The following is a 71327-nucleotide window of genomic DNA, read 5'->3' as shown; positions in this document are numbered from 1 at the left end:
CTGTGGCAGCACAAGGACAAGTCATTTCCCAGTAAAGGCATGCCTTAAGCCAGTTTTGACAGCATTTACAGATAGACATCCTGTAATCTACCTGCCCTCTACCCAGGATAAAATGTCCAGTCTGTTAGGGGTCCTATGACATGCATTAGACTATATAGAGCTATTTATTAAATCAAATTAAAACTTATTCAGCACACTGTACAATTTATTCCAGGTACTTCTTTTCACAAGCAGAGGGAAAAAAGTGAACAAAATGAAACTAGAAGGTTATTTCGTACAAGCTCTACAATATTAGTAAATCCAAATAATTATATAGTCACTAGCACATAATCGTTAATTTGCTTACTAAGAGCCCGGTTTATACTCCCTTACTGACAGCGTGAATCATTGCAGTCATGAGAACCCATGCCTTTTAAGTTTCTTAGGGCCTTCCACTAAAACTCATGAAGAAAATAGTACACTGTGTTCAGACAACCTTCCTGCATTTCTCCTGCACACTCTCCTCTCCCCACCCCCACCATGGTAGGCAGTGAATGGGGAATGTTGAAGGCAAAAGAGGAAGAAGATTACCTAAGTATATGCTTAGAAGAGATGGCTGAGATGCCATCTCTCTATAAAGAAATGATCCATGGATTGCTAGAAGGTACAGCAGACTATCTCCATGGCACTCCTCCCCTCCATACTAGGCTTAACATTTGTTCCTCTCATAGCACACTCCAGACCGTGTAACTCTGTGGAGCTGCTCTGCTGGAGCTTTGTACAAATACCCCGTGAAATGCAGTTTCTCACTGCAGAAGGGGGCCCATGAGGAAAATGCTAGTCAGCATCAAATTCTTTCCACAGCCTATGGACATTTATTAATCCAGCCCTTTTCCTCCCTAGTCTGGGGCCTCAGATTTCCCTAAGCTCTGTTTGGACCCCACAGGCAGCAAGAAATGGCGTTTCTGAAGAGGTTTGAATATGAAGTCTGGGGAACATGCTAGCATACAGGTTTCCTGCTTCACAGATCTCACTGAACTACATGACTTTATAGCATTGTCTAAAGACATTGAAAAATAAATTTTAAGCTTAAGTTCATATGAATTTTCTGGCACCACTTGCAGTTACTTAAATATTGATTTTTTTGATCCCATTAAATGGGTATGAAAGGCCTGGCTTCAAAGCAGTAACACCATGAACTACATGCCCAGCTTCAGTAGATTCTAATTCATAATTGCAGCCTATGCTTTACCCAGTTTCAAAGTAGTTACCAAGTCAGAAAACAGTCATTACGTTACATTCAGTAAAAAGAGCACATCCCAAATGAGGTGTCTTTAAAGAAAAGAAACAGGACAACTTGCACTGACAACATTTATCCTTTGTACTATGCAAAGCTCTCCTGATTCATCACCTATTCATCTGCTGCAGCCACATCACTGGCCAACATCTGTTTGCATCTTAAATCATAGCCTTACTGTGAACTCTCTCCAGTTATGTTTCCCTGGTAAAGTACAAGTCCCTTTCCAACAGGGTCTACTGGAAGTAGTTCTAGGAACTATTGAAGGATTATGGTATAAAAAAAATCCACAATTATTTTTTGTTTTAATTGCTATTTCACTAATTATAGTATTCCTTTTAATTTGTTACATTTGATTGTTCTGTTGGTTTAGGCACTTCAGCTGAGAAAGGCCCCAGAGCAGTACTTTGGTTTAATGCAGAGAAACTGTTTCTGGTATTACTCCGTTCTGGAAGGAAACGGCTTGATTTCAGGACACTGGCCATATTCATACCCTGGTTTTTTGATCCCTGGCTTTTCTCCCCCATATACCTAGGCCTGACTGAGGCATCATGCAGAAGTCTTGTAAACAAACACATCAGTCATCAAGAGCATGTCAATCACTTGGTGTGGCAAAGGTAGAAAATTGTGAGTAAAAAGCTTTTTATGCTAATAGGGAAAACAAACTAGATGGCTAGTTACTGGAAAATATGGACCAAGGGATCGAAAAGATGCAGTGAGCAACAGTATCTTCTAAGCTTCGTAGGCTTGTAGAATTTCAGCACCATTCAGAATTTTAGCCTTTAAGCAGTAATTTTGGCACGTGCACACAAGGTTTCTTGACAGCTCACACCCTTTAAAAAAAAAACATATCTACCTAGTAACGTGCAGAGATATCCCCAAGAGCAATAGGGAACACATCCTCCTGAACCGGAGTACTTGATATTTGCAACCCATATGGGGTTCCTGAGGATACAGTCCGGACACTTGTATCCCAGAGGCATATTTTGACACAAGAGTTTTTCTAAGGAAACCTCTACCACATATTTGCACCCTTCTCTCTTTAACCCATTCCAAGAGAAAGAACTGCCTCCTTTTGCTTGGTATACTCCTTATTTCAGTAAGGAGTGTTGTCTTGGTGCTCTTCTTACTTACCAAGACACACAACAGAAGCAATCCCCACACTTCCTCCAAATGCAACAAGCAAGACCATGTGTGCTTATTTCTGCAGACCCACCCAAGCAGGGCAAAAACTCTCTTCTTGAAGGATGGTTAGCACAGTTTCATGTTGGACAGGAGGTTTTACTTGTGCTCCAGGTAACATTTCCCTATCAAAAAAAGCCAGGAAGCTTGCAACATTGGAGGCCTGCAACAAAAGGACATCTATTGTTGAACTCTGGTTATGTTATACACAGTACAATTAAGCCAATGAATGTTTTACAGGTGTGATGTTGGTATTCTGTAAGGGATATTTCTCCATTAGAAAATCCTGATACTTAAAATGGATTCAGAGGGACTAATAAATTGGTCCAGTAGGTGTTAATCAATAATATACATGAATAACCAATGAAAAAACTGTCACTGGTATGCCAAAGGGGAAATCATCCAAGAATGAAATCGCTGCAATAATACAAGTGCATTGTATCCTTCAACAAATACATGTAAAGCATGCTGGATAGAGACCAATTCCCAGTACAAAACCATGTGCTCTTTTAGATGCCTCAAAATACATGATTTTATAAGGGATTCTTAAAGGGATAGATTTTTTTCCCTAATTGTAAACACTGGCAAGTTGAATTCAAAGATGCACATATGCTGTGCTTGTGAATTGGACATTTTGTTTAAGTTTTGCAGGATTTTTTTTTTCCTTTTTAATTATTCCTGCAGACAGCTTTTTGCCAGAGCTCTGAACCCCAGAAGAAAATCCCTGGAGATTTACATGAAAAAAGCTTGCATTCCCTCTTATTTACCTATTGAACACATGCATAGTGGCAGATTGTCAGGATGGGCAAAGCCTATCCTGTTTTAACATCCAAAGCATCTGCCCAAGATCCTCAGATAGTCTGCATGCATTTAGAAAGCTCTGACTTCAGTCAGGTTAGTAACGTTCATTTTAGCTCTCTGCAGTTTACGGTGCTGCCCACAGCTTCTACAAGAGTTGAGCTTGCCGATTTTTGAAACTCAGAATTCTCGCTCAGGTATAAACTACTGGCCTCCCATTTGTTTGGCTGTCTACTTTAGGACTTCCAGTAAAACCCCACAGAACATTTGGCAGAAATACTTATTACCTTTGAACTTAAACCAGGCCCCAGATCTACATATTAAATGCTTGAAGCTATTGGAATTACTTGCTTTGATAAGAGGGAAGTTGGACTATGTCCCTCATTTTCTAAGGAGAAAATGAACTAATACCTTATAGGATTATTTTTATTCTTTTCATTAATTATTTTCCATCCCCACATCATCAAAAACCATTGGCTCATTTCGCCAACCACATCTCCATATTCTCCCATCCAACAGTGCTGAAGGAGTGGCTGCTACGAAGCTGGCACAGGAACTTTTGACTCAAGATTAGCAATACTGGTGCTGAATATTTAGATTATCAATAAAAGACAGGTGAAAAATCCTGAAGATGCCCAGAAAATAAAGAAAAGATAAAATTACATCTTGCGGTCCACATCCCTTGTAAGACTTCAAAGTTTTATCTTCAATGAATTCTCAACGGCTACTTTTTGCCAACACTTGAACAATAAAATCTACATTCAGTAAACCTGATATTTTAAAGCTTCAAATAAGTAGTGTTATAGCCAGTTGTGAAAAACTGCACTTCTCTCAAGAAGCACCAAGAGGCAGCTTGTCAGAAAGGGGACTGCTGCTTGTCTACAAAGCAGTAGACAGGCAGCCTCATCTCTAAAGCTGTTAACCTGGTGGTGATAGACAAATATCTTTCAGAGAAGTGCAGTAGTTTTACAGGTTCTGATACACAATGTTAACCTCAGCACTATGAAACCATATCACTGTTCAAGTTGGTGAAAGTTCAGATCTCAGATGATGTTTCCAGAGAAGTTTTGCCTGTACTGTTGTTCATTCAGCAACTGGTATTATATCTCTGTACTGAAATATATATCTGTACTAGTACTTAGTTGCTTCTCTGCCTTATACTAGCATTTCTTTTTAAAGCTTGTATTCCTTTGGATCAAATAGGTGTGATAGACTACCTATAATCAGGAAGCAAAGGAAAGAAAAATACAGTAGAAAGCAACCAGTATAGTATGTGCCAGAACTAGGTATACAAGGTAGTTGATGTAAATTCTCCCCACCTTATCCTATTTTATGCTGTTGCCACTCATCCCCACCACATCAAATTATATGACAAGATCTGTGCTGTAGAGAGCTTGGCCCTAAGTCTATTTTTATTGTGCTTCCTCACAGGAGAAAGTTTATAGCAATAGAAGCTTTCGGTTGTGTTGACTTTGCTCTTCTTCATCCCTGGGCTGGTCCCAGCCACAATAGTTGACACCTAATTTCATATGGACTCAGACTGCTGTTCTGGCAGCCAGGAGTTCCTAATGTGTTGAAATGTTGCAGCCGACTCACTTTTGCTCAGGAAAGGGTGCTTACACTGAACAGAAAAGCAGAAGCCTTTTCAGGCAGTAGGAGTGCCATTCCAGTGACCTTCTGTCAATAGAGGAGTCTTCCAGGCATGGGTTAAGCCAACATTATAGCTACACGCTAACAGGTAGTTAAGCTGGTGACCTGTCTGCCCATCTTTTCTGCAGTCTTGCAAAAGACTTCATCTAGGAAAAAAATAAACAGGAGGCCTTTGACAGGCAACACAAACAGAGTATGTTTTGTCAGTAACACCATGTAAATCTAGCAACAGATACGATATGTTGACACAGACATAATAATGTGCAGCAGGAGCACAAGTGCGCCTAGCCCTCCCACAGGTATCCAGCAAGCTTTTCCTACTCAGATCTGCCATGACTGGACACATATGGCAGGTGCAGGAGGTTTTAAGATTGCTCCTGCATCCCTGCTGCTGCACAGAGATTTGCTGGCTCTATTTCAGGCATTTACCGGATCCTGCAAACCCTTCTAGGATCAGAATTGACAACTGCTAGATTGCACACAAGAAGATTCTCATTAGAGTTGATGCTAACAGAACTATTGAAACTCAATGTTTTTAAAATCCTATTCTTTCCCATCTCTGGATTTCGCAATAAAATTTAAGGCACATGTTTGCAAACATTAGTAGTTATGTCTTCAAAACAAAACATACAATAGCAATAACCATGCACTCACAGGACACTTGAAATGGTGGATAAAATTCTACAAGCCAATAAGAGGCATTCAAATATTATGCAGCTGAAAAGGTGTTATATTTAATATTACCCTCCAATGCAACTCAGGTTGTTGTGTTTGGTGTTTTCTGTTAGCACTCTACAGAGAACTGCCCCAGTCCCATCAAAGGTGATTGTTATAGTTCCCAAATCAGCAGGTATTTTAATTAAAATTCTGACCCTTGACAAACTATGTGATAGCAAATGAAAGCCTCAGTGCATTAAATAAAAAAAGTAGTAATAATAAAAAAAAAAAAGAGCTAGAATATCTTAGAATCATAGAACGGTTTGGGGTTGAAGGGACCTTAAAGATTATCTAGTTCCAATTCTCCTGTAACAGGCAAGGACATCTTCCTCGAGAACAGGTTGCTCAAAGCCTCATCCAGCCTGGCCTTGAACACTTTCAGGGATGGAGCACCCACAGCTTCTTTGGACAACATGTTCTAGTGCCTCACCACCCTCACAGATTAGATATTAGGAAGCAATTCTTTACTAAACATACCCTTTTCCAGTTCAAAGCCATTCCTCCTTGTCCTGTTGCTACATGTCCTTGTAAAAAGTCCCTCTTCAGATTTCTTGTAGGTCCCCTTTAGGTACTGGATGGCCGCTATAAGGTCTACCCAGAGACTTCTCCAAGCCCAGCTCTCCATCTATGTTCATAAGACAGGTACCCCAGCCCTCTCATCATCTTCATGGCCCTCCTATGGATTCATTCCAACAGGTTGAAGTCCTTATGCTGGCCCCTCTCATCTGTATGTTTCCACCAAATACCTATCAATCAGCTACTAAACTGGCAAGTATTATTCATATATGCATCCTATCTTTCGTGGAGCTTTGTTAATTCTTAATTAAATTCCTCTACATTCAATAAATTTAAAATATAATCTCAACATATTCTTAAACTAGGATGCAGAATAAATATATTGATTATTTTCTTCAGGTGTTAGATTCAGATTTTAGTTCATGTTAACACTGGAGGTACAAAGGCACATTTGAGTTGGACTAACATTCTTAGCTACTCAACCATCATTATAAAACAAAACCCACTAGTAGCTTTTTTTAACATCAGTTAGACAAATGTTCCCTGCAAAATTCTTGTTCCTAGCAAGAAAAGCATGTATAGCCTGACTTCAACTCATTTTTTGCAAATCTTTCACTAATCCCTCTTCAATTTAAACTATTTTGCTCAAACACATACAGTATCTTGAGAAATCTGCAGTAGTAAATTTGATTAGTGTCAATTCTGGCATTCCTCAAAACCCCAAGAACTTCAGAGACTTGTGCCTATTCGGAAATGTTTTCAGCTGTTGATAGAAAATGCATCATAACACTATGGTTTGCAGAATGATTTCCTGCACTTATTTAGACATGCTTAAATCAAGAAGAAATCATCAGTTTATATCATTCAGGAAATTAATGAATTCACAGTGAGAATAAAGCAGTCTCCCAAGTACCTCCAGGACAGCTGGTCTCTAGTATCCCTGTTACTCATTATTTGAGTCTACAGTAGGTAAATAACAGCCCATGAACTGAAACATATGCACAATTCAGCCCAGATATTTTTCTTCCTTTTTTTTTAATCCCCTTATAAATTATTCACATTCAGGGTTTTAAGGAAAGCAAATTAGACATACCTCCACTATTCAAGATGTGCCCCATGCTTCCTACACTTGAATCTGTATGCCTCTCCAAATAGATATTTGGCTGAAGCGACCATCCACACATACATTCTCCAAAAGGCACTCACGTATCTAACTGCAAACTTGATCTCGTTTCTGTCACCTTTACAAGTCTTTGCCATCATTTTTATTGGACACTTATTTGGGTTTAAACTTCACCTCATCTGCAGTTTTCCCCAAATAACTCCACCCTCAAGAAAATAAAAGCATGGGAAAGTAGGTGTGAAAATTTACCAGCCAAATGGTCCAAGTATCTGCATCTGAAGCCTATTAAACTGGTAGAGTCATCATGGGTAAGGAACTCCAAGCATTTGAACACCTAGCTCTGCCATAGAAACTTCCAGGACAGCCTTGAGCAAAAGGGGCTGTCATCCCCATTATCTGTAAAAATGCAATAATAAAGCTGCTTCTGCCTCCCAGCCTACAAGAAACTTGGCAGGTCATTTAGGATCTGCCTACACATGGCAACACAACACCATGCTCAATGGACATTTGAGCCAGTTTACAGAAAGCAGCAAAGCTACACACACAGCATGATGCTGGTGTTCCCAGCAGCACAGCACTACCTCAGCACAGTGCTGGATCCACACTGATTTGGTGCAATGCCTTGTTGACATAAAGGAGCTGCTCCCAGACTCCACTCAGCTGGCTCTTGCTCTACTAGATGATGCTGCTTGACACAGAGCAGGTATACACTGAAACTGCACCCATTCAAACACATAGCCGTGGTGAGACGAAAAGCTGGTCATGAATGACAAAAGACACCCACTCTTGTCTCAAGTTAACCTAGAAGTATGCTGCCATGTAAGAACATGAGAAGGTGACTCATGTTATTAGTTTACACCAGGTTCTTCTAGCAGCCTAGAAGTATGCTGCCATGTAAGAACATGAGAAGGTGACCTACGTTATTAGTTTAAACCAATAGCTTTGCCAGGGAAACTTTAACAACACCTTCAGAAGGATCAAGATCTTACCTGAAATCAAAAATGGGATTCTTGTGAGCAGGATGACAGCATGGAGATCTCAGTGATGTTTGACGAAAAGGGGTAGAGGAAGGGGAGGACTTGAAGTGGACAACATTGTCTCCCCTGGCCCAAGAAAATTATTTTACAGCAAGATTGCCATGATTTAATGGAGACTGGGGCAATTTACCTATTTACAAGAACTGAGCAGAAGCAAATTTCTAAAACACACATGTAAAAAAATAAAGTATGCAACATCTAGGCTTTAACCACAATAAGCTCTACAAGACCTCTAAGACTTTTATTGATAAAAAGGAGGGAAAGAAACTAGTGAGGGAGTTAGATGCCGTTTGGTTTATACTTTGTATAAAGTAGTAGTTACACAACTCAAGTCACCAGATATCCTCCCTTAACTTCTCATACACTTACCTCCCAAAGACAGGTAGATAACTCCTTCAGCCTCTGCTTATTGTTTTACTGGTAAAAGTGGCAATATAAGCAACTTCCTTACAGTTGCTCCCTAATTTGGGAAGTGATTAATCACCAACAAGAAGGATGGCAATGCCCATCTCTTCAGTGGATTATGTTATCACTACAACTGTGTACTGAACTGTGGTTCAGCTCACACTTCACTTAAGTATTCAACTAATGAGGGCTTTCCCTTGGATAATCCTTGCTGTAGCAGCAGCCTTTCCAGATCACAGGAAATCTCTGCAATGTTTAACTCTGCAGTAAAGTCTTAACAATGAATTCTTAATTTGGGGGGGGTTGGGTTTTTTTTGAACCACCTATATCATCCCAACTATTAGCAGTTACTTCCATAGCAGTAACTATGAAAGTGGAGATAAGGTGAAATATGGACATGCATCAAAACCCTTGCAGGATCATTCCATGTTACCTCTTCCCCTGCCAAGAAACCCATCCATGTTTAACTAAAATCTGCACAGAAAAGGTGCATGAAATAGCACTTGTTAATTGAACTGTAGTAAAAGCATCTGAAAATGAATTCTAAACATCCCAACACAGCCAGCAGCACTAGGCCTCCACTATAACAATCTTTGTCATACTCCTTGAGGATGCCATCCAATGAGATGATAATCAACCACATTATTGAACTCATGTGCAGAAGCCTGTGGCAGATTACATGTTATCCGTTCTTCATCATTTACAGCAAGCAAAGGAGAGCATTTAGAGATCTTTTCCTGCAAAAGACTGTCCCCATTACTGAGGGATCAGACTATCACTCAGGAATAGCAAGTCTGGCACTGCCAGAAGTTAAACTTGGGGAAAAATTTTTGTTTGGTTGTTTTTTTGGTTTTTATCACTCTACATGAGAGCTTTGGTCACTGAAAACATCTAAGCAACATAAAACTGACCCCCAGAAGCCAGCATGATATTCTGACAGTGATGCATTGCTTTTCCTTATGTCAAGGGAGCACACATCTCAACAGCTGGCTGATGCAGGAATTGGACACACATCCTTTCACTGGAATACAACCTCCTTACGGGCCTTGCCTTCATTCCAACTTGTCAGGAGAATTTCTTCCACTGCACCCAAACATATTGCAAGCATTTGTCCTGTTTGGTGAAAGGACAACTTTTCATTTTTTTCCTCCCAGTGTGCAAGATGCAGCCCCAAGGAAATCCTCCTCACACATGAAGCATTCATAAATAAAACTGTGCTTTAAGGCAATTGATTAAATAATAAGCAAAATAAGCTATGGGACACCCTTAACGTAAGTGGTTTTTAAAAAGCCAATCTAACCGTACGGGACATTTTCCAAATCAAATATGTAGAATCAAGATTCCACATAGAATTTTCTTGTATAAATTTAGTTTGAGATGGTTAAAAATACATAGTTTGTGACAGCTCTATTATGAGAGGGGAAAAAAAAAAGCCCACTTTGTAAAAGTGTGGTTGAATACAGAATCATAAAATGATTAGGGTTAGAAAGAACTTTAAGATCATCTAGTTCCAAGCCCCCTGCCATGGACAGGGATGCCTCACACTAGACCATGCCACCCAAGGCTCTGTCCAATACTGGAATGTAAATATCCAAGCTCCTTATCGTATGAAGTCTTAATGTTGAACTATATTTTATACACACCTAAAGTATTTTCTAGAAAATAGGGGACAAATCCCAGCGTAATCTTTAGATAAAGTTATTTCAAACGCCAAATGCCTGTAAAGTTATAGCTGTGCCAGGACCTAAACCTGAGGCTCTTTCAACATTTCCATTATAAAATCATTTCAGGGGCTTATAACTCAACCATAAAAATTTAACTCAGGATGAACTCTGCTGTGAGAATGCTCAGCCTGGAATACCTACAAGCTGTGCCCACAGACATGGGAGAGTACATTATCTGGGCATAGAGTGCAGGGTTTCTCTAAAAGATGTTATTTGCTTTTCCAAATTTCTATTTGTACCAATCACACAGATGGGATCAGTTTCAAGAGAACAGTAAGCAAAGTGCATTTCTAGCTGCCTGCCTTGTAAATCCGCACTGGGCAACTGAAAAACGAAAGACCTTGCTTTGTAAAGTGATAATCATTCAAAAACTTAAGCAGTATATTAGCACAATTAGAAGAATAAAAATAAAAATTGGCACTTTCACATAAAGTCTGTCCTCAAAAGATATTTTCCTGATCTACAATATTAAGGTTAAAATAAGAAACACTTATATACTGTACTAAATTCCCAAAATTACTATTTTTTAAGCCTGATACAGAAAATAACAATAAGTCAGGCCAACCTGATGTGGCCTTCCTTCTGGTCTTGGGCAAAGGAATAAAGATAATTGTGAAGCCAGACCTGATCCTAAAAACTCTCTTCAACAACATGAGACTCTGGCAAGAGCAAAGGAACAGGCTGGCTGGTTATTTTAGCCAAGTGCACATGTGCTACTGCCTGCAGCTCACAGCTGCTGAATTAGGCAGTGGGAGCAAGCAGACACACAGGCAGGCATCTTTAAGCAGAAAAGGATACAAGCAGTAACGTTTGGATTCGTATTTCAAATGCACCAACGTCCAGTGGCACTTCAATCCAGTGTTACAGCAGCAGGCACAGCTCTGCTTTCACTGTGCTCAGCCACAAATTAAAACAAACAGAGGAAGCATTTGCCCGCTCCACAGTATGGCACACTAGGAGACTATCAACTAGATTAGGATTAGGGCTGCTGCTGGCTCTGAAAATCTAGGGGGAAAAAAAGGCAGCTGTGGTTGAGGAGGGTGTGGGTCCCTGAAGCCTGCCATCCTCAAACCTGATGTCTACTTGTTATGCTTTAAACTGAGGGACCAGCTACATTCCAGAGATTAGCCCTATGGCATTGTAAAGAGACAGCTAATCCTTTCCCCTCTCTTCAGAGTTTACAATTTACCTGGAGAGACAAAATGCGCACAAGCACAACAAAAAATAAAAATCCACAAAGAAAAGAAATAGCAGGGATAACAATTACAAATACCCACGTGTAATCTGGCTGTAGGAACAACTCAAGTAACAACCAAATCACATTAAAACCAGCAAGACACCAGGAGGAGAAGAGCTCAACTATTCAGCGCTGTTCATCTTGTGCCAGTTTCAAGTGCCCTTTACAAACACCCATCTTTCCTTTCCCAGCAACAGCCCATTTCTATTATGTTTGTGGGCTCTGCTAAAGAGAAGAGCAGGGGTCTGCCAACAAGATTCCTGATCATTGCTATGTGCCAAACACAAATCAAGAGCCAAATTATATTTTTCCATTGTTTCTGAGGCTGTGCTCTTATCAGCAACAGGCATGCCCAGCCAATGCGCACATATTTCAATCCTCCCTTCACCAACAATCAGGTATGACACGATTCTTCCTCCCTTCCATCTCTGCTGGGATGTACGTGGAACATTACCAGGCAGCTCCTCTCCTGTCCTTTTATTTGTAGCTGGCAAAAGTATTTTAATAAAATGTACAGACTCTTTACTATTCACATTTGGCACTTAGATCTCTACCTTGCTGAGCTACGTATCAACAGCTAGGCACCTAGCTACCCACCAAGGAACTCCTAAACTTTTCCCAAAATTGGAGTAGTCACAGGAAATAAAAAAAAAACCCACCTATTTTAAATGGCAATTCTAAATTTTGACATCTGGGACAAGATGCAAATCCAAATCAAAACAGCTGCTGAACATTATAAAGTCAAGCCAGAAGAAAACCCATACCCAGGTTTGGAGGTTTATTATTATTTTTACTAATATAATCAAAATATTTTATTACTAAAATCAAAATGCCTCTTCTGCACTTCATAACAAATTAAAAGCTAGTGGGCAGTCAAGATTCTATTCATTTCAGTAGATAGCTTCTAAGTTCTGCTTTCCCTTTTCCTCTCCCAGGTCTCTTTCATCATCACACTATTTCAGTGTATTAGTCAACATAAATAATGCCACAGGGCCTATGTCTCCCGTAGTTTATCACATATTTCACTAATGAGAAAACTGAGACAAGTTGACATATATTTTACTAACAACTAATTTAAGATACCGTCTCTTATTTGATATGCTTAAATTCATATTTTGAATGAAAAAGCCAACATCACTGCTGTAAAAGTGTATTGTAACAGACCCTGTGTGCCTAGAGGATCTGTTATAATTGTGTATTGTATATGGTCAAGAATGAAGGAACTCCTGCATTCCTGAAAGCTTGTCTATTTTATACACTACCACCCCCCCCCCAGCTCAGCTGCCTGACTGACAGGAAAAGCATGTTTCCTTGGGAGAGACAACATACCACCACTGTATCTTGAAAGCAACAGCGGGTTTGCATCCATATGTTAACTGAAACTAATGATGAAAAGATTACATGAGTGTCTCCTAGGCTAATAAAAAAAGGTCACATTTATAATATAGAAAGCATGAGTAGAGATACCCCAGTAACACACAGAGACCCCAGCGGAGATGCAGGTTCTAGCATACTAGGCGATGATAGCAAGAGCCACATTCTCATCAGTGCCATCTATAAAGGTACATCATTAGACAACCTATAAAACAATATAACAAGTTTCCATATAACAAGTTTTACAGAGAGCGACAACTATTTCTCATATTTACATAGAGGAAATACAGTTTGCCTACTAAAATCTTCTTGATAACGTACTCTGAAAACGTACATTATTTCCTAGCTTTATCTTCTGTGCCCATATATTGGTGCAGTTAGGCACAGCAAACTGAGGTGTGGGATCCTAAGGACGAACTCCTCCCTCCCACCCACCCCTTGTTTGGAGTACAGACCCCTCTGGGACTCCACGCACATTCCACACAAGCAGCAGTAAAAAGTGCTTAACGGTAGCCTGCTGTGAGGGTTAGAGAGAAAAATGTTCACCCTAATGTTTGAGCACCACAGAACTGTGCTTTAAAACACTATTTTGAAAGAAGTGGGGACAAGGGACTCCAGAAGCAGAAGATGAGGGGGGGAAATTGCTTTTCAGTTAGGTAAATTTTTCCCCTGCACCAACCATGACAAGTCCTACTGTCACACACACAAAACAAGAGCTTACAGTTAAAAGGCTTCTTGAATTGGACCTGCCAACTTCTGACCAGAGGGTCAAGAACAAAAGCAAACATTAGCAATTAACTCTATGGTACAATCATCTGGAGAGCCAACTGTTTTTATACAGCTTTCCCCACGTGACTACTACAGGAGTCTCACCCACAGAACAAGGGTTCGTGTCCTGGATGTACTGCTGTACTAAACTTTGGCTAGGGGAAAGATATAATCAAGTTTTGCTAGCAGCTAGCTCCTTGCTTCTTATTTCTCTTCAGCAGCTGGGATTTTGTTTGGGTTTTCTTAATGTGCAAAGCTCGCACTTGAATGGAAAAAAATGCCTTTCCGTTGGCCTCTAAATTTCTTTACATTCTCTACATCTTCGCTATTAATTGACCTCATCTAATCAATACTCAATTTACAAATGTATTATCATTTTTTTTAAGTCAAACACAGATACCACACTTCCCAGGCTCTGCACAGTAGCAGCTGAATGGACCACAGGAGCATACTGACACTGTGGAGTCTTAAATTCTGTATATTTTCAGTGATACAGGAAGATACATGATACATGATACATGTGATACAGTGATACATGACAAGCCATGCTCAAAGGCCACAGAACCTGACCATGGATGTATCCTTTGCATGACCAAATACAGCTGTATTTATAAAAGTAGCATCCTGAAAATAAGAGTGAGATCAAAGAGAACATGAAGGAAAAACAAAGAGTAAAGAATTAGTAAGACACAAAGGAAAGAGCATGGAGTCCTACGGGAATAAACACCAGAAATCTGGTGCCCCTGGACTTTGCAGCGCAATCGTTGCATCACATTGAAGACCAAATTTGAACACACACCAAGGTCAGCCTATGAAAGGCCTGCTAAAGACAGACTCTGCTGGGGGTAGCAGGGTGACCAGGTATTCAGGGTTCACCCCACTTTGAGCAGCAAAATAACTGTTGCTGCTCTGAAACTGTGCATTATTAAAACAATAAAAATACATTCTTCTGCAGTACAGGGCTATGAACCACTTGTCTTCAAGTGTCAAATTAAGGAAGTCTGGAAGGAAAACTAGCCTTAAAAAAAAATCAACATGGACAAAGATACTTCAGGACAGAGTATGTGCAATGGCCTCATTGACTGAGCAGGACCTCAAGATGTTCTGTGACATGAAGCACAGAAGTACAAGTCTCAATTACCTGATGCATTCAATTCCATGTTTTACAAACTACAAAGCAGAGAGCATACGGTCTTTATTGTAAATACGCATTCTTCCAGTATTTTTTCTACTTGAGATGCTTGCTAAATTCTCAATTGATTCCACCATAGGTTTGGGTGAGTTTTCTCTGGGCTTTTTTGGTCAAAGGATGACAGTCAATTTTCTGGTTAAAACTGCTCTATCTAAAGCATTCAGAACACTAACAAGTCTTTTGCTTTTGACTGTACACACACACACAATGTGAATATATGTATGTGTATACACATTTCTACATATCTTTATTCTGAACCTGCTACCTGATAAAAATACTGCACTTGGAAGCAAGTATTTACATCAATATTTTAAATACTCTGATTTCTTTTAAGGTATCTACTTGCGCTCAAAAGAAATCTTACGGGTTTAAGCACAACTCTTTGCTGATCATAACCATCAGCAAAATTTGCTTATTCCTGGAAGCCTTCATCTTTATCCAAAAGCAAGTTTTGTAGAAGATATTTTTAATATAGTCAGTAGAGTATACATTCCCCTAACATGTTAAAGTTATACAGCTGCATAGAAAACCCCTCAAAAAGAAAACCATTTAGAAGTGAATGCACAGATAGTAAGAGGTTAAACTGCACCATTTGGTCAATTTCTATTTTACCTTGCAGTCAATTCTGACTATGAAAATAAATCAAAATTCAAAATCAAAAACACTTTTCAAGTAAAGCCACAGTAATTTTATTTTTTTAATATTCTCAGTATTCTCAACTGCAAAGTCTCTTCTGGCCAAAAGACAAACCAGAAAAGTAAATTATAAATATGCCTGTAAGGGTACCAGATTAAAGGAACTGCACTCTCTTTTGGCATGAATCACCCAGAGTAGCATGCATCCTCATTTTACGTTTGGCCTGAGTGCCTCCACTAGCCTACATTGCAAGCTTTTTTCTCATTCAGTGATCTTAACACATTTTAAGCAGATGTATGATCAAATGTATTACATGCCAATCTGTTTATCATTAAAATGAAAAATCAATATGTCCAACTCAAGCGTAAACAGGAGCTGAATGTTCAAGCTGTCATTGAAGATGACATATAATTATAGAATATGATTTGTACTTGGCAAATCATTATTTCCTGAAAAGGGCAACAGACAGTAGCAAGAACCTTTTCACAGCCAGTTAGTATAGTGCCACTTATAGCCAGGGAATTAGTTTTATGAATGCAGAATGATACCTATGTAGCCAAAAGGAGCAATAAGCAAACAATCACTGTTAAATTTGATCGTTATGTATGTCTAGCTGATGAGAGAACACGAAGCTTTATGTTGCTGGGCCGAGTCCAGATTTTTATTGGAAACAGGAGTATTGAACAGAGGAACTTCAAAAAAATACTACGAGGTTTCTGTTCTGGACCATTAATTTTTCAGTCAAATCAAACTATCATTTAATTGAATCCTGATGCTAGAACTTGGATTCTACATGAAAAACTTGAAACTAAAGCATATAGAATAATTTGTTATGTTCAGCTATTCAGCTCAATATGTCTAAGAAAAAAATAAAATAAGGAAGACAAACTCAAAATAAAGTTAGTCTACTCTCTGTGATGACACAGAACTAACAACAAAAGGAAACAAACCTTTGTCCTGGCCAAGAAACTAAGCATCCACTAGAAAGAAATCATAATTTAAAAATGCACTTGTAAAACGACAGACAGTACTCACTCAGCGAGAATGTGTCTGTATTACCTGAAAAAAAAAAAAAAAAAAAGAAGGCTTTTCAAAGGCAACTAGCAATTTTAGGCATTCTCTTTGAGCCAGTACAAAAAAGTTTGTCTTTCAGGAGGAGCAAAAAGCAATATCCAAAGAAAAGCTACTTCTACAACTGTGTCGAATCAAATACTTAAACACTATGGGAATGGAGCAAGGAGCCATTTCACTGCCATATTCTTAATTTGATACCTAAAAGAATTTTGCTTCCGGAAAGAAAACAGTCTTTCCAGTTTTGAATCACAACTTACAGAAGCCTCCAAACATGGCATTTTGGGGGCTTCAGTTAAGATTTTGCTCCTCTTTGCATCTCATCATTCTTATTCTCCCCCACTGCTAAGTCACTAGTTAGCACCATCTGCATAAGGAAAGAGGAAAGCCCTTCCGTGTCATTCAACTAACCAGCTGTGAACTTTTTCAGACAGACAAGAACATGCTGAAAGTATATGGCAGCCTTCAGTTAGGGAGGTGAAAGTATCCCGACTCTGATGAACACTTGACAGCTTCTATTCTCACGTGAACCAAAGCATCTTAATCTTTCAGTCTTAAAATAGCCTTGGTACACCAGAAACTATCCAAGATTTCAGACAGCTATGGAGAAGCCAGTATGCTGCTGGGTCACAAATATAAACAGAAACGGGAAAATCCTCATTGAATCTTCCCAATATCAGTTATATAGACTAGGACAAAAGGTAACTGGGTGCAGAAAGGGGGGTGGGGTGGTGAGAGGGAGGGGTGTGTAGAAAAACACGAGTCTATATTTTAATTAGTCTTGCATTTTGCCTCCAAATCAACTGCATTCTTCTCCAGTTAGAAAGTTCACAGCTGCAGTCTATAAAAAAATAAATTGGTATTTCTATTTTGCAGATACACTTTCACATGTAAAGTTCAGCTAGGTTGACAAAGTAAAAGTATCATAATCATCTGATTAAGAAGAGTAAATTTTACAGTTGTGCCACTCCACAGCACCTTTATTCCATTGACACCAATGAGAGCACTAAGCACTTAGTGCATTTACAGATTGTATCAGCAAGATCACTGCCAGAAGCTAAGCACTAATTTTGACACATCTAAATGTATTCTTATTATTACATTTCCCTCCTTCCCCTCAGGTCAGACTGTTTACAGAACTAAAAGATATGTTTTAATATCTGCATTACAGGTACGTTTAGCAAACCCCCATCAGAGATGCAGCAGCCTCCAGATACCCAATTGGTATTATAAGCTACTCACAAAACAAAACAAGTAATTCATTTTCAAACAGCATGTGTTGAATTAGCCCAGTTTCTTTAATTCAGCAACAGCACACAGACATACATTAGTCTCAAAAAAAAAAAAAAACAGAACACCACATTTGTAAAATGCTTGGAACTGAAGTTATTTGATAATATGCCTACAATGTAACAGCTCAGTGGTTTAGAACTCCAAGCTTTGCTGAAGATCACTTAAATGCTAGCCTGCTAATATAAGATTAAAATTCTCTAACACACTAGAAGTCACATTGCCTTTGCCCAAAACCACCACCTCCTATGTCCTGCTAAAACTAGGACTACCTAACCTCTAAGAAGAGGCCAGTGAAGTTTTACATATTTAAGATAGGGGTACTATAAGAAAGATTAAAGCAAATTATTTTTTAAATTACTTGGTTTAAGAATAGAGCACAATTCTCTTGTGTACTCGTTTATGTATATTCAAAGTATTAACACTATCAAGTCAGAAATTTAGCAATCTGGATGCACTCCTTACATTATCAGAGACCTTAATAATAAAACCAGGAGTGGGGGCACAACCTAGCTTGCCTTCCCCTCTTGCACAAAAATAAAGGAAACAGGGACAACAAAGGACTGCTCTCCCACAAAGCAGAAACATAAATTCCCTAAAGAACCAAGGTACCACCTTCCTCAAAAAACTTTATGCCCCCTAGAGAGTAATGAAATGATAGCACAAAACAGGAAACTCAGCATCTCAGATATACACAGAAATTGCCAAATCTAGGACCAAGGGAGCTCATGAGACTGTGGAAAAGCAGAAGTTTCATGCGCAGAAGTAATACTGTTAGCCAAGAACAGTCCACAGATGTTTGCCTACCACATCACCCATAGGTAAAACCCTCTTGACCATAGGGTAGGGCAGCCCAGTCCACTCTTCAAGCGCATGGGTTCTTCCTAACATCCATTTTGTCACATTAGCCAAGTCAGAAGACACAGTATCTCAACAACAGATAATCTGGTCTCATCTAGCTTGTACAAGACAACTGCTAGAAGACATGAACTAACTTGACCACCCACACAATAAAACCACCCAAGAGCCAGAGAAATAGGCTAAGACATAAATTCTAAGGTATCCACAGCATATCTTCTTGAACTCGGTTACTTAGCTTTAAAGCTCTTTTCTAGATATAAACTTACAGACTAATTCTGATTCATTATGAAAGATTATTAAGAAGTGTGAGAAACTAAACATTACCTCAGTGGAAAAGAAAAAAATTCCAGCAAACATCAAATTCATCAAAAGAGCAGGAATATCAGAATTTTATGGTAAACATACATACACACACCCATATGTGTGCACACTCGTGCCACCCTCAGAGGTAAGAAAGGGAAAAAACTGAAACAAAATAAACTATTAGAAATAAAAAACCTCTTCCTTTACCATAGATTTTTAGAATGAAACAAAGCCTGCCTAAACCTTCAGCTTCCTAAGATGAACAGACCCTCAACCCCAACAAAAATAGTCCTTTCAGAGCTGGTATTTAAAGTGCCAACACCTGACTGCAGTTAACAGGTGTTAGGAGTTATGGAAATAGTGCTGTTGATTACTACTGGATGTGTTTTCCTCTTGTACTCACAGTTCCCTCATGCTGCTTGTCATAAGACTAGTATTTTTGGTTGCCTATAAGAATGCTAATTTTTAACTGTGCAGGCAGCACTTTTTGGTGTTGAAGAAGTGTTCTGAGTAAAAAAAGTCACCGTTTGATAATCAGTGATTTATCAGAAGAGAAAGGCAAAATAGTTTTTCTATCTTAAAAAATTATGTGTTTAAAGAAAAACAAAACAAAAAAAAACTCTAAGGTTGAGAAGTTTCAGAATACCTGCGATCTTTCACTAATACCCAGCATTTGGGGGAAGATGAGGCTCTGCACCAGGATGAGTTTTCTGTATCTCCAGGAAAAATGCATAAGGCTAAATTCTAATCCTCACATAAACTGCGTGTAAGCATCCCCAGAATGGAAACCTGGAGTAAATATGCAAGACCAAAAATCTGTGCAAGACCTTGAGAAACAAGTCAGTCTTCTGGGAGGGTGCTGGGATAGGAAGATTATAATGAACTCTGTAGTTCATCCTTCCAAGTCAAGCACAAAAAAACCTTAAGGAATGCCTAAATGACCTAATGATGCCTTCCTTTTGTATTATCGTATCATCTGCAAATACAGGATTACTTACTGTTTGTACCATAGCTCAGCAGGCGTGACAAACAGCCCAAAAGTGGAACTTGTTGTGTTTCATTGTGCTTCAATAGATTAGGGAAACCCACAGACAGGTTTTCTAAAGAAACAGCCTGTCATTTGATACAGACTGAGCAGCCACAGCCTCTGCTGTACATGAGTCAATGTTGCCTGGCCTTTACAGGTACCAGACAGGGACAGAGTTTGACAGGCAGTGATGCTACCGCCCATCCCACCCCTTTCTGTACCCACTGCTGCTATTTCAGTCAGACCAGGCACTACAGAGCTCCCTACCTGCTTGTTCCCAGGAAAACTTCTGCCATAGCAGCAGCTGTGGCTCCTGCTTTAGTATCTGGAAACCTTTTTCTCTCACCCCCTGTCTGTGAAGTGTCAAGAAGGAGCCCAGCTGTTCAGCATTTCATTGCTGATTTCTTTGGGAAGGCCTGGAGAAGCCACAAGTGGGCTGCCTTTCTTTTCTGTGGGAGAAGAGGAGCTCTTTTAACCGAAATAAAAAAAAAAAAAAGAAGAAAGAAAAGCAGCTTGAGATATTTTCTTGCTCACTTGCCCTGTGTGAACTGAAGAATCTCAAAATCTTCACGCTCACCGTATTTTGAGTCTCTTCTGTCTCCCAGGTCTCAGAGCAGCAGAGGGAGTGTCTCTGCCTATTGCTTATTGCAGGGCTACACATGAGGCAAAGCCCATATTTCAGGCTCCTCATCTCTTTGCAGAGACAGTGCAATCTGCTGCTGAGCACACTCAGAGGAGATCTTATCATGCCTTTTAAAAAGAGTTTTCTCCCAAAACAAGCAAAGTGGGAGTGGCCAATGTCATCTATATTCATGCCATGTTTTATAGCTCAAACATCAGATCACTCTTGCTGTAACCCAGTTTGTAAAGTGTGTTTGGAAGGAATGAAAACAAAGCAAAAAAGTTGGGTTTTTTTTCCACTGCTTGCAGATCAAAAGACTTACATGCTGTACTTTCACCACAAAGCAAATGTTTGTGCTATGTAAACTCCCAACAATTGAGATTATAATGAAAGCACTAACAGCCATTTCTGTTGACCTACAGCTCACTTATAATCACAGGTATGTTCAGTAGCTTTTAAAATCTGAGAAGGCAGAAATAACTTCCTGGCTGTTCTTATTACTCAGTGTTGTCTGAGCCTCCCTGCTTATATTTGGGCTTTCATTTCATGGCAAGGTGGTTACCACAAAGTGTTCATGGCCCCTTGTGTTCCCCATGCTCTGAAGCAAAAAGGAAAATAAAGACAAATGGGCTGTGTGAAAATGTTTGGACTCAGAAATGAGGAGGGAAAGCAATAATCAAAATCAGCTATAGCTGCTCAGTAGCAGGCAGAGACAATCTGCTGCAGAAGTGTCTCTTTCTGTCTCCAGCAACCTTTTTCTGCCAAAATTAAAAGGTCTCATTTCCCCCCTCCTCCCCCTCAAAGGGTACATGGGGAATATATTAGTTTAAATAGTGTGATGCTGAACAGAGGAAGGCAGCATGCCTCTTATCCTCAGAAAAAGTGGCATCAGTCAACCTTGCTCAGGATGGAAAAAGCCTTCAAAGTAACACCAGAAGACAGCAAACAGAAAAAGTGTGATATGCTGGTGTGGAAAGAGTTTGGTTGTGAGACTGATGCTTGTAGTCACTGTGAGTGACTTCATAAACACATATTCCGTGATAGTCCACAGAGCATAGCTAGTTAAGGTCAACGGAACAGGGATGGCCCAGCTGAATGGAGAACTGGTTCAGGGTCTCCATGAGATTATATCAACACCATCAGCAAAAGCAGCTGGAAAGGAGCCTGCTCCTTGCTGCACTAAGCTGTGCCTGAGCTTAGGGTGGTACAACACCAGCAGAACCAGCAGACACACTGCTTTCCTGGAAAGCAAGGTTCCCAAAAGGAAAGAAATGTGGAAGAGAAACCTGCAGGCAAGGTCTCCTCTTTCTTTCTACTGGAGTGGTTTGAATACACGGACCACTTCTTTTTTTTAATCATGATTCCCCAGAAGAAGCACAAGTATATCCCACCTTTCGTCTTCAATTCTGACCTCAAAGTCAGTGCCTCTTCTGCCTGAGGGAAATTAAGACATTCCTATAACATATCTATAAACTTGTCTTTTAGTTTAGGGTTTGGACTGTGTGTGGGTTTTTCTAACCTGGCAAGCTTTCCAACTCTATTCTGCATTTTATTATACCCACATTCTGTTTTCAAACACTTTTAGGTAAGCTGTCCAAACATGCCTGAAAGTCTGGCTTTATGTGATTGCCACGATGTCATCAACAGCCATTTTACCTAACCTACCACATTAAGCCAACCATAAATTTAAATAGCAGATCACATCATAAATTCCATCAGAAGAAATATTTTTCTGAAAGCATTCAGCATTTTCTCTGATGGAGGATGTCAGAACAGTTTCATATAAAAGTAGTGAAAGGGGAAAAATATAATACAGCAGGAAAACAGCCCTCAGCTGGTGAAGAAAATTTACCATTGCGTTTTCATGCGAAATGCTTTTCAAAAGCAGTGTCTAATAAGGAGCCAGCTCTTTGACACGGTGTATTACAGTGAGTAAGAGAGCTTGGCCACACTCCCAGGTGGAGAATGACCACCAAGTGCCGCCACATTTGCCCTTCCTCGAGCGATTTCCCCAAAGGGCACTTAATGCTTTAACCTTTCCAGAGTGCTGGGACACAGCCTGATCAGCACTCTCGACCGCCCGACAGTGGCTGCGGGGTGGAGGGAGCACTGCCAAGGGGCTGGCGTCAAGGTGATGAGGCCTTTCTATGGGGTGGGGGCATCAGGGCCAGAGCCTCCCCTCACTTCGACAGGGGTTAGCCAACTGTCCCAATTAAGCAGCTGGACTGCTTTTAAGCTCCGTTTCCCTTGCTTTCAGCCAGCACTGAAACCTGTCTTGATGATGGCAATGTCCCATCTCCTGCCACCATAGGGGAAGGCAGTGGCAGGTGTCCCTTCAGAACAGGAGTATGGCCTCACTAGGCCAGGCAGGATTTTCCCCTCCTCCACACTACACTGATGGCAGGGATGAGGTTTTGTGATATCCTGCACTCCTGAATGTGTTCTGTAGACGTCCCAACCATGGGTGAGGAGGCACAGCAACGGCAGTGGGGCTGCTGAGTGGCTACCCCTGAGGCAGCCATTTGCTGCCCAGGGCCAGTCACAGACTACTTCACTTGTCCCCAGGGGCCAAGTAGTGGGACAACCCTGCCACATGCCAAAACCTGACTGCTGTGCCCAAAATCTTACCCCAAAACTTCAAAGCACACCCAGGATCCCTTCCCAGAGCTTTTTACCAAAAACCCCAGCAGCCCCAGGGTAGGAGATATGCTCTGGGGCCTCCATGGCAAAGGGGAGCAAGCATCATGAGGGACTGCAGCCACGGGTGACTTGCACCGGGACAGGGGCAGCCCAAGAAAGGAGAAAGATAAAATGGTTTGCTATAAGGGATGATGTGAGATCAGACAGAGGTGGATACTTACTGTGTGCATCTGCCTTTTCAGCAGTGTGTAGTTCAGCAAAGATACCAAACCCAGAAACAGATCCATCACAGATCATTGCGCTGGATGGCCACGAAGCCATAAGTGAGAGGAGAGCAAACCATAAGCAGTGAACATTTACCTTGTCTTCTTCAATAAGCTCCTTCACAATTAATCATGCCCAGCAAACAAAATAAGAAAAGAGGTACTCTTGTAACAAAACCAGAATATACAGATAATATGGAGTCATTCTGGCATGGTTTCTCCTCCTCCTCCTTCAGAAACCTTCAAAGGCCATGGCCGGAGATCACATGTGAACACCTTAAGCAGAATATTTTGAAGCTTGAAGGACAGACTGGCAGCAACAACAGCAAGTGAGACACAGGAGAAGCAGTCACTTGATGAGCGTGACAGAGGCTCCCTGAAGAGGGTGAGCACAAACACTGCCAGTACTCACAGCATGAGGGATGAGTCCCTCCACGCTGTGCCGGACAGGACGTGTGACACCTGCCTGCTTTTCCAGATGAAAGCAGTGGGGAGGCTGTGACACTCCAACACTGGCAGCACTGTTGTTGCTGTACCTGTTGTTTGAAAAATGTGACATCCCCTTCAGCCTACACCTGCGGCACTTACCATAAGTTCTAATTTTACCAAGTATGGATGAAAATGAATCAAGCAGCCACACAGCAACCCTTGGTTTCCGTAAGCTTTGAAAAAGGTCTTCAAAGCAGCATAAAAAGCTACATAAAAAAAAAACAAAACATCCAAGTGGCACCCCTTCTAGGGTTTCTCTGCTAAGCACCCAAATCCCCTAAGTTTGAATCCAGCTCCTGTAAGATAACAAGGGGTGTTTTCACTCACAGCCTTTGCTACATGACACTGATGAGAAGGAAGTCCAGTGACAGTACTGCAAAGCATCAGGCACATAGGGAGAAGACAGACATGTTAAGTATAGTGTGCCGGACACGGAATATGAGCAAGCTATGGGCTGAAAAGTCCTGTCACAAATGACTGAAGCCATACAATGAGGCTTGAAAACAAGTGCTAGGCCGTCTAATCCGTATTGATAAGTGTTGCCACCTTGCAAACCAGAATTTGAGGAGCTGAGGCTCAACAGTGAATGTAAGATACTGGTATAGCCAGACAGTCTTGGTTGCCATAGCTGAGCACATAGCTGAGCAGCTGGCCTACTGGAAGTGGGAAAGGGGTGGCATGCACAGACAACAGGAATGTCGTCAGCCCTGCTTGATTGGAGATATAAAGTAGTGAGACTGGCATTTGCTCAGAATGGACAATGCCCCTTCAAATCTAACAGGTACAAAATGTGAAGCAAAAGCCTGCTGAGCATTCGCAGCCTGGGTCTGGCTGCTGCTGCAAGGTGGACAGAATCAGAGATGCCAAAATAGGTGCTAATCCTGTCCTTCAGCTTTCTGACAACAAATTAAAGAGCAAACATGCTTGGGGGGGGGGGGGGGGGGGGGGAGCAAAAAAAAAAAAGAAAAAGGGGGGGGAAGACGAAACCCTTAAAGGATGGTTTGCTTTGTCCTGAAAAAAAAAGGCAGCCAGAGCAGGAAGAAGAAAGAATGTGCATGTGTGTGTGCACCATGTGGGACAAAGGCAGCGCATTTCTCTTCAGCCAAGAGCACTGCTGTCATCTGTCAGCGTTGTACGTCTGTGTACAAGCAGCACCAAACACTGCCTTCCAGTGCCTTCGACAGTAAGTTTTAGTGTTGATTTCCTCGTCTGAATTTTCCTTTTGGCTCCCCTGCTCAAAGCGTACACATGTAGTTTTGATGACACTCAAACAGCTGGCTGCAGACAAGTCTCAGACTTTGCACGTCTGGCGGAGTGTAACACGAACACGCACACGCACGCAGGCACCCGCACCCCTCGTCCTGACCTCGCTCCCCTTCAACCCGCTTCATTCCGAATGTTTTTTTTACATCTCCCTTCCCAGGATCCCCTCCCCACCTCCCAGGGCTGCTCCCCAGACCTGCTCTCGGGCCGGGGGAAAGCATGAGGGGGCTATGGCCAAAGGGTGGGAGCGCGGCCTCACACCGCCGGCCACTCCGCAGCGCTCCGCGGCTGTTCCGCTCCCGCGGGCTCCTGGGCCGCTGCGCCGGTGGACCGGGAGCTGCGGAAAGCAGAGGATGGGGCTACGGGCGAATGCGAGGCTGCTGTTACAGCAGTGGGAGAGGGAGACAAGAAGAGTTTGAGTGGTTAATAAAGTTCGGATAAGCAAATTCTGCTGTCAAAGATTCCCCCCCGCCTTTTCTTTTTTTTTTTTAACTAAACTCACCCCCCCACCCCCCCTTTTTTCTTTTTTCTTTTTTTAATTTTGAAGGCAGTTGATGTGGTAATTAAGAATTTGGTGAGAGCCCGGTCAGGTCACCTCGTTTCTCAGATCAGAGCCCCATCAGAAATTCTTTCAAGTGTCCTTCTGCGTCGCCAAAGATGACAACAGAGAATCAATAAGTGCTTGAAATGAAAGGGGTTGCTGGCTAGCCCCCGAGGCTACAGATTTTCGCACCGCCGGTCTTTCTTTTTTTTTTTTTTTCTTTTTTTTTCCTTTTTCTCTTTTTTTCCTTTTTTTTTCCTTTTTTTTTTTTTTCCTGAACTTCTCACATTCCTTTGCGCTGCCTCTCCTAGGACGAGCTATATTTTTATCCCCAGTCTCCTGAGGAAGGTAAGAGCCCTGTTCGCATCCCCACTAGGCAGGACGGGCCCCGCCGGCTACGGCTTCGCCTTCCCGCTCCCAGCAGCCGAGAGAGAGCGGCAAGGAAGGGGAGAACCGAGAGGGCACCCAGCTGCCTGCTCGGGGAAACCGGGCGAGGTTTGCGCCTCCTCTTTCTTCATTCCTTCCTTCCCAAATAAGAAAAAAGAAGAAAAAGAAAAAAAATAAAGGGAAAAAAAAGGTGAAAAAATTAATAGAGAAGGGGTAAGGGATCAAAGTAAGGGAAAATAAATACGGAAATCGCTGCGTGAAGCTTCGATTACTCAGTGCTAACAGAGACTGCTCCTCTACGGTTCGCACCGTCATCCTTACCCCTAACGCGCCCCAATTTAACAATCTTCCTAACGACCGACGTCCTCGGGAAGTTTTAATTAGGTAATTCATTAGTGCTTCAAAACAGACATTTATATATCCTTTTAGATCAAGTGGTTAAGCGCTAATTTCGAAATGATTACAAAACACTGGAATACGTGAGACACAGTTATTTTAATTTATATGCAAATCAACGGGTCCATTTGAAATGCTTAAAATTTTAACAATTATTGTATTGCAGCATCGGGAGCAGGCGCCTGAATGAGCAATTTGGAAACCAGATCTGGACAGGAAGAAAATATTCGAGCGGCCCAACAAATCAATAATGTTTGAGTGTGTTAAACATGGCCAGCTATAGCTATTTACATACTCGTTTGCTGTCAGATAAGGAGCTCAGGGAGGTGGGAGGAGAGGCTGAGTAGGGGGGGCAGACAGGAGGGAATGCTTTCGAGGGCTGAGATCATAATCCGGGAATGAAGAAAGTAAATGGTCGTGAATTGCCCCATCGCGGACTTTCGAGGATAACTCCTTTCCCGCCAGTGCCCCCGCGCAGGCGGCCGGTGCAAGACACTGGGGGATGTCTGAAACACGGCTCCACGTTCAGCCACTTCTAGACACGCTCTGCCTTTTTGTTGTTGTTATTGCTGTTGGATATTTGTTTTTCTTACCCCGTCCCGGAGCAAAACCCTCAGGGGCGGCAGCGGGAAGCAGCCGGGGTGCTCGTCCGGGCCGAGCCCTGGGGTCACCCGGGGAGAAGCCCTGCTGGTCCCTCCGCCCTCGGGAGCACCGCTGGCTGCGCCAGGTGCTTGTCAACGGATAGCCGCGATAGCATTAAGGAAAACAGCTTTTCCGCCTGTCGGGGACATGAACAGCCCCGGCCCTCCTTTCGAGCCGTTCAGCAAGGCGGGGGACCCGCCGGGGAGCCCCCAGCCCTGGCTCTGGCGTCCCGGCCGGCCCGCCGCCGCTCCCCTCTGCCGTCCGCCGAGGAGAGGCTCCGTGGGCACCTCGGAGCTTTTAAAGCTGTTGTCACCGAGCTGGCTGGAGGGGGGAGCGAGGCTATAAATACAGCAGCCGCGGCCTTTGCTCGCCCTGAAATCTATTATTACATTTATTGCTTTGACAGAAGAAAAAAAAAAAAAATCCGCGTATTAAGTCGGCTCCATAGTTTCCAGACACCCTGGAACCCCTCTTCCACGGCAGCATGTCTAATGTATTCCCTGGCGATCCTGGACATTAATTAGTTGTTTAATAGGAGTATGACTAAAAATGTAAAAGAAGGATTAGGAGCGTGAAACGTATGTCCAGCTCCTTCCACACACTCGAGGAGGGAATGAAAATCACCCTGGATCTTATGTTTCTCCGGGAGCCATTTGCATTTCCCACCAGCTGCTCACTTCAGCCGCTCCGGCTCCGAGGCAGCCGGACCCCGCTGCAGCTCCGAGGGCGGCCCCGCTCTGCAGCCGCGTTGCTAACGCGGGCACCGCATCCTGCCCTGTCGTCGCTGCCCATTACACAGTGAGGCTAGGGATGTGGAGGAAACGCGCACCAGCGCAAAAAATTCCCTTTTTTTTTCTCGGGGAAAACCGAGTGCCACTCCGTCCTGGCGAGCGCGACGCTTTACCTGGCGCAGCGCTCCCGCGGATAGACACGCAGGTAGCCGAGGACACGGTGAACTAATTGATTTCTCCTTAGAAAAATCAAAACTGCCCTTTGATTTCATTTCTGGCCAGAGGATGCATCCCCTCCGCTTGGCGCGGCCGCATTCCAAGGGCTGCTCCGGGCCAGCGGGACAAGAGCTGCCGGGCTCCCCGGAAGCCACCCGCGGGAACCCTGCCCGCCTCTACAGGCTCGCTCCCCTGGCAACGACTGCTAAGACCCCTGTTCTACCCTAGAAATACCTAAAATTCACTCCAGGCTGAAATAATTTAAAAACAGCCCCCAAAAGATCAGGTGCAGCCTCCGAGTTAAGAAAGCTCCTGTTTTATTTTCGCGTGGTCCCTCTACAAACAAAGCCTCGGAGACGCTGCGAGAAAAAGCGACCGCTTTACTTTGGTCTAAATAGAGATAACTGACTTCGTTATTTTCTTAAACACGGAAAACATCACAAAATCGAAAATGAATTCCTCCTTGGGGCAAGCTCAGCGTCGTTTAGGGGAAAAGAGGAGAGACTCTGCCGTAGTGTTTTCCACGCCACCGGCCGTGAACGAGGCAGGGCGAGTAACAGGGGTGAACGGCAGGATTTCGGCTACCCAGGCCTTGCGCGAGAGCCACGGGCACCCAAAAGAACCCTGGGATTGAAAACAAAATGGGGGTGGAAGGAAATAATATATACATATATATGTGTGAATTTAAAAAAAAGAAAACAAAAAAGGGAAAAGAAAAAGTGGGTTCAAAAGGAAACCGAGACCTCTCGCAGGGGTTTGGCGATCCCTCTTCACACCTGGTGCAACGACTGCCGTAGGCCGGCCCGGGAAACTTTGACCACAGTTACTTTGCCCCCCCCTCCCCAGCCGGGCGGAGCGGGGCGCGCCCTGCGCGGGCGCGGAGGGACCGCGGCCGTCCCCGCTCACCTCGGTTCTCCTCTGGCTACCTAGCCCGCCGCCGCGCCGCCTTTCTTCCGCCGCCTTTTGTGCTTCCTCCTGCCCCCTGCCCCCTCCGCGGCCGGGAGCTGCCACCACTTCTGCGCCCGTGCCCGCGGAGCGCCGCGCAGCGCTGCGGAGCCGCCCGCCCCAGCCCGGCCCGGCCCGGCCCCGCGGCGGCGGTGGGGCGCGTTCGGCGGGACTGGCGTGACGTCAGGGCCCGGGGAGGCGGGCGGGGCGGGGCAGGGGCGCGGAGGGCCGGGGAAGGAGGGAGCCAGCGGCGGCTCCGCGGCCCCGCAGCCAGCGCAGGAGCCCGGCGCGGCCCCGCCGCCCCCGGCAGCACCGGCATCAGCAGCGCGAGCGGCGGGGCGGACAGAGCGGCCGGCCCCGGTGAGTGGGGGAGTCTCGGGGGGTGGCGGCATGATGGGTGCAGGGCTACGGGTACGGGCAGTGGCTCTGCGCGCCCCGGGGCGATCGCGGACCGGCGGGCAGGGTGCTGCGGGGTTGACTTGCTGATGTCCTCTGGGAGGCTGCGGCCCGTCCCGCAGGACCGGTGGCCAGGGCAGCGAGAAGGGCCCTCGCGCCGATTCCCTGCCGAGCCGGCTCCGACGCTCTCGGTCCCGCGGAGAGGACGCGCAGGCAGCTCCATCCCTCCGCGGAGCCGCGCAGTCGGGGGGGGGGGGAAAGCAGTGTCTTGGGGCTCTGGAATATCGTGAGGGACCGTCTGCGGGCTCCGCGGCAGGGACACCCGCGGCACCGCCTGCGAAGGAGCTGCCGGGCCCTGCTGCGGCTGCAGGCACCGGGGAGGGGGAGGCCCCGCACGGAGTCCCCCTTTCGTTCTTTCGTTTTAAGAGCCACAGGCAGCTGCCTCGGTCTCTGACAAACAGCCTGTGCCGAAAAGCGGTTATTTCTGGCTGTGCTGAGATATTTGTTAGGGGACTCTGGGTTTTTTTTTGAGACGGATTGGTTTAGATTTTGTTTTGTAGTTTTGTTGTTTGTTTTTTTTTTCACCTCGAAAGCACACCGGTAGATACCAGTAAGAACAAAAATAACCCGGTTTTCGCCCTGTTCCCCGCGGTTGCTGCAGCCGGGCTCTTCGAGCAGGTTGCTGCCGAGCGACCCGGCAAGGCGAGGAGGCAGGGCGGGCTCGACGGCCGGTGCGAGGAGGCTCGGCTATCTTTAACTTCGAGCAGAGGGGTGCTCGGAGACACGGAAAAATGAGAGTGGAGTTGCTTTCAGTTAAGCCGCCGGGCTGGAGACAATAGGAAAATGCTTCACGCTCCCCTCGGCCCCGCGCTACGGTGTCGTTTGTACAAAAATTAGTTAGGGGTGAGAGAAAGGGAAGGAGCAGTGCGGGCAACTGAGACCGGGGATGAAATAGGAATCCGTCCGGGAAAGGCATTTTTCTCCGAGGAGAAGGCGATTCTGGAGAGAAGAAAAACTTGCCCTTGGTGGCAGTGCGTGTTTTGGGAGAGCGGAGTGTCCCCACTTGTGAGATAAATCAGGCACCTAGGCAAGTGGGCGAGGAGGGCGGTTGAATTTGTCCCGCAGGACTAATCTTGACGGAGACCCATCCCCATTTAAGAACCATCGGGGAAGAATTAAGATTCTCTTAATCGCCTTCCTGCTTAATTTAGGCAACTCGTGTGTTAGGCCGGAGGCCTGGGGGAGCAGAATTTCCTCCTAGCGTCCTTCGGGTTTGAATAGAAATCGCCGTATCACGACAACGACCCGGAGGAGTCCCAATAACCGTACCTTCCCATTTCGCCCCTCTTTTTTTCTACTTTTTTTTTATAACATATATTTATATATTTTCTTCCTTTCCTTCACCTTTCCCTCAGTCTCATCCCGGCGGGGCCGGCGAGCTCTGCTCACCAAAAACGTGCCTCGGACCCCGGCTGCCGCATTTCTAAGCTTCAGCTAATAATGCCCCCAGTTCAGACATTAAAAAAGAGGCGAAGAATAAGAAGACGAAAGATTAGCGAAATGATGGTGACATGCAAATTTTCCCCCGAAATTATCATAAGTAAACATTCGAAGCCTGGACTAATAAAATCCCATCTGTGTTACTTCATATCGAGTTAGTAGAGAGCTGTGATAATGAATTTTGTAATATCTCACGAACAGACATCTCAATCAGGCACTAATCCCGTGATTTTACTGCCCGACCTCTCAGACCGGGGGTGGCGCCGGCGGAGGCCGGGGAGCGCGGAGCCGCAGCCGGGCAGCGGAGCCTCGGCGGGCGCAGCCGCCACAGCGCATCTCCCGCTGCGCCGCGCAGGGGCCCTTGTGGCCGGTACCGCCTCACCCCTGGCACCGGGACCGGGGTAGGGGTGTCCCAGGGCACCGCACAGCCACGAGGTTACCGGCCTTCCTCCACGTCCTCAAATAACGAGGAGCGGAGGGAGGCCGAGCTGTCCGGCGGGCTGGGGAACAGCTATGGGGGGTTGCGCCCATGCAGTGGCGTGACTCGGGTGGGACCCGACGCTGAGGCGAGATGGGGGTTCACGGTGCAGATAGCACTGGAGAAAGTTAGAGTTCCCGCAGCACCCTTGCGACGTGACTCCCGCGGCGGTTGGGCTTCTTTTTCGCATTGATTTTTCACTCCCAGAGTAACTGTTTTAAAACTCCGATGCCTTCCTCTTTTGCAGATAACTGGTAATGGAGTCCAACTGCCGCAAACTTGTCTCCGCCTGTGTTCAGCTAGGTAAGAGAAACCTCCTTCGCCGAGGCGAAGGCACAGCGGCCCCGCTGCCTTGCGGCGCGCTGCGCGGGTGCGGAGCCGGGCGAGGCAGCCCCCGGGAAGCAGTGCCGCCTGCCCGGAGGGGTGCGCAGCAGCGGGCGCTGACCACCTCTTCCCTGTGTGTCCCCATGTCCCTGTCCCCAGGGGTGCAGCCCGCCGCCGTCGAGTGCCTTTTCTCCAAGGAGGCGGACATCAAAAAAGGGGAGCCCGGCGAGGCGCCGGAGGGCCACAAGGAGCCCGCCGGCTGCAAGCTCCTCGGGCGGCCGCCCCCTGGCGCCAATGGTAAGCGGCGGCCTCTCCGCACCCCTCCGCGGGCCGCGCTGCCGGGGCGGCGGGCGGGAGGTCAGCTACGGGCCGCCTGAGCGGCGCCAGGGCGCCCTCTGCTGCCCGCTGGCTGCGCAGCTCTGCGCCCGGGAGCCATTTGCGCCTGATGATGCGCGGCCGCGGAGAAAGGGTCGAGGGGGGCTTGCTCGGGCAGGAGCGCTCTGACACCCGCCGCTAGCGCGTCCGTCCCCCCCACCCGTCGCCAAAACCATCCTGGCTGTCAGCGCACCTTTCAGGCACCCGCAGCGCCGCTCTCGTATTTATTGATATTGTCCGTGTTTTGTGTTCCCCCGCCCGCAGACAAGCCGCCGGCCCTGTCCTGCCCCCCAGAGGCGGCCCCCGCCGCGCCCCGCCCGCAGGCAGGGAGAGCTCCTGCCTCCTTTCCCCCTGCCCGCCTCGGGGGGTCTGATAGGAGAGCCTGAGGGGTGGTAAAGCAAAACAGCAATGCAAACACATTACAAAGAAGAAAACAAGCACTCTGTATTTCGAGAGACTGTTTAATCCAAGATAAACGTAATTTTGTTTAAATAAAATATATTAACCTGAATTAATAATACAGGAAACTACAGTGAATTAATAATGCACGTATTCGTGGTCCCGTGGTTAAACACTTCCTTGTAAGAATACTCAGCTCGCTGTTCCTCAGATAACACCCAGTGATTTCAGGAGGGGCCATGTCCCCTTCCCAAGTCCACCCTCCCCCGGAGACTTTAGCCAGGGTTTGTTCTAGGGACATCAAACCCCTCTAGAAGAAGAAACGCTTAGGTGAAAGGTTAGCCGGCAAAATCCGGGGTAATGCCAAACGCGAAGTTAATACGAGCCGATAATTTTTAATCCCGGAAACATACGCGATATTAAATTGTGCACAAATAGGCTTTACCAGGCCCTGGCGCTTTTTCCCTCGGCCAGCAATCAGTGTTAAATAACGTTGAAAGGAAGGGTGACATTGCTTTATATATGGTTTGCGAATAAGCAAGGCCTCCCTGCCCTCTCTTGCCGTCCCTGCAGAGGAACAGGTGGTCTTAATCAAAGCCCTTCTCCTGATCTAATGGGAAAGTGGGGACCTTTCCGATAGGATAAATTTATGAGCCCTTCCAAGTCAGCTTTATTCGACTAAGTATTTATAAAAGTAATACCCACATATGCTCCCTGACACGGTAACTTTTACTTCCCCGGCCGAGAAACAAATGGTTATTTTCTTAACCATCAATTATGAACCCGGATTATTGTAGTACACCCAAAATTTCCTGCCTCGTTACCATATAAGCCTGTCTGTCCTTTACCCGTCGGGCTGCAGAGGTAAAGGGGGGGGAACTGCGATCTAAACGCGTTTAAAACCGTTAATTAAAATAGAAGTCTGAGCTGACGAAGCAACGCAGGGCTGCCTGGCCATTAAGTCCTTCCGTTTCACAGGGGTGGGAAGCTCGGAGGGCCGCTGGTGCGGCTGTATCTTTGCGGATATGGGGATATACCCCTGGTGGTGTGGGGATAATTCCTGTGTGAGTCCCAGCCCGCGTCTCTGTGCGATGGGGCAATGGCAAGTCCTGAGGCCCCCTGTGCTGCTCTGGCGACTCTCTGCGAATCGGAGAAGTCACGGGTGTTTTCTCGCCGTCCAGGCGGGTTTTGTTGGGGCTTGCCTTTGATCTGCTTTTAATCGGGGATTTGGGCGTCGGGTACCACTTGCTCTGCGGGATGAACCTCTTGGGAAGCCCGGGGGGACTCGGGACCCCACCTGGCACCGGACGGGCCGGGAAATTCCGAGGGCGGTCAGGGAATTTCCGGGGTTAGGCACCGTCGGTGGGCACAGGGAGAATAATCGCTAAGTAGCACCATTGGTAACGATAGTAAAAAATGCGAATGTTTGGTCAAATCAAAGCTCCTACGCAAGGAGGAAACGAAATTCAGCAGGAGGCCCCCCAAAGCTGGCTCCCCGCGGGAGGGGAAATGCGGGGGGGAGGGTGGGGGGGCGCATCCCGACAGAAACGTGTCCCTGGCCACAGCAGGGAAAGGAAAACGGGGAAAGTATGAAAATACTGCTACAACCTGTAGTGTGAAAAACAGCACGGCTGGATCCGCGTTGATCCAGGGAAATTACTGCTGGGTGCCCAGTCCCGCTAAATTAGGGTAACTTCAGCGCACACTTCGACAGCCCCACAGCACGTGCAAGGGCTTGTGGTGGGTTCATTCGGATAATTTTTATCGACCGCTGGAAGATGCGTAAACTATTTGGGGGGTACATATATATGCATATATATGTATTTAGTCTGTACAATTTGTGAGCTCTGCCAATTCTACTTAAGGAATCCTTTCCTGTAATCGATAATCTGGGTACGGATGAAACAGCAGCCTTCAGCATGGAACATTAAATTGCACCCCCCTTGTATCACCAGTCAGCATCACAAATTGATTGTTTCAACCCTTTATTTATATATATTTTTTCTTTGGTTTGAATATTCCGTAACCTGACATCCGTTTTTCAAAGCCAAACCAAAATCCCAGAGCCGGTTCAGTTTTCCGCCCAGGTCAGGTGCAGCCAGGAAAGAGAGCACAGCAAAGCTCCGCGGTGCCTTTTCTGACCCCGGGACTAGATGATGGGAGCGCAGTTTACGCCCCTGCGGAGGGTTGCGGGCGCGGGGGGGAAGACGAGGCGGAGCCGGTGCCAAGCAGCACCCCTCTCCCCTCCACTGGACGTGGCCAAATCTGTCGCCGGAACTGTGACCGCGTGGTGGAACCGGGGTCACTCCGCCTGTGCGCTGCCTTGAGCAGCGGCGAGGAAATTGCGCGCTCCTTCCTGCAGCTAACGCCGAGCGCTAATTGAAAGTTATTTATTGCGCTTCGTATAAATAATTTTGTGTCGTCGTCTTCCCCCCCCACCTCACCCCGTCGTCTGAGAATAATATATGCAGCGGTTGTTAGCCTCACCCCAGGGAAAACTAAATGTATAACGAAAGCTTATTCGTGAGGAGGAATATACTAAGGGAACAACCTGATGTCTTCTTAATCCGATGTAAAAAGCTCTGTAGTCTTCCTAATATTGACTGAATGGGTAATTAATGGCTCTTCATCGAGGAGAATACCCGGTAATCCGAGATAGGCGAAAGACAACAAGCCAAAGGTAAAAGACAACAGGACTAGCTAGAGACTCTGCATGAGAACCGATTTATCCATTTAGGAGAGCGTTACGCCTAGAAACAACGATCCCGTAAGGAGATAAAGGAAAAGTGAGAGAATAAACACCCACCGTAGGTCTGGCCGTCCTCCGACACCCCAGCCCATCTCCCTTCCCGCTCTCGACCCGCCTGCCTCTCGCACCGGGGCCGTCACCGCGGATCCATGGCGGCCGGCGGGAGCAGAAGGTCGAAGACACCCTCGGGGGGCAAAAAAAAAACAAAACAAAAAACAACATAATAAGATTTTATTTTTTAATTAAAGAAATTAAAAAGGAGACGCAGAAGGGAGAGAGGGGTGCGGAGCAGCCCCAGTCCCCCAGTTTTCTTGCCGCAGGTTGCCCTCCAGCGCACCGGGGCTTGCCCCCTGCCAGCCTTGCAACAATAGGCAAAGACAAGGGGAGAAACCCCTCCAAATTGTTTATTTTTGGGGGGTGTCAGCCATTCTGGTGAGCCGGCCGGGGCGGCTTTGCGTCCAGGACCAGAACCTGGAAGGGGATGGAGCTTCCAGGAGGGAAAAAAAAAAAAAAAAAAAAGAAACTCCAGAAAAGCATTTTTGACATTTGAATTGAAACTTCTACCGCTGGTATATTACTCGGTTGACTACAATTAGGTTGTTTTTCGGTTGTATGACAGCTTTTAAAATATTATTTCACTCGGGAAATAAAAGCTTCATCTCATATTATAGGTGGGTATTTTTGGATTTACGTGATTTATGGTCACCATGACAACTAACGCTGAGTGGTAGCTCCCCTCCTGCCCGGGCTGGGGGAGTTGTAATCCAAGGCACAAAACGAAATTCCGGCACTCCTTCCCTTCGGGTGCGGGACTGGGCCTCATCAGCTCCCCGCTTCTGGGGACGCGGGAACGGGCGGAGGGTCTGTGCCCGCTGGGGCAGGGGGAGCAGGGACCCTCCACCGCTGGGGAAGGTGCTTGAGGGAGGCGCGGTGGAGGGTCCCTGCTCCCCCTGTCCCCCTCCCTGGGGGGCCGGGACCCGCGGAGTAGCCCAGGACAAGGAGGCACCGCCGCTGCGCTCTGCAAGGGCACCAAGCGCGTAAAAAGCGCTCTGCGCCGCGCAGCCAGGAGGGACTTTTCGTTTGGATTCCCTGCGAAAGAAGCCAAACTAACGAAAATAAACGACTGAAAAATGAAATAGTAGAAAAATAGGAGGGAGAAAGGGCTCATCTGCGGGAGCGATGCATTGCCGTGTTGAAAAACAATTGTACCGCCTCCCCGGGGCTTTGCGGGCTGGTAGCCCGGAGACGGGCTGGAGAAAGGCAACCCCCCGCCCGGAGCTCCCCGCAGCCAGGCCAGGCCAGGGGCCAGGGTAGTCCCGACCCCTCGAAGGGAAAAGAGGCAGGGGATGGGGGGGTTGGGGTATGATGGGAGAACCGAGGGCCGATTTCTGGGTGCGGGACCATGGATGTAGAGAGAGGTTAAGAAGAAACGGGGATATGATTGGTAAACAAATTGTGCGGAATGGAGCTGGATTCATATTGACTTAGTTATAGGTCATCTGCCGCCGGTGCAAAGGGAGGAAATATTTACTTTACACACATACTTTATGATCTTGGGGGAATTAGAGGAAATTCAATAAGAAAACGGCTAGAATCATTTTAAACCCCCTATTTAAAAGACTTAAGCAAATTAGAGTCTTATCAGATTAAAATCCACTACAAATGTAAGAGCATTGTCTCCGTCGAAACGCTGTGGGGTCTGAGGAAAGAGATTCTTTGCCAAATCTCAGGGATAAAACCACGTCATTTAAACACCAGATAATGAGCAGAATGTAAATTAATTTAACCTTCTTTACTAACAGGCTGCGAAAGTAATATGTATAATTTAGTGATAAGTGAGATTGCGGGGGGTTATACGTTCCTCGGACGAGCATCAGAGACCAAGAAGGACCCTTGCGGGGGTGGGCAGGAGAGCAACGGGATACAGTAAAGTTTGGGCGCTGGGTTATGGCTATGGAGGTCCACTGCAAGGGGAACCTTTCAGTAACTTTTCGATGTAGAGGGACTGAAGACACAGACACAAACTGTATTTTCCACCGGGCTCCCACGGGCTCCCCTCCCCGAGCAGGGCCGCTGTCCCCCCGGGGCATGGCTCGGGGACAGGCTGCTCTGCTCTGGGACGCCCTGACCGGCACCAGAGGACAACCTGTCCCCGCCCTACACCCGCTTCCCCCTCCTCCTGCCGGACCCTGATCCGCAGCAGCCTCCCCCCGAGCCAAAAGCGGAGCCAGCGGGACCCCGCAGCTCGTCCCTCTGCAGTTTCTGTCCGGGGGTGGCTGCCCGAGGGCGAGGGGTCACGTCCTGCCCCTCCAAGCCTATGAAGGCGGTAGCTCAAGGAGGTCGTATGGGTGAGATTGGAGTGCCGGAACCCTGCCCGGTGCAGGGCTTGGCCAAACTGTAACCGGCGTTCTCGGGCGCGGGTTTGGGTTCGGGGGCTGCTCTGAGCGCCGGGACGGTCCCCGCGGGTCCCCGCCGAGTGCGGGGAGCGATCCCTGCTGATAACGTGTAAAACCGGGGAGGAAAGGACCCCACGGGTGGTCGCTGTGGGGAATCCGGCGGCAGAGAGGGGGGGGCAATGGCAGTGGCATGGAGAGGATTCCCCCCCGTGTCCTTTCTCCGCCTCCGGTGAGGGCAGAGGGAGGCCGGGCGTGCAGCCTCTTGGTCTGTGTGCGGCTCCCCGCGGAGGGGCTGCTGCTCTTTCTGCCGCCGCCTGTGCCTCGCAGTGGCCTTCCCTCTCCTGTCGCGGCGGACCCGTAGTCTCTCCGGCTGTGACCCCGCCCGCTTGTTTCCCACCCTCTCGGACAGAGGGAGTCGGGCCCGGGGTCCTCCACTCCCATGCTCCTCGTTGCAGCGCTTCTGTCAGTGCCGAGCGCTCCGCCGCTGCGGAAGGCAGCGCGGAGGGAGCGGGCGTGCCCGGATCCGCCCCGACGGGTCTCCCCGTGGGTCGGGCTCTGCGGACATGGGTACGACCCCCGGGGCAAACCGGGCGGATAACGCCGGGCTTACGGGGGGGCGTGGGAGGCGGGACCCGGGCAGGGGCGGGGCGCGGCGGGGCGGGCAGAAGGCGGTGCGGGGCGTGGCGGGTGACGTGCGGCGCGGGGAAGGCCGCCGCCGGTTTAAGATGTCAGGCCAAGAGGGAAGCGACTGAGCTGGTGCGGTGCGGGGCCGGCCGCGCGCGGCGCGGATCCATGCGCGGGCAGCGCAGCGCAGCTCCCCGCCGAGCCCCGCCGAGCCCCGCGGCGGGCCGGGGGCCGCCGGTCGGCCGGGGAGCAGCCGTGTCGCCGTGACGGCTCGTGCAGGACCGGACTCGCCCGCTCGCCTGTCGCCGCCGTCGCGCCCCCCTGGGCGGCGGGGGCCTCCTGGGCTCGCCGTGCCGCCCGGGCGCTAGCCGAGCGCCGCCCGCCCAGCCGCGGCTCCCCCGCCCGGCAGCCCTGACACCCCGGAGCCGCTGGGCAGCTCCGCGCCCACGGCGGGGGGCGCCGCTCCGGCCGTCGTACACGTACCGACACCTACAGACACACGCACACCTTCTCCTACCGACTCCCCAGGCACGCACGTAGAGCTTGGCATCCTTTTGCCGATGAACTGCATGAAGGACACGTTAAGCCTGGAGCGCCTGGGAGCAGGGAATAAGTTGTGCTCCTCCTCACCTTCCTCCTCTTCCTCCTCCTCTTCATCGTCTTGCCACCACCACCAGCCCGCGCTGGCCATGGCGGCGGCGCTGGCGCCGGGGCAGGCGCGCTCCTCCTTGGAGTCCGCCAAGCACCGTCTGGAGGTGCACACCATCTCTGACACCTCCAGCCCTGAGGCCGCAGGTAAGAGGGGGCGAGCGGCTGGGACTCCCGGGTGACCCGCTGCCCTGCCCCAGCTCGGCCTGTCCCGCCGGTAGCCCCGCGGCCAGCGACGCGCAGTCGTCGCTCCCCTCACCGTGAGCGCCTCGCACTCGGCAGAGACGCTCTTCGTGGGATTTCTTTTCGCGTGCGGTGTCTGTGTGCTGGCGTGTGGAAGATAATGACATGTGTAAAGACGGGCGAATAGCGTGTATAGCGGCGGGCGAGTGAGGTGGATACTGATGGGCGAGTAATATGGGCATAGACGGAGATACACTACGGATATAGACAGACAAGTCATATGGGTAGAGACGGAGAAATACTATGGGTGTAGTCGGACAAATCATATGGGTATAGGTAGCGGAATGATGTAGATAAAATGCACGAATAGTAAAGGATGCAAGCAGAAGAATAGCGCGATACAGGCAAGCGAGTAATACGGTTACGTATAGGCAAATAATACGGATTACGTGTATGCAGATGGGAGATACAGACTGGCAAAAAATTCGTGTGCATCAATAGGTGAGAAACCTGCGTACATCGGCGGAGGGGCGGCTCCGTCCGCTCCCCGGAGGTGGCTACTTTCAGGGAGGAGCCGCCCGCGGGTTCGGAGGAGCCGCTGGTGCGGGAGGCCGGTGCGGTTAATCATTACACCGGCAAGCCGCGCTGGGGGCAGGCTGCGGGGCCCGGCGAGCCGGGGACGAGCGCTTCCCCTGCCACGGGAGAGGAGAGAGAAAGAGGAGGCTTCGAAGGCTGAGGCGCCCCTGTTTTTCGCCTTGTTGTTTTTTTTGTTTCCCCCCTTACAGAGAAAGATAAGAGCCAGCAGAGCAAGAGTGAGGATGCTGGGCCCGAGGATCCCTCCAAGAAAAAGAGGCAGCGGCGGCAGCGGACCCACTTTACCAGCCAGCAGCTGCAGGAGCTGGAGGCCACTTTCCAGCGGAATCGCTACCCGGACATGTCCACTCGGGAGGAGATCGCCGTCTGGACCAACCTCACCGAGGCGAGGGTTAGGGTAAGTTGCGACAGGACACGCCGGCTCCTAGCAGCGGGGGTCGGGGCGGGGAGGAAGGGGAGGAGGGCTGCGGTGTCTGCAGCTGCTTTCGATTTCGGTTTGTACGCAAACTCCAGAGCCTTTGCACAAAAGCAGGGCAGAGCAGGACAGTTCTGTCAAAGCGAGATAGATTGGGATCCCTCTCTCACTCTCTACCCCCGGAATATGGTTTGCTGCACGTTTCGCCCTCGCCGCGCAATGCGTCCTGCTCCTTTTGATCGAAACGCTAATGAAAACATTAGCCAAGAAAGCAACTCGGAACAGGCTGCAACCTGCGCTGCCGCTAATGCGAAAAAGATGTAAAACACACAAGGGCTTTTACTTCTCTCCAAGGCAGTCCCGACGTGCCCTTCCTTGCATTTTCTCTTTCTTTTGGTTTCACAATTCGACGGGCGTCTCTCTCCTCCCTTACCCCCTCTGAGATTTATGGGACCATCACGGCGCTGCAGAGTTGCCGAGGCCAGATCCTTCTGGCTTGCAAACGCCGCGCTGGGGGGGGGGGGGGGGGGAAGGGAAACGACATCTAAAAAAAGAGCCCCAGACGGGCCGAACCCACATTTTTTTAAAAATCCCACGTAAATCCTTTCCCCGCGATAGTTTAGGGAAAGCGATGCAGTGCGAGTCAGGGCCGGAGTGAGTGGGGCCCACGGTGTGCAGGGCCGAGGCAGCTCCGCAGGGGGAGCGGGGCCCGGCCGGGGCCGCGCCGGGGTACGGAGTGGTGTCGGACACGGTACAGCTTTTGCGGGAGGTTTTGGTTTCGGAAGGTGCAGAGAGGCCATATGGGGCCCGTCTCCGTGGTGTCCGGGCGGCCCCTGCCCGGCCCAGTGCGGGGGGGGGGTGCTGCAAACACCCAGGGGTGGCTCCAATACACACGGGTGAGGCTGCTGCTGGCGGCTGCCCGACGGGTCAGGCACCCAGATGTGGATTGGGAAGGACACGTTGTCCCCATTGTCTGAGGAGGGTCTCTTGGGTCTCATTTAGCACATTGTTAAATGTTGATTTTTTTGGGGTTGGGGTTTTATTTCGGTCTCTTTGGGTTTTCCTTTTCTTTTTGCCAAAGAGCAGTCGAATAAGTTTGTTTAGAAAGTGCTTTTCGGCTCTGGAAGCTTTGTAGCTTTAACAAACTGAAGCAAGGATTTATTAGTTGCTGGCTTCCCCCTCCTTCCCCGTAATAGGAAACATAGCCCTAAAATTCCACGGGTTTCCGGGCATTTTGCCCTTATTTTTACACTTTTGTATTTCCCCTGGTTGGCTTCAGCGCAGAATAAGCCAAGGAAGGAGGGGTGCATAAAAGAGAGAGAAACGAGGAAAATGACAGTAACGATAGGAACATAGAAGAGGGAAGCGTTTACCGCTGTGGCTCGAATGAGAGTATCGCATACTGTGCCGGGGGTTTCGGGGAAGGGGCACGAATTTACCCTGCTGAGACCCGGCAGCGCCAGGCCCGGGGGGTGCTCTGCGGGCCCGGCAGCACATTGCTGCCCCGGCCCAGCGAGGGGCTCCCCAGAGGAGGTGGCGAACCTCTGTGTGTGTGTGTGTACGGACACATCTTCATGTATGTACGCATGCATATATGTATGCCCGTGCATAGGGACAAGCTCGGCTGTTGCCGAGATCTTGCGAAAGGCTGCGGCAGTGGTTCCTGACTAATTCGCGTCTCCCATCTCCCTCCCTCCTTCCCTCTTCCTCCCCGTTCCAAAGGTTTGGTTCAAGAACCGCAGAGCCAAATGGAGAAAGAGAGAAAGGAACCAGCAAGCCGAGCTTTGCAAAAACGGCTTCGGTCCACAGTTTAACGGCCTGATGCAGCCCTACGATGACATGTACCCCGGCTACTCGTACAACAACTGGGCAGCCAAGGGCCTGACCTCCGCTTCACTCTCCACCAAAAGCTTTCCTTTCTTCAACTCCATGAATGTCAACCCTCTGTCTTCTCAGAGCATGTTCTCCCCTCCAAACTCCATTTCCTCCATGAGTATGTCTTCAAGCATGGTACCCTCTGCAGTCACCGGGGTCCCCGGCTCCAGCCTCAACAGCCTGAATAACTTGAACAACTTGAGCAATCCCTCCCTGAATTCTGCGGTGCCGACGCCAGCCTGTCCTTATGCTCCTCCAACACCTCCATATGTTTATAGGGACACATGCAACTCGAGCTTGGCGAGTCTGAGACTTAAAGCCAAGCAGCACTCCAGTTTTGGCTACGCCAGCGTGCAGAACCCTGCTTCCAACCTGAGCGCTTGCCAGTACGCGGTGGACAGACCCGTGTGAGGCACCCAAGTAGGAAACACTGCCTGGGAATCCCTCCCGCTTCCTGCAGAGACTGAGAATCACGCTAGAAAGTAATGGGCACTAGGGAGAAAGAGACAGGAGGAAAAATCAAAGAGAGAGAGAGAGGGAAAGAGGAAAGAGAAGGGGGAAAAAAAAGAGGAAACCACTGAAATAAGATAGTTCCTTTGTTTTCAAAGGACCTTCTACAGATTCTGAGATCTTTCACTAAGAGTATTTCAACAGTTACAAGGACATATATATATATATATATATATGGACAAATGTTTGACTGGATATGATATGACATTTTAATGTTACTATAAGCTTGTTATTTTTTAAGTTTAGCATTGTTAACATAAAAATGACTGAAAGGATGTATATATATCGAAATGTCAAATTAATTTTATAAAAGCAGTTGTTAGTAATATCACAACAGTGTTTTTAAAAGGTTAGGCTTTAAAATAAAGCATGTTACACAGAAGCGATTAGAATTTTTTCGCTTGCGAGCAAGGGAATGTATATACTAAATGCGACACTGTATGTTTCTAACATATAATTATTAAAAACAAAAAAATTGTGTGAATATCAGTTTTAGAATAGTACCTCTGGTGGATGCAATGATGTTTCTGATATTGCAATGTAAAACATGCCCTGTGTATAACATTTCGTACAATTATTATTGTTTTACTTTTCAGCAAACATGAAAAAAAATGAAATGAAATGTGTTTTATTTCATGGGAGTAAAATATACGGCATATAGTTCTGTCTGCATTTTTATTTACCGAGACAAGCTGCGCAGCGGTAACTGCTCCGCAGTGATTGACTGGTCGCTGACACTGGACCTCGCTCTCTAGAAACACAGGGCAGTTCTTTTTATTGCAATACAAATAAGTGTCGGCACTTTTTGTTTCCACGTAAAAAATAGATCCCAGGCTCTAACGCTGCATGATAGAGGAACGCGCGGCTTGGACCCGCGGAATCCCTTTATTCCCCCACGCAGCCCCGAGAAAATGGATTATTTGACATCGTTGGCCTCGGGAATTATCAGCCACAAAGTTGCTGTATCTCGAGCATAAATTTCTCCCTCTGTGAAGGAAGCTTTTATTACATTAAAGAAGAGGGGGTGGGGAAGAGAACAGAAAAAAAAAGGCAAAGAAAAGCCAGTTTGCAAACAAACTGCTCCTGTTCAGAATAATCTGTCCCCTCTGCCGCCCCCTGCGCTCACCTTCTCTCCCTTCAGCGGGGAGATCCTTCATGTACTATTGCATTTCTATTCCAAATCCCCCTTTCAGACATGAAGAGAAACAAAGAGCAGCCCAAATCACGGCGGCCCCGCGGAGCGCGGGGGTGAGAGGTTAGCCCCGCGTTTCCTGCGACTTCGTGCTGCAACACGTCGTTGAAGGGAAAGGTCGTGCTCTCCTGTGTTTTGTTTTAAATAATATCGACCCATTCATTCTCAACCTGCTTGTTCCTGAAATTATACAGGATTATAACTTTGCCGTCGCCCCGGACGATTGAAACAAATCAAGATGAATTGCCGCTCGGCCCTCCCTCCCTCCCGGCGGCCCTCAACCCCTGGGCAGGCAAGGAGGGGCTGCAGGGGGGTGCGGGGCTGTTCCTGCGGCACCCGGCGAAGAAATTCCGCAGGCGCGTAAACTGGCGAGCAGTGGAGGGGACTCCAGGGAGGCAATTCACCGCGGTGGGGGGCGAGCTTGCACCGTGCGCGGCCTTTGCGCTCTCCTTGCGCGCTTTTGTGCGGCCGGGAAGCACCGCGGTTAGCCGGGGAGAGGAGCAGGAAAGAGGGGGCGAGGTCAGCGCCCTGCTCTTTCCCATGGGGAAAATGCTTTCCCCATCCGAAAACGGCGTCTTCCCCTTTCGTGTTCCCATTTGCAGCGTGAGCAGACCCCATCCACACTTTTTTTCTTTCATATGTTTTCTGTAATTTTTATTCCCCCCCCCCCATATTTTGTTTTTCTGTTTGTTTCCCGGGTGTGTGTGTGTGTTGATTTTAATTATTTTTTTAAATATTTTTTTCTTTTTTTTTGTGTGTATGTGTGTTGTTTTTCTAAACCCGTTTTCTGTTTGCTCTCCTTTCTGTGCTGTTGCCAGAGGGTCAGTCAGAGCCTCTGTGCTTGGGGCGGGGGGAGGCGGTGCCCCCTCCTCAATACCCGGCCTTCCCGCCGCTCCGAACCAACGCCGTTCCCGTCGTTTTTTTCCGCACCGTGTCAGCACCTAACATGGGTGAGTGTCACAGGGGCTTCAAAAAATGTCCCCTTCTTCCTCCTTGTCCTCTCCCTCCTCGCTGGGCGGCGGGCGGGAGGTCTGGGGGCGACGGCGGCTAGGGGCGGGCATCTGGGACCCCCCCGGGGTGGGGGGAAGTGGAGAAACTCGAGTGCTTTTCTGCCCCAACCGTCCCGGCCGGACGGGCTCGGAAACCAGCAAGCGGCTCGCTGCGGGTATCGGCACGGTATTTTACATGCTCTTCTCGGCTCTCGTTTCTTCTCGGCGGCGTTGGTTATTTATATTCCTCTCATATATATAAAATATCCATGTATTTATTTAGAATATGTGTGTGCGTGGAGAAGGAATATGTATGTAATATATAGTATACGCGTACACGTTTAGAAGAATAATATATACCGTATCAGACCAAAAAAAAAAAATTGGATCAGAGTTTTCCACTCTACTGTGTAATGGCTCAAATGATGAAAAATCAACGTGACCGCTCAGAGAGGACATAAATCACTCCGAGTGTAATCTGAATTTCTCTTTCTCCCCCTAGCTGAAGCCTTGAGGGTCATCATTTTTCTGCGCCACTTGACCAAAGATATAATGTTTTGATTAGGTTGTAAATCAAAATCTTGGCTCGCGGTTTTTCTTTTCCTGATTTTCTTCTTTTTTTTTTTTTTTTTTTTCCGGGGTCTTCCCCTTATCTGCGGTGGCAACGCGAACCTGGAACAATGGAAGCCGTAGAGAGGGCTTGGAAAAGCCACAACGAAATGAGGGATTTGCAAAATGCCTATTTGCAGAAGCGGCGGGGGAGAGGGGTGAAACACCGGCCTCGCACCCCTCAACACCCCCCACCCCCGGGAACCCTCGGCAAGGGGCCTGCTGCTCGTCCCCGCGCGCCGGGCGTGCGAGCGGGCAGCGCCGTCTGCTTCCCAATCCACATCCTAATCCACATCCCAATCCACATCCTAACCCACAGTCCCGCCGGCCGGGGCATCCCTGCTGCCTTGGCCCCGCCGCCCCCCGCCTCGGCTCTGCTCTTTTGTTTTCGGACGGGGCCTCCGCACTTTGGACGGTGGCGGCGCGCCCAGGGCAGGGCTAAACGCGGTGTCGGTGTGTCCCGGGCGGCTCTCCCGCGGGCCTCTCCCTGCGCGGCTTTGTGCTCCTTCTCGCCCGCCCGCGTGTGCAGGCACACCGGCCTCCGCATACCTGTACCAGGAAATAAAAGAAACTTTTCTGGATTTGTTTTACTTGGGTTCTTCTTTTTTTTATTATTATTTTTTTTCCCTTACAACATTCATTAGCGTTTTTGGAGGGAAGAAACTTCCTTGGGGAAATAGTTAACATCTGAACCCGCCCGTTTCTACACGCTGCGGAGAATGTCTGCCCCCCTCCCGCCCCTCCGGGCTGCACTGAATGGTTTTTGGGGGGACACGACACATGAGTGCGGTTCAAGACGGGGACCGGCTCATAGCTCGCCGGCCCTCAAACCCACGCGTTTTCTGGGCATATGAATTATCGTGCTAAGTGCCCGCTTTGGTACCGTGTTATTCATGTGCAGGGCTGAATACTGGGCAGATAGACTGTAGCAGTCAATAATGCAGGATCCTGGGAGAATTTACACCCTTGGAGCGCCATACAGTGCCGGACTAATCGATTACTAAACCTGGAGTTTTCTAAAGGCGACCTTCTTTTGGAAGTAATTCCTCCAGTTTTCTGCTCCTTCTTCAAGGAAGAAACGCTCCCTTGCGAATTTTTAGCGGCAAGGTATTTTTTAATTAAAAATAAAACCGCTGTTCAGGCCGCTTTTCGAGAGCTCGGACCTCCCTTGTGCCGGCAGAGCCGCGGTACTGGAGTGGGCAGAGCCAGGCCGCTGCTGCGCGCCGGTGCGTAGGGGCTCAGGGAGCTCTGCGCTGCCCGTCCACCGGTGCTGGATGAATTCCTCCCCCCGGTCGATCCGCGGTTTCGGGGACGGCGGGATTTATTTTCTTGCATTGTCCCCTGCGGCTGCGACCACCCCGCGCCTCCCCGGAGGCAGAGGGATGCGACGGGGCCGCGGGGTCACTCCCTCGCAGGCTGAGCCGGGACAGTGAGAGCCGTCGCGGCCAAAGAGGGGGCAGCGCCGGCCCTGCCTGCTCGGAGGGCGGGCTTGTGCCCTCCTGGGGGGACACTGGCCCGGCCCTGGCCCAGCTACCCAGCGCAACGGTGGCGGCGGCGGTGCGAGTGGGGCCTCCCGGACTCCGGCCCCATCGGGGGAACGGCAGTGTGGCTGAGGAGGGGCAGGTCACCTCCAGGCACCGCCTCGGTAAGAGCCCGGGCCGGATCTAAACGGGGAGAGGGCGTCCGGGCCGCCCGGCAGGTAAAACCCTTGGAAAAGCCCGGGGGTCGGGGAGAGCCGTCCCCAGCCCCGCCGGAGGGAGCGGAGGAGGGACGCGACCGGGAGAAAAGAAAAGCAATGAAAGAAAGAAAATAAATAAAACCACAAAGCCACAAAGCCCCCTGCAGCCCACCCGGGAGCAAGATCCCGCGCGTGCCTCTCTCCGGCAGTGAGGAAGAGACGGGAGCCTTTCGGTCTCAGGGGGGGAACCTTTGGGAAAGGAGCCGTGTGAGTCCAGGGTGTGCGTGTCTGTGTACGAGTGTGAATGTAGAAGAGACTCCTTTCCGGCCCAGCGGGGCTCCCCACCGAGCCGGGGTCCAGCGGGAAACCGTCTCAGATTCACGCACGCATATACGTATGCACCCATAAATACATCTGTACAGGTACGTGTGTATTCCGCACACACATAAGGGCACCCCCAAGCGCTGTGCGGGATGTGCCCTATCGCCTCTGCCCGCAGACGAGAGAGATGGTCCTGCGGTCGTAGCGCCCCCACGGCCACGCAGCGACTGGCCCCGCACAGCCCTCATGGGTGAAACCTGGGCTCTGATGGAGGAGAAGGGCGGCCGTGATCGCCTGCTACACTCCTCTTCCTTTTGACCTTGTTTTAAGGTTTTCCCCCAGCTCTTCCCTGACCGCCCGGCCCGTGTTGAACGTTAACCGGCCGGAGCGGCCTCTAGGTGTAAAATGCTACGTATAAGAAGTATAATTTCTAAGGTTGTAGTAAAACGTCCCGTAAAGTCCATCTATAAATTCTAGTACGTGCTTAGTGCTCCGGCTTCACATCTTACCGTTGCAAAGGGGTTTTTGCCGTCCCCTTTTCTCCTCACTTTTTTTCTGCCCCGAAATCCCGCCTGCAGCCCTGACTCCGGTCCCGCATGCCCTCGGTGGGTGCGGACCGGATGCACCCCTTCCCTACCCCAGGAGGAGAGCGGGTCCCCGCAGAGAGATCCCCGAGGCGCCGGCGGCCGCAGCCGTCGGGGGCGCGGGGGCTGCCTCTCTCCCTCGGACCCGTGCGGGGGGAGAACAAGCGGGACAGACACTGCCCTGAACTCCCCGGGGCGGCAGGAGCCCCCTCCTCCAGCCAGCTGGAGGGGGCCGGCTCGCAGATGTCCCTGCTGCTCCCGCCCTCCCAGAGGGACTGCGCCTCTATGTGTGCGATAAGAAGGGATTGTCATATATGGCAGCAAGGTCCTATAAAACTCAGCAAGGCTCGCCACTGCAAATTCGTTACGTGTTTTTCTCCAGATTAAAGGGAAAAAAAAGGAAAGAATATTTGATCTGAAGGGAACGCAGTGCTGCGCAGCCTTGGCAGCGGGTTAGGATCGATAAGCGTGCAGCAATCAATGCAGCCCACAGTTGAAATGCACGACCGAGATTTATGCAATTGGAAAGGAACCCGAGAAACCAGCCCCTGGCCTGCTGTGTAGAAATGGCAGCACTGGGGGAAAACACGAGGGTGGAGCCGGGCTCATCACTTGATGTGTATATTTAGTGTGGTCGTGGTTCTACTGGCTCACAGGGGACTACTTCCGTGCTTAAAGTTATTCACATGCTTGAGTGATTTGCTGGATTGTGGCCATATGTAAAGCAATAAATATAAGTGGCTACTTCTGTACAAATAAGAGGTACAGAGGTCTCACAATTAATTTTTCAGCAGATCCAGACCTTGCACTTTCAGGATAAAAGTGAAGAGAACTCTTTTCTGTCATTCAATTAAAAAAACCCTCACCAACAATTAAGGTCACCAGGACAATACAAGCATAAAGGAGCATAAAGCCTTTCCTTTATGAAAATCCTCACCAGGCACTTTCAAGGCTGCATTATCTGGAGAGGAGCTGGAATCTACAAGCCCTGTACTGATGAAGTTGTTTTCAACCTTCTGAGCTGCAAATTCTTGCACCCACTTTGGTGGATGCAGAGCTAAGGTATGAAGCAACTTCTGGCCAGGCTGGAGGACAGCCTGTCAGTGTCAGAGTGGGTGCCAGCCCTTTTGGTGCTCCTTTGAAGTCAGCAGAGCCTGAGCTGGCAGCACTGAGTGTGAGGGGAGTTCCCAAGCAAGCAGAAACTCTCTCTATGAGATTCGGGGCGGTTGAATTCCCATGATTTCTCCAGGCAAGGTCATGCACACTTCTCACTCTTAAGCCAGGATGGGAAGAGCAGTGGGGATGGAGGTGGCTCTTCTGCCCTTTCTCTTCTATCTGCATAGCCAAAGGCTCTGCAAACCCTCTTCTTTTTTTTTTTTTTTTTTTTTTTTTTTTTGTGCAAAGTAAAACAGAGTTTGATTAAAATAATAATATCCAGCTTTTGGCAATGCTTCCTATAAATTCATGGCTTTAGCCTGGACTGTCTCATGGCCAGACTGTAAATTTTCGCGTTCTAATTCCCTGTGACAAATCTCTAGCCCCAGTCATTGTTATGTCCTTCAGCTTTCACATCCTGCTGGCAAAAACCTCCAACTCTGGTATTCTTTCCCCAAAACATAAATTCCTACCACAAGGGCCACTACCCTGAGAACATTTTTTAATAAACATGTTTGGAAAATGAAAACAAGACACTTAAAATATATGAATGCGAGTAACATCAAATGAAGACTTGGAAGGGGTTTCAAGTAGTATTACAAATAGGAAATAGCTTTCCAGAGATAAAAATACTCCATGTGTTTTGTTAACACCAGCATGCAGTCAGGCTTTATTCTCATGGTGTACTCGGATGTTAAGGGACACCTTTGTCCTACTTGATGTACTTGTAACTGCTGGCTGAGCCAGGAGGTCAGAGACTTTAGCTTGTAATCAGTGGGTGACCGGCAACATCCCTGGCAAATAATGTCAGTGTGACACGATCAGGGCGACAGCCATTCTCACATGTCAACAGCTGTGGCTCACAGTCTGAGCAAAGGATGTGGGGAGGAACGTTTCATAGCACAGGCCATTTTATTAAGACCTGGTCCATGCACCTGAGATGCTGCTTAAAACTTTAGCTCCGGATACAGAACAGGGAAAAAGGCTATTTGGGTTTGGTTCTATTCCTCCCCCCTCCCCTCGGGCATATTAATTACCCTGAGAAACAGCCTCATCACTGACTTAGTGACAGTTGTAGGCTTTCAGCATCTTCCAGGGTGTTTCCTTTTAATTGTCTAGGGTACAGGGAATGTTGCATTTTTCTGTCTTCTTAACAAAAAAGCTTCTGAAACTGGAGTACAGATCTAACAATTCTCTCCATGACAATGGAGATGACCAGGCATTGCCATTAGAGGCCACTCAAATCCCCTCTGGTGAATCTGGCAATTCTGGGGACATAAATAATACAGTTTGGGAACCTTAGCGAGCATTGTTTAAGTGGAAATATTAGGGACCTACACTAGTCAGCATAGTGTTTTCCTCCTTTTGCTGGAAGAAGTCATGACGTGCTCATAGATCCAGTGGGGCATGTATGCATATGCTTAAATCCCATGAGCTTCCAAGGAAAAATTAGCACATATTCATCTTGTACTGGAAGACAGCAGGGATGGAGCGTGTGCCCGCAGGCCATGCTGAGTCAGGACCAGGCTCCATGGCTGGAGAGAAAGGACTTCCCTTCTTATGGCCTTAGACAGGCTCATTTCATCTTGCACGGCTAGGCAAGGAGAATAACTAAGCAGGTTCCACTGTGCCTGGAAAAAAAAAAGACTTCATAACCAGAAAATACATAATCCCTGCCACAAAAATCAGTCAGCTGTTTGAGACCAGGGTACTCCTGATGTTTAGGGAAATGGATGAATTAGAATTGGAGGAACTCTTCCAAAGGAGCTCTTTGAAGGCTTATCATGGAGTGAGGAAGAGAACCTACAGCCCAATCTACAAAGACCATGCTGGTCTTGCCAGGAGACTGTGGGCATGAGCAGGCACCAATGCAGTCTCACGTTAGAAACACATTATATTTGAAATCACATCATTAGGGCAGTTCTTTTACTTTTCTCTTCTGGCTGGAGAAATGAAACCAAAGAAGAAGAAAAGATGGAGCAGGTTGAGAAGCAAAGAGATCTTATTTCTGGTTCTTGTGAGTTGCCTTGTGCAGAAACTGTCACAAGAATAAACCTTACTCAAATATAATGCCACCAAAGCCAATGTGCAGTCATATTAAGAGATGTCTGTGTGCTTTTTATATCAGCTCAGGGGTGGTATGTTATAGGAGTGATAATTCTGAATCTCATTCTTTGGTGATGCTTCCCAAGCAATTATGTTTTACTGGTTTACTTTAATGGCACACTTTCACTTTCTTAAAAGAAACCTAGTTGAAATAAGCTTGCAGAGGGAAAATGGGACAGCTAAGTCAGTAATCTTGATGCAGTTTCTATAAAGGTAATGATGATTCTCATCATTTATTCTTTGTTATTCTTCATGGCATCTGATTAATTTCATTGCAAAATTTAGTTTACACATACATGCAAGCAGAGCACGTGGAGAGTTGTGGGCAGAATGCCCACCCTGACGATCCCAGAGGATTATGAATGCCAAGCTGTAACAAAAAGAATAGCAGAGCTTAGCATAAGCCTTAAGAAGAAATCCACAGGTCCTGTCCTGCCACTATTTCCATTGGAGGGAACTGTGGGGTGCTTCCTGTTGAGAAGGTACCTGCTTGAGTGCAGTTAAGTGTCTCAGCAGGGCAAAGAAAATCTTGCTCTGTCATTAGGAGATGCCTGATTTGAGGCTGTGAACATGGATTTTAGCCAAATGAGTGAAAAGTATAAAATCACAAAAAGCAGTTATTGATATCCTGGCAAGAAATCCAAGACTGCATCTGACACTCATCTATGCATAACGCTATAGTCCAACACTACTTAACTCTTAAGGGCATGACATTAGATACGTAATCCTGGCTCCGTGGCCTCTGTGATTAAAACGCTATTATGCAATCCAGCTTAGTAACTGGTGCTGGAAATGCTTACAGTACCCCGAGGGGCTCTTGATGTTTTAGACTATAGCCAACGGACTCCTGTGAGAGTTGCTGTGGACTGGAGATACTGTACTAACCAGTCTTTCAGATGTTTCCCACTCTCCTATTTGCCCTGTGAAGTGTGATGGATGGGATCTTCCTTTAGAGACTGAAGTTTTCTCTCCTGACTCCCCCTTCCAGCAAACAATAAAACCCCAAGGGAATTGGGGGCTAAGTTGGGTTTAGGCCCCCAGCACCAAGAGGATGAGGCTGTTACTGGACACTATCCATGTGTGTACAGAACAAATTTATGCCTTTAGCACAGAGGGTCAGACAGACACACCATTTCTCCTCATCCTTTCTACACACAGGGCCCTGGGCTGTGGTGCTACCGACCCACCCTGCAAAATGGCAGCTCCCAAAGCTGAGCCTAGCTAACAAGGTGTCAAATTGGCCGTGCATCTGCTGAGCTCAGTGAAATGCAGGACACCAGCGCTAGTTCATGTTTCAGGGACACGGACAAGGTCAAGCCGCTAAGACTCTGTTTAAACTGATGGATCTGGGATGTTTCCAGGCATCCAGATCCAGGTGCATATCCTGGCTGTCTAGCTTGGTGTAAGGCTTTAAGCAGTGAAAATGATGTTGAATAGTTAACTAGTTAATAGTCAAGGAAACCAGGCATGCAAGAGAGGTAAGAAGTGTTGTCAGGTCCTTGGTGTATGCTAGAGGAGACAGGTACCTGGAAAGTCCTGTGTATTTCATATGCCATGCAGGCTTAGTTCAGACGTACTTTGTCAGGTACCACTTTTCGCTGCTCTTACCTAAACTACAGCAACAATTCTTTCCCCTTTGATGTGAAGATAAAAAAGTGTTGGTGGTTGTGAAACACTCAGCTAACATGATGAGGAAGATCATTTCAGTTTATGGACAGCAGACTAAATCCCTGACTTCTACCTAGCAACGGGTACTTACTGGGCATAGTGCACAAACTCATTTTTGCTATTATTATATTATTTTCATACATAAGATTAGCAGTTCCAGCTCCAGGCCTTTTATTCTGTGAAGAGAATAATCTCCACAAAAGTCTCTGAAGACAAAGTGGCTTGTTGGCCTATAAACTGGATATAGACTACCTCCAATGAGTGCCACAAAAGGTTTCAATCTAAGGCAAGCGTAGCTACAAGAGAAACTGACTCAGAATGAAGCAGCCACCTCACTGCAACATCATTAAGGAAAGATTTTAATAGGCTGGGACAGATTTATAACAATTAATACAACTTGCTTGTTATCTGGGACAAGACATCTATAGCACATAGCACGTCTCTGTGTGAAATTGTAGACTTCTTTGCACAAGTGTGGGCTGATTACATTACATGTAAGTAGCGGGGTGAAGCAGGACATTTGGTCCAAATACATGTAAATAGAATAGCTAATAGTTTAGAAAAAGTCATGTCATGGGTGATTTATACCTCCCTACTTTGTCAAATACCTTTGGCCACGTTAGACATTTTCATTTCATCTCCCCAGGGAAAAGAGCACAGTATTTTAGGGACTCGTCTCCAGAAAAAGTGCCACAGTGGCAGAGATACCAAATTTTCATTTCCCTAGTGGGTGGTCTGCTGTGAAATCTCCAAAGGGTGAAGGATCTAGAGCTAGCCAGGGCCTCCCTTAAGCTGAAGCATTTAAGAGATTTTTATGTGTAATTTAAGATGTTTGCTGAGAAACAGAGACTCTGATTTAACTATTTGCAGCTTATGATTTTTCCATTAGAAAATCTTAAGGAACCATCGGCACATTCCGCATTTGACTGACCACAAAATCACAATTTTTTCCCTCAAATCTGTTTTCCCACAGCAGTGCCCTTTGTTCTTCTCCTCCTCACTCATTTGGCTTATTTGGAAATTGTCGGAGAAGACACTCACTCACTGTTATTCACACCAAGCAATATGAGCCTCTAAAAAATTGCCACTAGCTTCTTTTGAGGCAATTTGCAAAGCAGATTTCATCTGCAAGGCTGGGTGGACTGACATCCCTGTTTAATGTTTAATGCAATTGCCCCAAATGTTTCTCTCAGCCCTTTCTGTGCAGATGCCCCTCTTTAACACCCTGGGAGTTCAAACTGAAGAGAACTGTGCCCAGCATTCTTGTGTGTAAACCTCCAAGTGATCCTGAAGATGTTGAAGTTGCATTGCAATAGGCAAATGCAACTACATCTAATTGTCTCCCTTATTTAAGTGTTTTATTTTTTGTAGGAAATATATAACTTCTGTTTGACAGTGCAACAGGGTGGTCCTCTTTAAGTAGCCAGAAGAACCTGGAGCCAGTTTCCCCTCCCATTCCCCTCCAGTAAGCTCTTTCTAGGGAAGTAGATGTGTGAAGGAACGGCAGACAAGATAGAGACCAGACCCAGATGTTCCTCTGAGAGCTGCCTCCTGACTGGGATAGAATCCCAGCTGTTTGCTGACTCAGGGGGATCCCAGGCAGAAAGCTCTGGGATTTGCCATGTGTGCAAGAAAGAAAGGCGCAGCCTGCACTCCCCTATGCTGACTCTTGCCAGCTTGCAGATGCAGGGGACAAGCGTGTGCTTGGCTGGGGAAAGGATGCTGTGAAGATGGGTGAGCTGAACAACCCTTCTGGGAGAAAGCCTCATCTCTCAAAATCATGCCAAAGAGGTAGGTAGGTGCATTTCTCCTGGGACCTGCACTGAGAAATCCTGCTCTGTGAAGTGAACCACTGGTCATTTATCTAATTTATAGAAGAAATGCTAAGGAAATGGCTCTGCTGTGGATGTGTTGCAGGATGACAGCTTGCACCTGGCTTGTAAAATGTATTAGACATTTCTGGGCATATTTACAAACATCTCCTAGTTAGGATAATCAGCTACTTAGCCAAAGTCAACACAAGCTGCAGCACATATTATATCCCCAACCAAAAAATACTTTCTATGCAAAAAATCATGGTTCAGCCACAGAAAACCTTCCCACTCCAACCTGCATTTAATTCTGTTTATTCTGGGGAAGGCAGTTTCTTTGCATCATTGGTCCATAGGTCACAGCCTCTAACCAAGGGTCTGGCAGTATATGGCTCCACAGGCTGTACAGGTTACTTGCTCAGAGATGCTGACAGATAATGTGACATGAAGACAGAATAAAAGCCTGTCCTTAGGGTGGTTTTATTTTATACTTTTTCCAGTCTTCAGGAACAGACATCACACATGCAAATGCCTTCCTAGATGGGTATGTAAGACTATTGTATATAAATTCTGGAAAGGTTCTCTGTTATCCAGGACTTTGAAGGTGTGCAAAGCAACTCTTTGCACACTATGCCTGTTCTTATTCATGGTGTGTTTCATTATGAGACATGGCCACTGACAATTATCCACACCAGAAAAACTGAACACCAGGCATGCTGTTCAGCTGCGTCTAAACTACTTTCTTAGACACAGAGGTCTTGGTAGGCTGCGAACCACAGGCGCTACCTGTCCTTTGCCACTTGAAGCTGGGTGAGCAGGTAAAGGGAAAGAGCCTTGCTCTTTGTGGCTCAGCAGGGCTGTGTTGTCTGTGAGCCTGACGGTCCTTGGAGTTGGACACTGCAGGTGGTACCCAGCTCCTGGGACAATGCATACTGCCAGCCTGGGTCTGTGAGTATGGATGGCTGAGGTCCAGCACCACAGCCAGAGGAAAACCTTGGCAGCTCCACAGGCTCACTTTCACTCACAGCCAGGATTAGGAGCACCTCTCTTCCTCCTTGATAAAGCCCAGCATGGGAGCGAATTTGACCTGCTCCTAAGCCAAGTGTGGCTCAGCAGACACAGTTAGGACAGCTCTGCTTCACACTGCTGCACCCCACACCTTCACAGTTTTGAGGCTTGCCTCCAGAAACTTGACTGTAAAGTGGCAGTGTTGGTGATGCTATGTTACAGCTTCAGCTCTTAGGTAGGAAGAGCAGCAGAAGTGAAGTACTGAAGAAGGGGGCATTACTGCTCCTCTGCCTGCACTAAGATCCGCTGAAAAAATAGCTTATTAGTATTTTATACCAATGCCTTTATTTGGTAGTGTTACTTGCTAGCTTTGTAATATAATAATCCCAAGGAAGATGGGCTATCATTCAGCTCAGTGCTGCTAGCTAGCACAAGGTGAGAAATTCCCTGCTCAGAAAGGCTGCCATTTAAATAGATAAGGCAAATTGTAGGAGGAGAAACAGAGCTAGAGAAAAGTGAAAAGACTTGCTCAAGGTCACATGGCAGATCAGTGGCAGATCAACAAAACTGTCTGATTGTCTGAGCTGCCAGTCTACTGTCCTGACAAATCATTGGAAAAATGTCTCGGGCAGTTGTAGCTCTCCCCATGCCCATAGTGATCCTTGGCAAATAATATACCATAACTCAAACTCTGGCATCCCAGAAATAAGAATTCCATATTTTATGCACTCAGAATATGATCCCCTAAGGTAGCTAATTTGAAAGTGAAACAGTTTGCTGGATTGGTTGTTTGTTTTTGAAAATTAATTTTGAAAGGCATAGACTGAAGTCTATTTTTTTCTGTGGTGAGAGGAACACGGTGGTGACCATAATCTTGGCTAAAATATAGGATAAGGAACTCTTTGTCCTTCCCCCCATGTGCTATTTTGAGTTGGCATGTGTTTACAGAGATAACATTTGATGTCATAGTTGCCACATTTGACAGAGAAAAGCCTGAGAGAACCATTAACTTTAGGACAAGTCAGCAATCTAAGGCATCTTTGTCCTTTGCTAAATGATTAGCTCAAAGTAATGTCTCTTCTGAAGTTTCCAGCCCAAGAAAATCCTACAAACAAACATTCTAATAGCTATTATAAAATAGAGAATCCATTATACATAATAGAATTTTACAGCTGTGCAAAATCAACTGATCTTTATTGTCCACAAGAAAAAAATATTTATTTGTATTAATTTCTAAATGCATTATAACAACGTTAACCACAGATTTGAAAGCATCAGTGAATGAGAGAATAGAAATTAGAGACAAATATGGAGTCAGGATGCCAGATTTCTTTTTCTGCTCTAGCATTTGGTTGCTTTGTAACCCTGGGTATGTCACTTAACATCCCCACCTCAATGCAGCCATATGCAAAAAGCAGAAAGATGCTCTCCTTCTGCTGTAGACCGAGGCCCATGACCCTCCCAGGGATGTGCTTGTGAAGATTTTGGGAGAAGTTTTTTTTGTCAATGAATCTAGGTAATTCCCAATGAGCTGTGAATTCCCTGTGATTATATTATTCAACAGATTAGACATTGCTGACAAAAAGAATTGCATGGAAACTACATTCCTAGGATGCTGTTGGTCACAGCTGCTTTGAAGGCCCTTGAGGGAGAGGATGATGCTGGTCCCATGGTGAAGCCCTAGACCACACTTTATTCTCTTAGACATGTCCAAGCAAGCAGAGGAGCCACTGATATTTTGCCTGCAGCTCTGTATCTGGACTGCAAAACTCCCTTGCCACAGTTGTGAGAAGGAGAAGATGGAAACGGGATAAGGATAGCTTAATTTGTCTCTGAAGGAGAGGGGAAGACAGCACATAGGAGGTCCTTTGGATAACAGGACCTAAGCAGCTGGGGGAAGATCCCATGCTGAAGCATATTTAATTTCACAGCTAATGGGTTAAGAAGAGTAGGGTTATTTTTAGCACTACTTGTGAAATATTTTTCCTGTTCCTTGAAGAAGTACTTTGGCAAAAGGTGTGGCAGAGATGTCTATAATAGTAAATGCTGTTATTAGGAGGCATGGCACTACATTTCATCCAAAAAATGTAAAATTGTCTTTTGTAAAAGACTATTTTAGGCACTTAAATTTTTTTCATACTTTCCTTCATACTAAAAACATCCATGAAGGACAAGTATCTTTGCTTGATGACTTGTTTGTTTTTTAGTTAAATATTCAGCACAAACGGGTAAGCCAGTATTTCCAGGCATAATGAAATTAATCTGTCATTTGACTCATTTTCTAAAGGGAGAAAAACACTTCCATCCTGCTGCAAAGCCCTGGCTTGTATGCACTTGTGAACAGGGATGCAAATTTGTTGACAGGGTTACTCTGATGTCGGGAACATGCCTTTTGCTTTCCTAAATTGCATCAGCCAAATTTGTGAAATTCTAGTCTGGACATACTCTGGAGAGACTTGCTAGGGTTGTGCAGATAAATTCTCTGAAGCTTACACATGCTGTAGCCCCCGCCAGCTCTCATCAGACTATGGCTGCTGTAGGAAACATGCATCAATGTGTTACAAAGCCAAAACACCGCAGCACTTTCCAGCTGGTTTCCTGCAATGATGTGAGGTGGGGGCTGCTGCTTGCTTCACTTTCCAGAACCAGCCAGTCATTCGCCAAACAGACCCACAGGCTGCTTTTTTGAAGCCCAGCTCTTCAGGCCAGGCTCCACCAGGCTGAACAGCCTTGTGCTTGGCCAGCTTGAAAGATACGAAGGAGAGTTTGTGGCCAAGTGGTGGCTGGAATCAACATTTTTTGCAAAGCAGACTTGCCAAAAGAATTAAGTCATCCAGACCAGACTGAAATTTAGGGAGGGATGAGCACTTTCTCTGATGGAAAGCTAAAGATTACTTGAAACAGAAGGGCATGATGAGCTGGAGGCCATGAGAGACAGCCTGGACAAGGGTGCTGTGGCATTAGGAAGAACTGCAATGGCTTGTATCCTTTCTGGAGTTTCTAAGCGTGGTCAGGGGGCAATTGATATGGATAAGGAAGGCGACAACAGTGGTTGGGGTTAGAGTTCATTATTGGCATGGTGAAGAGCATGCAGTGGAAAGCAGCTCAGCCTCCTGCCTGCTCACCTCTCCCATGGCTGTGCAAAGCCAGGTGGCTGCTGCTTCCACCCATGAAGGGCTCAGGGTTACGATGGCAGCAGCTGAAGCTGGCAAGGAAGCAGGGCTGTCACCATCAGCCAGCCTGGGAGCGATATGCCTCCATCCCCAGGATTTTGCACACAGGGACTCAGTTCCAGCCCATCCCTTTTTCTCTTCCCTACATCTGGCAAAGTGGGCTGCCTCTGTCTTTGTTTTCTTAACCCAGGAGAAGAAACCAGTGGCTTGCTGCACAGCTGAAAAGGCTCAAGCTGAATCTTTACTCATAGGTGGGGACAGGGGACCAAAATGCAGGTCTGATGTGCAGCCTTCAGCTCCCATGACAGCGCCTATGTGTTTGGGACTGGCAGCATTTCAGACTTCCACAGCACATGTACATGTCCCAGTGTCCCCAGCCCATGTCAGGGTAGGACCTTGCTGTGTAATATTCTCCACACCTGCCATAGAGCTGCAATAGGCCCCAGAATGGAGACTTGAGGGCACACAGTGGCTCTGCTGCATTGGCAGTCAGTAGCTTGTATCTATACATGAGCAGTTTTACGCTTATACATGAAGAGTTCTACTTGTCATGATGGCTAGAGAGGGGAGATGTGGGGAGCAGGAGGTTATCAATCAGAAGTGTTTGCTCTAAGGTAACACTGAACAACACAATTTTCTGCACAATCCTTCTTCAAGCCCTATTCCATCCAATGGGAATAATTGCTAGTCATGTTACAGGTAAATAATGCCAGTGGGATTTGTACCATGTAATGGTGAGTACCTGAAGAATAGTGTCACCTCTGAGGTATCCAAGTTTTGTGGAAACATCTAGCCTCTCTGTGCTCATTTCACCATGCTAAAAATGAGATAATACTTTTCCTTTTTGTCTTCTTGAGGAAAATTTTATTTACCCTCGGGAAAATAGGGACAGGAAAAAAGAAAAAAAGGGAACACAAAATAAGCAAACATATGCAAACAGAATTAGATTTTTTTTCCTTAAAAACTTTGAACATTTTAAAAACCAAACATTTTTCACAAACCCCCCTCACATCTGTTATTTATGAAATTAAATTTTTGTGTGTTTTTTTTTTTTTAACTGATTCCCATTCAGACGCCAACAAAACAAATTAGACACATGTATTACATGTTGTACCAGTAAGTGCTGGAGTCCCTGAAAGAATATAGCACTGATTCTTTTTTTTTCCTAAAGATTTGGCAAGGGAGGTGTGTTTGGAGGAGATAGAAGAACAGAGGTAGCTTGAGAACAAAGAGAAGGGTGATTAATAGAGTACAAACCTCTTTATCTTCTTTGTCACCAGATACCAAAAATATTCAGGTAAGTAAGGATAATGGCAAGTAAGCTTTACATCCCTGATGAGAACCTCAGTCAAATGAAATGGACTTTCAGATAAATCCATTTTCCTCTTCAGATGAGTATATTAAAAAAGGCACAAGCTTGTCAGCTTGGGCACTAGACTTATTTTTAAACATTTATCTAGTCAGCATGCCAAGCTCCTAGATATGCTCACAAGCAAAATTCTTAGGCCCAGTGCTTTATAACTGCTGAATGGTGCTGTTGCCTTTCTTATGAAACACATTATTTCAGCTAAGTCTGCACACAGAAGCTGTGTTGCTTCAACCACTCGGGCATAAGAGTACCAATACAACCTTTCCTGTCTCCCCCATGTCGTGTCTGCCATTATACCAGTATAAAGACCCCATACTGATATTATTATTCCTTACTAGGAAAAGGAATGAATTGCAAGCACCATCCTGCCACTGTAAGTGAATTGATACCAGGAGCTGTAGATGCAGTTAAAAGACCTCCCTTCGTGCTTCTCCCCCCAGGTCTCCCACACAACAGACACAGTTACACTTGTACAAAATCTAGCTATAGAGCAGGCTTTCATGGACCAGGAGTCTTTACCCTGTTTTAATCCACTTAGATTAACAGCAGTGCACTGCTAATTCACATGGCAAAGGGCAAAGGGCTCTTTGCAAAGTGCAACTTTTTCTTGTAGCAAAAATAGATGAACCCACTTTCCTCCAAAGAATTGATTACTGGATGCCTTTGTGGGTTTTATACAGCACTCTGGTTGCATGGAGTAGGTATAGTTTAGTGAATAAGAAAGCTTAACCTCCCTTCCTCCAGCCATATGTGGGGAAGGAATTTGTGTTTAAGTCTAGGATTGTAAAAAATACAACAGCTCTCTCTTTTTTTTTTAAACATAACATTTTTGGTTTTACATGTGATACCAAGCTCTTTAAAATAACTTCAGAGCCCTCTGAAGTTTTCCTAAAATGTCTGTTATGCTAAAAATCTCAGTCGCTAGTAAACCAGAAACACATTTTAATGGGAAACAAAATCACAAATTTTTTATGTTAAAGGGCTTTGTCCTCTTAACATCACTGCTAGGCCAAAGGGGCCTTTGTCCATAGAGAAGTTTCCTATGAGATGGACAACTCAATGTTATGGATTTATTAAATGTGAATGGATTACATACATTTTACATACATGACTTGTTTAGACTGGTTTTTAGGCTATTCAGGATTTTCGCTAATAGAAATCAAGCAATTCAGAATTGAGGCTATTGCTGTTGCCTCAGTTGAGCTAAGCTGCTAAAGGCATTTTTAGATACGACAATCTCTCCTATGTACTACATACCATTTTGTTACATCAGTAGTGTTTGACTCAATATGATAAAGATAGGTGCTGCAAGAATTCTAAGGGAACAGAAATATATATACACATACAGAGGCAGGTGTCACCAGCCATGATTCTAAGCTGGAGGGGAGGCACAGGAAGGCAATTTGTACCCGTTAGTTTAATTTTTTAAATCTCCTTTAGTATTTACAATTTTCTTTCGAGAAATTTTCTCAAAGCAGTGGGAGATCCCTCAGCAATTAAATGAGCTTGCAAATATTTTATGATTTCTAACACTGGGTGTATTTATATGAACTCAGTCAGTGACATTATTTCCTTAGTTAAAGTTCATCTTATGCTTCAGTACTTTGCTGAAAGAACCAAACAGATTTTTGCCTGCTCGCTCAATGAAGGAGTTACATCGGTGTTAACAAAAAGACTTTCTGTATGAACTGGTTATTAGTCACGTTCTCTTGGTCTGTCAGATTTTGTTTCCTTCTTGCCTCACACCACATCTACTAAATCTCCATTCATATATAAAGTAAGGCAAGTAGAATAAACCAGAACCTGATTTTTTTTTTTTTTTTTTTTTGCATAAAGTATTACTAGAAAATCTCAGTCTGGAAACAAAAATAAAAAACCTGGTGGATTAGTAGAAGTTAAAACTACAGAAAGTTATTTTCTTCCACTATTCAATCATGTTTGAGGGTAGTAGACCTAAATCTGCACTTGCTTGTGCTTGCTATTCTTTTACGATCTTCTAGCAAAAATTGAGATTTGATTTTCTTGACAGTAAAATGTCAGCAGCAGCAGCAGGAAAAGTCAGCAGCTGCAGAAAAAGAAAGGCTGATATTCCAGGCTGTGATAGACATGAAAATTGCACGTCTCTTCTTCTCCTCTTCCCTTCCTCAGGCTCTGTTTCAGTTTCTTGCCCTGTGATAAATGGTACTTAGATCCAGGTGGATCTTGCTGTATCGCAGGCATGGCTTTCTTAAACATAACACTATGCTTTCTGTACCAGCACGCGGACAGAGCCGTGTAGTCTGCGTATGGAGCACATACCTCCATCCAGCCTCCTGAAATTACAGTGAGGATATGGGTGTAATCTGTCCTCTGTTAGGTCAGATCTGGAAAGCAAAACCTGATTTTTGTTTGTATAAAGCACAGAGCCAACATTGTCACCCAACATGACTGTGATTCTGACAATTTCTGCAGATAACGATATCTTTGGTCTAATACATATCATGGGGGACAGTGATGTTATCTTGCTTAATAACATTCAGACCTTTTCAGCTCCCTTTCTGCAAATTATATGACACATTTAGTGCTCCATGGAGAGAGAAGGCCCCTCTTTAGTGGACCAGATGGCAGATTTAGAACCTCTAAAGTCTGTATCCAAAACCCACTGGAACAAACAGACTCGGTCACTTTGCATCCAGCAACTCTTTGCTGAGCACATGAAACAAAGAGCTAGTTTCTGCACTCACAAAGATGCACAAAGCTGATCATTTCAGCTTTGTGAGGAGGGATTAACTCCTGGTGGCTGTATTTTGCCTGTGGGACAGGGGTGCTCCATATTACCATACCTTGTGGAAGTCACTCTGGCCCCCTCCTAGCCCACATATCCCCTTTCCTCCCTCCAGATTAGGCAGAGGGCAAAGCAGAGGTATTGCATTTCCATATTTCTCCCCAACACAGAATCAAGATGTAGCTGAGTTAGATGGCAAAACGTGGGAGCTAAGTGGTGCTCAGGGTCAGACTGCATAAATACAGTTAGTATTAAATTTGTATTATTTGCTTTCACTGCAGTGCCTTGGGTCTCTGAGAACCTTACTGTGCCAGGCACAGTACAAGTCCAGAACAAACTTATCCCGATATAGATTTGAATAAGGACAGTATTGAACCATGACAGAATTAGAACACAGCTTTTAAAGATATCATTAAAAATATTTTAAAACACTGTTTTTTTTTAAGCAACACCCTCCCCCACCCCTTTAGAGGGGAGACCTTGTAGGAACTAAATAAATGTTTACAGAAAGGTGTTTATGACTCAACATTAAATAATGATTTAAGGTGGAAATGTTGACAGAGCCTGAGTGCTAGCAGTATTTCTAAGAATCTCGATGCATCTGGGAATTTATTCCCTTTTACAGCCTATGATAAAGAAAAGAATAGCTTTATCTATGTTTTAAAATAAAAGCAAAATTTCACATCAAGGGCCAACCAAAATGATTTACAATCTCTGGAAAAAAGGAACCTCTACTGGAAACAGGGGCAAAATCTCTACTGTAGATGTTTCAGCAGGAAAAACAACATAAAAATTATCTCCATATGTCACATAGATTCCTTTTTCTGTTTACAAGTAATTGTTTCAGAAGTCAGGATTTTTAAGCAGTGCTGTCTTTTCTTTTCTCTATTCCCTTTGTCTTTTTATCTTAAAATGTGTATTTGCTTCAGAAAGCCTTCTTAATTTTGACCCACTAGTGGCCTGGCTAAGCGCTGAGCTAATATTGACCAATATTTCAAAATAAATTGCTCCCTCTAGTGAGATCACAGCAGTACTGATGTCTAGCAGATGTGACTGAAAACTGCTTGAATGTGTTTTTCTGTACCACTCGATTAAGTGGTTTGCTCATTACGGATTTGATTCTGCTTTCTTTACTCAATAAAAACTCTAGATGATCTCAAGGAGGCTTGCCTGAGCAAGAAGTGCATGATAAGGCCTTCTGCATTTAAGATAATATTATTTACAAAGGCTTATGCCTCCTATGCCATTAAAACCTTCCCTTAAACAACACGCCAATTAACCAGCAGACCTTTGGAGAAGCATGCTAGCTTGCAGAATGCTAAAGCCTTTGCTATGAATAGGTTTCATACAAACAGTACTGTTATCACTATCTCCTTCATTTCTTTCAGCTCCATGTTGTTTGACAAAAAAACCCAATATCTAATTACAGGTAGACCTCACACCAAACATGAGCTGGATGCTTCACGGTGCTCCTCTACATCCAGCAGGCTTTAAAGTAAAAAAGATATAATATGACATATTTTGTGGTGTCTTCAAAGGGCTCCTGAGCAAAAAGACATTAAAAAGAAACAGCATTAGCATTAATTTCAGCACCTTGTACCATGTTGGCACGGTAGTATCAGAACTAAAGCAGTTCATAAGGAAATGGGTGCCCTTTCTCTTTTTGACTAATAGGCCCACTCTGGGAATACTCAGGAATAACTCCTAGAGAGGAAAGGACTAGAGCCCTGGGATGCCTCTCTGCTAATTTGTGTCGGCTACTCCTTAGGAGCATTACCCTGAAGCTGGCTATGCAGTGACTACACGTGCTGCAGCATCACCTCCCTCCCCAAGCCATGTGCCACGCGGCCATAGGAGGCCATTGTCCATGGAAGTCTCAGTGCAGGCAATGGCCTTCTGTCCCCGCATATGTGGGCAGCAGCTCCCTGACCAAAACTGTCCCAGCAGAGAAGTGGAAAACCAGTAATCGAAGTCTTGTTACCAGCCATCCTACTTCCTGCTCTCTGTGGGGCCAGGCAGAGGCTACTGCTGGTGGAGGGCTTGAGGTTGTCCTGCCATAGTGGCTGGTGCTGGACCTGCTGCCTGTCCCACCAGCAGGTCTGGGGGGCTCTTGGCAGAGGTTACTTGCCAGCATTGCCAACCTGACGCTGAGAGCAGCAGCACTAAGAAGCAATGCTGGCTGCTGCAGGGTGATTTCATTAGCAGCACAGCCTGATTTCATTAGTGGGATGATTGGATTAGCGTTTGATGAGTGACTGTAACAAGAGTGGCCTCAGCCCCCACCCCTCACACCCCGGCAGTGGGGACACTCAACCTGCCCAAGGTCTGAGTGTTGCCAGCCTTGTGCAGAGGGGGTGGGGTGCTGCAGACCACACAGTATGTGGCAGAGTGTTTCTTCTTTTTCCCTCTTGCAGCCCTGCCGGCTCTGTGGAGAAGACACAAACACTTGGCCAGCTCCTGGCCCCCTCAGAGAGGTCACCCTCATGATGGTGGCCTCCAGACTGCCTGGGACATGTTGTGCTGGTAGGGGACACCCCTTCCCTTGGGCTGAGCTTGTCCCCAAGCACCACCACTATCCACCTGTGGTGAGGATGCAGAGTGGGCTGTGAACAACACTGATGGGAGAGCCCACGAGGGGAGCTGTGGCAGTGGTGTGTTTGGGGGCTGTGCAGGAAGCTCAGTGCCCAATGGCTGGCATGAGGTGAAGCCACAGCTACCCTGGCCGCCCTTGGGGTTAACAGCTGCAGGAGGCTGCCATGCCGTGCAGGTCCAATGCAGCTGTCATTCAGAGCCCAGCAGCAGGGCAGAGCTCCTACACATGCTTTTAGGGACAGGCTTTTTACTGTAAAAGGGAAAAATGTCGGCTCAGATGGCATGAGTACCTGAAAGAGGCCTCAGCCTCCTCATCTGCATGAGAGTAAGGCTGCCCCACTGGAGGAGGCAGGTGTGAGGAAAGGCAGGAGACAAGCCAGAATACCTCGTGCTCCAAACTTCTTTCTGTCAGGGCAACCTCTGCCTCACCACTGGGCATGAGGCTCTGCTCTCCATAGCCTGTGGGTAATCGGCAACACCAGGGAGGCTTGTCCCTCTGGCAGCTTCTCCTCGTGTCCTGCCTGCCTGGCTGCCTGAGGGAGAGGGGCTGCACTGCCTGTGTCAGGCGCTGCCCTTCCAGGACAGATCCCCAGCACCTACCTGGCTGCTGTCCTGCCTAGGACACCATTTCCTGGCCTTGCCCTTGCTCTCCAGCCTCCCTTTTTAACACCGTGAAAGTGCCACTGAATGACTGAGACTACAAACACAGCCATGACCGCGAGCGCAGGTACATTTTCTGTAGGTAAAGCTTGAGTGGCCAGTGCAGTTCTCTGGAGGTCTGAGCAGACCCATGTTTGCAGGAGGTCAGCTGCCACAGGCACCAGTGGATGATTCCTTCTTCTGTGAATGAAGTGATGATGACTTAAAGGCAGGTACTAAGGTTTCTTAAACAAATATTTCCTAACTTCTTTTCAGCGAGGAATAAAAGAACATATGACTCCCAAAAGCAATGGATTAAAAAAACCAAACACAAGCCCATTTTGGAAATGTTGAGAGCTTTGTTGTGGGCTAGTGGTAGGCCTGAGGGGGAAACTGCCTCTGGGGGGAAGCAGTTCTGCAGCACCGGCCCTGCCGTTCCCTGCCACACCTCCATCAGTGCCAAGAGCTCTTCTGTCTGCAGCACGGGTCCTGCCATGGCCCCTCAGCATTCTGCTGAGCACAGAGAGTTACTTGGCATGGTAACGGGTAGACGCTTGTTCCCACAACCCCTCAAAGGGCAAGTGTGTGTGTATGTCTTCATAAAGAAAGGCAGGTTTGCAAGGAGAGGTAATATCTTTTTAATACCTCAGTTGCTATAGGTTGAAAAAGCTAACAAATGCCTGGCTTAGGATAGTGTAAGGGAGTTTATGGGCATTTATGATTGTTGCAAATTACACATGTCTGTTTTTGCTGGGAAAACTGGCATGTGTAATTTGCATTTTGCTGGGAAAACAGGCATGTGTAATATTTCTTTTAATTTCCAAACAGCTGCTTGAGGTAACATAGCCATCACACCAGAGTCCAGTGTGCCTGTATGCAAGTGCTTCTCAACTGTCTTGAGTTCTGAATGTCTGGCTTCTTGATCCTCTGTAGCAGTGCCCACTGCTTTTTTAAATGTAACTTGCATTTCCAGCATTTTTTGATGGTGAGTGGCATTCCTTAGGGGTTGGTGTTGGGACTGATGCTGTTTAACATCTTTGTCGGCAGCATGGACAGTGGGATTGAGTGTGCCCTCAGGAAGTTGGCTGATGACACCAAGCTGTGTGGTTCGGTTGGTACCCTGGAGGGAAGGAATGCCATCCAGAGGAACCTTGACAGGCTTGTGAGGTGGGACAGTGCAAACCTGATGAAGTTCAACAAGGCCAAGGGCAAGGTCCTGTGCTTGGGTCAGGGCAGTCCCAAGCAGAACTATGGGCTGGGCAGAGAATGGTCTGAGAGAAGACCTGAGGAGAAAGACTTGGGGGTTTTGGTTGATGAGAAGCTCAACAACATGAGCCAGCTTCACTGTGTGCTCACAGTGCAGAAAGCCAACTGTGTGCTGGGGTGCATCAAAAGTATTGTGACGAGCAGGTCAAAGGAGGTGATCCTGCCCCGCTGCTCTTGTGAGACTCCACCTGGAATACTGCATCCAGTTCTGGGGCCTCCAATACAAGAAGGATGTGGACCTGTTGGAGCAATTCCAAATGAAGACAGGCTGAGACTGGATTCTTCATCCTCAAGAAGAGAAGGCTCTGGAGTCACCTTATAGCAGCCTTCCAGTACCTGAAAGGGACCTGCAAGAAATCTGGAGAGGGACTTTTTACAAGGGCATGTAGTGACAGGACAAGATTCGATATTAGGAAGAAATTCTTCACTGTGAGGGTCTTGAGGCACTGGAGCAAGTTGCCCAGAGAAGTGTCCAAGTCCAGGTTGGATGGGGCTTTGAGTAACCTGCTCTAGTGAAAGCTGATCCTGCCCGTGACATGGGGGCTGGAACTAGATGATCTTTAAGATCCCTTCCAACCTAAACCATGCTATGATTCTGTGACTCAAATGGTTAAATTTAATTTTCAAAAGTGACATAGAAGCTTATCTTATGGGTTGGATTGTTTTGTTTTTTTTTCATGCCAACAAATTTTAGCCTTAATGATTGCCACGGTTAAGTAGTCTTACTCACTGTTACTTAGAAGCAGTCTTTATGCTTAGAAGCATAAAGCTTAATGACTGGTGCTGTTCATAGGATCTTTAAGGCAAGATGTATTGCAAACAGTTAAGGAAGTTTTTCCGTAAGCATGCTTGCTGTGTTAAAAGCTTGTATAATTACATGTAATGGCTACCAACTGTCACTAGAGGCTGCTCTTAATACACTGTGGAGAAATAAAACCGGAAAAACTTCGCTGCAGGTACTCTTATCTCCCATAAAGGAGACTTTCCTTTCTTTCTTTCTTTCTTTTACGAGAGGAAAGTAAGTTAATCACCATGATGCATCTGCATGGTTATCCTATTTGCTTCCATTGCTAAAGCATTCGTTTAACTGTGAAATCATTCCAGCTATTACAACCCTTTGAGATTAGACACATTTCCCAGACCACCAATATTCATTTCTTTCTAGTGCACACAGAAAATGCATCAAATTTTTAAGTCACATTTTAAGAATTATCTGAGCAATAAGTCCTAATTATAGTAGAATGTTTTACTTTAACATATGTTTTTCAAGTAATACATTTCCCATAGTAAAATCTTTTTTGGCGCTTGTTGTCTTCTGTTCTTAATCTTCTCCATCTGCCTGTCCTTGACAAACTTCATTCATCTCCTGTGTAAGGAGTCCTAGCTAAAATAATAAATATCCTTTCCATATTTTTTAAAGAACTCTTAAATAAAAACTCTTTGTGCAGAACTGTTAGCATCTGAATCAGGTGTGTTTAAATAAACAAAACACAGGCTGTTTGTGTCACTAAGGCATGGATGTCAACCTGCTTTTGGCAACTCAGCTGCCTCTCTATTCCCCTGTCCCACACATTGTTTCTATGTTCATTTGGACAGCCTGGAAGATACACCAAAGATGTATTTTTCTTGAATAAACCCACCCACCCATAGCATCAGAATGAGCAGCTTGTTTTGGCCAAATAAGGTGTTCTCTGTTATTTCAAAATGCAAAGGTGGTCAAACATTTATTGTCCTTCTCTGTTCTCCTCTAGCCATGCATCTGCAGACATTCATAGGGGATGTGGGGAGCAGTCTGACCAGGGGTCAGGGCAGAGCACAAGGCACCGTATCAGCATGTTATCATAGCATCATGTTTTCATGAATAATGTCCTTCATCCTAGCCCTGGCTTTTCTCACTGGACCACTCTACTGCCAGCAAAGACATGATGTTTGGCATCGTACCTGAGTTTCCCCTCCTGCAATCCAACCTTAGTTGTAGCTGACCTTCCCCTCCATCATGTTGTTTCAATGCTAATTACGCATTCTTGGCTCTGCTGGCTGTTCCGTTTTTGTAATGCAAGGTGACTGACTCAGTGCTCATTAAAACCAGTCCCTGCTTGCATCAGCCTTTCTCAAATTGTGCAACCATGCTTCTGTTTTGTGGCTAAGGTAATACCTGAGGGTGTAGTTTGCTCTCATTCACCTCCTAGTTTGTGCTGATTCACTTTCATGCCTGGAACTTGTCTTTCCTCTGTTGCAGTCTGGTGTGGAGCTCAGCAGCCCTATGTGAAGCCAACAGTTGTGTTATTTTGGGGCATTTGCTGTGGGGGCACTTTTTTGTTTGCTTTTCTTCAGAACTAGAGAGGAGGGGAGTGAGTCTGTGCAGCTTGAATGAAGCTTTGTTTTCTGCTGAGGAAATGAAAAGCTGAAATCTTGTCTCGCCTGACACAGAAATGTTCCATTTCACAGGACTGAGATTTTTGGTTTGGAGTCCATAAGGTGGTAAAGTAAAAGAAGGGCTGGATTTGCAAGAGCACTGGAGGAGAGGAATGCCTCTTATGTGCAGTGGTTGGAGACCTTGTGCAGGAGGTTGAAGACTTGGTGGATTATTGTTTCTGCTGCAGAGAATTTTAAACCACATGTCTACCCTTTCAGGCTATCAATCAAACCACTGTACTATGCAATGGTGCTCCTCTACATTTCTAGTTACTTAGAGCCTGTTAAGGCAGATCTCAGCGTATTACCAGCCTCTATTAAAGACATCTATCTTTACTTAAAGTAGTAATAAAATATAAGGGTCTGGTGATCATGTTCTCAGGTGCTCATGTAAAGCATCCAAACTAGAAAGTTACTAATTTGTCTGGCTATTATTTAAGTACAATGGTAGAATTTGGAAGATGAGGCCCAGTACAGTCATGTGGAAGAGTTCACATGCATTTCTGTGGAGGAGGCAGAATGGAGCCTTGATCTGCTTGCCCAAGAAAAAGTGGGGGTGATGACTTTTCATCAGTGGTTTTGTAACTTCAGGTCCATAGTATTTTCTCCATCTGAAAATGCTTAACGAACCTGGGTGGGCTATAATTTCAGTTTGCTGAAAGTGACTACTTGCTAAATAAATGGATCAAATCAAGTTTTGGCTGCCCAACATACATCTGGAAAATCTGCTTCTTAGACTGCTGCAGCAACTCTTTTGGCTCATAAGAACCTGACCTATGGCTTAACATCTTTTTTTGCCCTAGCATTGCATAATTTTTGCTCTGGCTTCTGCTCTTGGAGAGGTTTCTTCTCTGACCTCTAGTACATGAATGTGTTTGACAGCAGGCAGTACAGAATGGGGACTCTGGAATGACAGAACCTCATGATCTGTGCACTCCTTCGAAGAAATCATACAGTGACCAGTCTCTTGTTTGCTGCAAACAAGAAATTCAAGAGGGCTGGAAAGGATATCTTTCCAGCCATCTTTCATCCATCTGCAAACGAAAACTAACAATGATGATTTAAGCAAGGCTGGGCAGAGAACAGATTCAGAGCAGTCCTGTGGAGAAGGACTTGGGGGTGTTGGTCGATGAGAAACGGAACATGAGCTGTCTTCAGTGTGCGCTCGGAGCCCAGAAAGCCAACCGTATCCTGGGCTGC

The 71327-nt window shown here is 46.6% G+C and overlaps 1 protein-coding gene and 1 long non-coding RNA gene across 4 annotated transcripts; both read left to right on the top strand.

Moving 5' to 3' along the window:
• Positions 1 to 29547: 29547 nt before the first annotated feature.
• PITX2 (paired like homeodomain 2) lies at positions 29548 to 43446 on the top strand. 3 transcript variants are annotated; one of them, XM_061478676.1, is made up of 5 exons: positions 29548 to 29682; positions 31944 to 31999; positions 32180 to 32317; positions 40180 to 40385; positions 42126 to 43446. In XM_061478676.1, exons 2-5 carry the CDS (start codon positions 31954 to 31956, stop codon positions 42687 to 42689), a joined length of 954 nt encoding a protein of 317 aa, XP_061334660.1. In that variant the 5' UTR covers positions 29548 to 29682; positions 31944 to 31953; the 3' UTR covers positions 42690 to 43446. The 3 variants fall into 3 exon arrangements, with proteins under 3 accessions (XP_061334660.1, XP_061334649.1, XP_061334638.1); XM_061478665.1 differs by lacking the exon at positions 32180 to 32317; XM_061478654.1 differs by lacking the exons at positions 29548 to 29682; positions 31944 to 31999; positions 32180 to 32317 and adding an exon at positions 38875 to 39358.
• Positions 43447 to 44808: 1362 nt separating this feature from the next.
• On the top strand, positions 44809 to 46161 carry LOC133275494 (uncharacterized). Its single transcript, XR_009745549.1, has 2 exons — positions 44809 to 44930; positions 45663 to 46161. It is a non-coding gene; the product is annotated as an uncharacterized LOC133275494 (long non-coding RNA).
• Positions 46162 to 71327: the final 25166 nt, after the last annotated feature.

Source organism: Pezoporus flaviventris, unplaced genomic scaffold (assembly GCF_033815535.1).
Source record: "Pezoporus flaviventris isolate CSIRO_AGI_PZ_B2104156 unplaced genomic scaffold, CSIRO_AGI_Pfla_v1 ptg000002l, whole genome shotgun sequence".
Lineage (NCBI taxonomy): Eukaryota > Metazoa > Chordata > Aves > Psittaciformes > Psittacidae > Pezoporus > Pezoporus flaviventris.
Note: the sequence above shows the minus strand (reverse complement) of the source record. Positions and strands in the feature narration are given on the sequence as shown.

What these genes read in the sequence shown, in the direction of transcription:
- PITX2 (XM_061478654.1), top strand. Translation starts at nt 39,124, where the DNA reads ATGAACTGCATGAAGGACACGTTAAGCCTGGAGCGCCTGGGAGCAGGG. An exon ending in CTCCAGCCCTGAGGCCGCAG is followed by an intron (nt 39,359 to 40,179) that starts GTAAGAGGGGGC and finishes CCCCCCTTACAG; the next exon opens with AGAAAGATAAGAGCCAGCAG. An exon ending in TCACCGAGGCGAGGGTTAGG is followed by an intron (nt 40,386 to 42,125) that starts GTAAGTTGCGAC and finishes CCCGTTCCAAAG; the next exon opens with GTTTGGTTCAAGAACCGCAG.